The following is a 72,089-nucleotide window of genomic DNA, read 5'->3' as shown; positions in this document are numbered from 1 at the left end:
AATTTAAAGGCAGAAATATTCCTGCCAAGCAGAGGGAAGTACATAATGAGCTCAAATGACTACATGCCAGTGGGAATATTGAGTCAGTACAAATAGCAATTTTCTCATTGTGATGCAGAATGCAGAGGCTTTATAATCAACATAAAACACTTTGGAGGTGGGCTTCATGAAGCATCACCGAAGCTAAGAGGTTCTTGCCGTTGGCATTACTTGAAATCATTACAAACATATCTGTGTAGTCTAGCCCAAGTTTTAAAGAGAGTAAAATGAAAGAATATATTCATTCAATGAATGAATCAATCAAAAATGAAAAAAAGTCTATATGTGAAAAGATTTGGCCAGAAGTTAGAGCAGTATTCAAAAACACATACATGACAGGTGAGCAAATGTCTTTGGCAGCACCAAACAGATTCAGCTGTTTTCCATTATAGACTCAGGGTAAAGGGTTGGGAAAATTTGTTTTCTTTTTTCACTTATTTGTAAGAAGCACTTATGGTATAACACAATGAGTACTGGCCTTAGAGTTGGGAGAGGAATGGGTTTGTATCTTTCCTCTCCCACTTCATAGTTGTGTCCTCAGGGGCAAGTCAGTTAATCTCTCTGAGCATGTTCTGTAAAATAGGGAGTATAACACCTTCAGAGTATACCTTGAAGGCTTATAGGAGGATCAAATGAGGTAACATAAAGCATTTTGTGAATCTTAATATATAAACATGACATATTTTATGAGTTACTGTCATTCAAATTTCTATTTAAAATACCCATCCTTTGAGACCTAGTTCAGGTATTACCCCTTTCAGTTGGCCTTGCCCCAGACCACTCCAGTGAGATCTCCCATTTCTGACCAATCTTTATGGTCTGCAATCCTCATTAAAAAATAATCACCATGTGCTGCCATTTCTTATACCCTTAACCTTGTACCATTTTTCTGCTGTACAATTTATTATTAATTTTTCACATATTTATGTCTTGTCTCCCCGACTAGATTGCAAGCACTTTGAGGTCAGGGCTGTTACCACATGTTTCTTTGTATCCTCCCCAATATTTCACAAAATGACTTATTTATAGCAGGTACTCAAAAGGTAAGCAGTAAATAAATCATCCAAAGCATACCACAATGGCCCTATTGCTAAGATTTAGCCTCACTGGCTAGTTTAAGATTTACAAACTTCTTTTTTTCTTGACAAACCCCTGAGGCAGGGAGTAGAAGTCTTATCATCTGCACTTCCATAACTTCTAAACATTTACTGTGAGTTTAAAATATCCTGGTTTTGTTTTGTTTTTTGTCTGTTTACATAAAATCATTTCATTCTATTTTACTTTATTTTTTTCAGTTACTAAAAGAAAGCTTGTTCTCAGTTTCTATATAGATACAAGTTAACTTACAGAAAAGAGAAAAAGACTTGGAAGCCAGCGGCAAATACCAAATGGCAAAGTAAAAATTACATCACAGAAAGCTCTTGATCATCAAAACTATCATAATGTATTCTATCTTGCAGAAATTCAATGCCATTATATCTGATACATAGATTCATAGAACTAAAGTAGTAAAGGACCTTAGTCACTATCTAATCCACTTCTTAATTTACAGATAAGTAAACTAAGACCCAGGAAGGTTAGAAAATTTTTCCAAGGTGGTTCAAGTAAAGAAGGCTTAGAAGCAGTAACTAAATCTACTTCCTCTGATTCCTCTCCAGAGCCTTTCCTTATGAACTTCAGGTCTATACATAGTAGGTATTCAATTCACTTTGCTAATCCCAGATAATAGACTCAAGATACTTTTATTTAACTCTTCCTTAAAATAGAGTTTATTTAAAGAGAAGATAGTAAAAGGGAAGATGACCTTCTCTATTTCAGAACATATGGCCAAAGGCATCTGCTGTTAATGAGCTCTATCATCCATAAAGAGTAAATAGGTTTATTAGTTTACTCAACTGGAAAATGCTTGTTGTTAGCAGACAGTGGTCATCTGATCAGAAATTTAATTCATACTTCCTGTCACCATATATTTAATAAAAGGTTTTGACAAAAGCATTCAAATGTTGAAAGGATTTCAGTGCCCTAAAATGCAGAATCTGAAATTTATCAGGATAGTGACCAAGACTAATATAGGCATCATCTGCCTCAGATGTCAGTGTCAGTTGCTTCTGGTATGGTTTAAGTCCATCCCATTATTTAAAAAATCCTATTTTTTATAGTAAGAAAAATACAGAAATGATAAAGTCTTGTCAGAGCTTGATTCTAGTCCTGGCTTCACCACTAACTAGTTAGATCATAGAGAAAATAATTTGTCTTCTCTGGGCCCTAGTTTTCTGATCCATAAAATTAAGGTCTTATAGAACATACTGACTTTGGAACCAGAAGGCCTTGGTTCAAATTCCACATCTGACACTTAATATCTGTGTTACTTCATGAGTTCAAATCCAGCCTCAGACACTTAGTAGCTATGTGACTCTGGGCAAATCACTTAACCATGCTTGCCTCAGTTTCCTCATCTGTAAAGTCAGCTGGAGAAAGAAATGGCAAACCACTTGAGTATTTTTGCCAAGAAAACTCCCCAAAAGGAGTCATGAAGATTTGGACACAACCAAACAAGAACAACAAAATTTGTTTTACCAATTTCTTCATCTGTCAAAAAAAGGATGCTAGTTGGTTAGATAGCCTTTGAGGTCTCTTCTAGCTTTAGTTTTATGATTTTTATGATTAGAGGATGTTAAGGTCATTTCTGGCTCTAAAATTCTATAATTTTGTGGTTCCATAATGATGTCAATTCAAGCTCCACTTTAAACATCTTTTCCATGGTTGGGAGTTTTAAATATTTTCATAACTCACAAACTTCACAGATTCCACTTTAGCAAATTCAATTTGATGCTGCAAATGCTTATTAAGTGCCTACTATGTACATAGCATTGTGCAAAGCTGATGAATAAAATGGCTTCAAAAGTAATTGAGGTTCATAAAAAGCAGAAGAACTATATAATCAGCCTAATTTGTATGCACATACATAAACACCTCATGGAACCCTTTATAATTCTAGAGCAGAACTGAACAAGCACACTAGGCAGAACTACTTGTATTCACGTACTTTCATGAGGTGCCTGTTCATTCATTCTACTTTGTAATTAAGTGAGATGAGAAAAGGATTCAAACAGCATCTGAGGAAAATCTTGTTTATAATTTTCCTATTGAGCAGAAGACATCTCTTGCTCTGCAGTTATACGGACAGTGTTTCTGTGTGGAGGCATGTTTTCCCAAAAAGAAATGGCTCAGTTTAGTGGCGTCATGCTAATTGAAATGTTTCTGAGGTAGCTTGCAATTTCATTTCATAATTTCTGAAGAGATAGCTGGTGCCATTAACGCCAGGTGCAGCTAATTCAAATGTGGTGCAGCCTGAAATGGCATGAAATATCATTTTTGAAGGGCTTTGCAGCTTTTTGCATTAAGCCTCATAAATTTATTATCCTACTTCACAGTATGGTATCCCAACAAACCACATAAAATTGGGAAGGGGCTAAATAAGTGAGAGTTCTTCAAGCAGAGTATGGATGACCCTGCTGAGTAGTGGGTGGCAGAGATTCATTCTGAGGTTTGGCTGGGCTTCTGAAGTCCTTTCCATTGCTGATATTTGGTAATTCTGTGACTGTTCTTTTCTTATTTGAGGCCGGACTGTCTGCTCCAGACCTGTAATTTCAGTGGTATCACAAACTCCCAAAGAAAAAACCCTCTAGAAATTCAGATTGGTCATTATTCTGCAAGTTATCGACATAGAAAGGACACTGCGTGGTTAACTGACTTGCCTAGAATCATATAGCTCAGATGAACCAGAGGCAAGCAGCAGGAACTGATTTCAGGTCTGCATGACTTTAAAATCAGTTTTCTCTCTTCTATATATTGGTGCCTTTTCTTCAATTTTCAAAATTTATATACATATGTATATTAAAAAATAATCATCAACAGTCCTGTGTCAACCTGAAAGGACAAATGCTTTGGCATCCCACTGGGATTAATCTTGGACCTGGCATTGCTTAATGTTTTTTTCAGTGAGTAAAATGATAAAAGAGATAGAGTGGCCTTGCTAAATTAGCTGACAACCTGAAGTTGAATGAGGTGGCTAATGCCTGGGAGGAAAAGACGAATTCAAAGTCACCTATGAGAATTTACGAGGAGAAATTATAAAAATGAATTTCATACACATAAACACATATCACTCTCTGCAAACATGCACATATCTGATATGCCATAGATACATATATATGTGTATTTATAAATGTAAATATATGTAAACAATTTCTTCATTCATAAAATGTGGGGTAGAAGTAGATGACCCCTAAGATCTCTTCTAGCTCTAACTGGAATTCTTGCATTCATTCATTCAGTAGGCATTTATTAAACACCTATCTTCCAAGTACTATCCTAGGTATTAAGGATACTAAGACAAAAATATAAAAATCCTCTCCTCCTCTACTTCCATGTCTTACTACTTGTGTCTTTTATCCCCTCCATCCCTCTTATTGTCTCTAGAAACTTGCTTCATCAATCCTTTCCTTTTTCTTATTTTCAGTCTCCAATGTACTGGCTCCTTCCCTGTTGCCTAAGAATATATGAATGTCTCATATTTCACCACAACAGTTAAAACAACAACAACAAAAACCAAGAATTTCCTGCACTTGAATACCAAATTCTTAAGTCAATATCTTCTCATTCTCTCTTGCTCTTTCTGTCTCTCTCTCTTTCCTCCCCAATTTCCCTGTCTCTTTCTCTCCCTCTCTCTCTCTCTCTCTCTCTCTCTCTCTCTCTCTCTCTCGCCAAATTCATAGAAAATATCATCTCCTTTTGCTGCCTCCCTATCTTTATTATTCCCTTGGAATCTTGATTCAGACCCTACCCTTCTAGGGAAACTACTTATTAAAGATTATCAGTGTCCTAAATGGCTAAATCTAATTGCCTTTTATCACTTTTTGAACCTCTCTGTTGCCTGTGATACAGTTGATCACACTAATCTCTGTCCCAAACTAGGATTTATTAAGTATCTTCTAAGTACCATACATTATTCTTAGTGCTGGGGATATAAAGAAAATGTGTGTATGTGTGTATGTGTGTGTGGTATGTGTGTGTGTGAATTCCCAGCTCTCAAGGAGCTCAGAGTATAATGGGGGAGACAGCATTCAAAAAACCCCAAACTGTACAAGATACATTCAGAACTAATTGGGGAAAATCTCAGAGGGAAGATTAAAGAAAATTAAGATTAAGGAGTACTGGGAAAGGCTTCTTGCAGAAGGTAGGACTTTAGCTGAGACTTAAAGGAAGCCAGGAAGTGAAGATGAGGAGGGAGGGCATTTCAGCCATGGAAGACAGCCAGTAAAAAATGCTCAGAGTTGAGAGAAAGAGGAGTAAGGAGGCCAGTGTCACTGGACTGAAGTGTATGTGGAGGAAAGTGAAGTGTAAGAAGATCAGAAAGGTAGAAAATGGTCAGGATATCTCTACCAAACTGTCCCACTGGAATCAGCAACTCAACATAGTAGATCTCATCCTCTATCCCTTAAACTCTCCCTCCCTCCCAATTTTCCTTTTTCTATTGGGGCTACCACTGTCTTCTTAGTCACTCAGCCCATGAACTGAGGGTCATCCTTGACTTGTCCTTTCCCCTCACACTCCTATGTCCATATCTAATCAATTGCCCAGTTTTATTAATTCTACCTCCACTTCTCTTCATTCAAAAGGCCACACCATCTTAGGTCAGTTCCTCATCAACTCTAAAGCCTTCCAATAGTCTCTGAGACTTTTCCTAATCCTCTTCGGTGCGCTTATTAAAATAATCTTCCTTAAAGTATACTGGCTTGACCATGTTACTACCTGCTGAAAAACATTTAGTGGCCCCTCATTTGTTCTTAGAACTCTCAGAATCTACCTGTTTCAAGTTCAATACAAATTCACTTCCTTTGTTAAGCTTTTCTTGATCCTGTTGCAAGGGCTCTTTCTTATTCCTCAAATAACTTGTATTATACTTATCTATTCAACATGTCAGATACTCTCAGTAGGATGTAAGCACATTGCAGGAAGAGGCTATCTTCTTTTTCTTTTTTTCTTCTGTCTTTGTATCCCCAGATCCTAGCATCATAATTTGCACACAGTAGCTACTTAATTAATGTTTCCTAAAGTGGATTTGAAAAAAAATCTGCTATTATTTAGTGTAGCAAAGAAAAGATAGTAGGGGTAAATAGCTAAATCACATGTAGTTACATGGAGGGGATTTTCTCTATTAGTTGTAATTTGTTTCCCTACTCTGATTTTTAGACTGATTCTTGGACTCCCCTTGGCTCTAACCGGTGAGCTTTTTTGCCATATCTTGCCAAAACCCAGACTTGTATGCCTCTTTATGCACTCTTTTTACCATACTTGCTCTCAAATGTTCTTCTCTTTCTTTTCTAGCACCCCTGTATCTATTGTCTTTCTTTATTAGAATGTAACTTTCTTATGAATAAGGAATGTCTTTGTAGTTATGTCTTTAAAGTTTAGCACAGTGCCTGGCACAAAGTAAACACCTAACAAACATTATCTGAATGCATCTCTCTCTCTCTCTCTCTCTCTCTCTCTCTCTCTCTCTCTCTCTCTCTCCCACTCTCTCTCTCTCTCTCTCTCTATCTTGTTTTATCTTTAGTAAGGGACTTTGAATTTAGTGGGTAGTTCATAGAATTTCATAAGTGAAGGACTTCCAATATCATTTAATTCAAATCCTCCAGAAAACATCCTCCCTACAAGAGATTTTTGGGCAGCTAGAGAGCACAGTGGATAGAGTGCTGGGCCTGGAGTCAGGAAGACTCAGCTTCCTGAGTTCAAATCTGGCCTGAGACACTTACTAGCTGTGTGACCCTGGGCAAGTTACGTAACCTTCTTTGCCTCAGTTTCCTCATTTGTAAAGTGAGCTGGAGAAGGAAATGGCAAACCACTCTAGTATCTTTGCCAAGAAAACCCCTAATAGGGTCACAAAGAGTCAGACACCACTGAAAAACAACTGAAGAACAAAAACGAGATTACAGACCCACTTCAATGGCTTCCAAAAGCATTCTTTGAAGTCATCAGCATCTCTTGATTCCTTCAAGGCTTAGTTAATGTACCACCTCCAACTAGCATTTCTTCCAAGTCTACCCAAGTTGTTAATGTTCTCTGTGACCTCAAGTTATAATGTATCTGCTTATACTTTTACATGCTAAATTCCACCAGTTATGTGTAAGCTCTGTGAGCACAGGGATCGTTTCATTTTTTTGTCTTTATTCCCAGCATCCAGTATGATATAAAGCATACAGGCTCACTGGACAAGCTATACATCATTTCAAGACTCTCCCAAATTGCTAGGAAGTTTTTTCATTTAGATTCTAGAAAATACTGAATTATTATTTATAATAGTTCATAAAATGGTTAGTTCAAAATTTACTCTTTCTTCAATTTCAAACAGATAAAAGGAAGCTTATTCATGTTAAAAATAGCTATGAAGGCTAAAACTTTCCCTTCATACTATGATGTTCTGCCATCTGGACTTTCCCCCCCTTGGGTCTCATTCTGCTCTTTTTACTGCCACCTGGCTTTTTTCATGAAATTGCATATTCTGATTTTTCGTAGTGTTATAAAGTCTCTTTCTAATAAAAGGCAGCATTTCTATAGTACTTTACAAATATCTCTTTTTTTCTTCATAACAACTTTGCAAGGCAGATGCTAGTATTGTTCACCATTTTAAAAATAAGGAAACTGAGACAGAGAGAGATTAAGTGATTTGCCCAGGGTCACAAGGCATTAAATGTCTGTCTGTGGCTGAATTGAGGTTTTCCTAACTCTCAGTCTAGAACTCTATCCACTGTGCCTCTGTGCTCCTAATAAATGCTTATAAATTTCCTGGAAAAGTAGGAGCATTAAGTCATATTTACTCAAGTTATATTTGAAGGCCACACAACTCTTCCTATCCTTTCTCCTTCATTCAGTTAACCAATTATCTCATTTAGCATACCATTATCTTCACATGACTAGATTTCAAAAAGCTGGTTTAAGTTGGCATCTGCACTGGCTGCCATTAGAAGCCCTCTCATCAACAAATTTGTCTTAGGACTCACATCAACATTTACTTCATACTAACTGTGCAACTGATGCAGTTACAGACAAAACTGAAACAGTCCCTGTTCTAAAGGAGTTTATATTAAATGGCCACTTTCAATATGTATACAGATAAGTATGAAAAATACACTGAGAAATTTGAAAAGAGACAGAACCCTAACAATTGGAGGGAATGAGAAAAGCCTGTATCCTGTAAAGATGTAGAACTTAGGCTGTACCGTGAAGGAAGGCTAAGAAGGTAAGAAGATAGTTGCTTTCTGGCATGGGAGACCACCTATGCAAAGCAGCAAGGTGGTAGGAGATGGAGTGTCATGTAATAGAAATAATGATATGATTTGACCAGAAACTGTAGGAAGGGGAATAATGTAAGAAAAAAAGAGGTGATGGGAACCACTTTGTCATGGGATTTAAATGCCAGGATGAAGAATCTAACAATATTATTGTAAAGTTAAGTTGTAACAGTGATGATGTTCTTGTAGAAGTTTACTCTAACACTGAGAGTAATTTCAACTGACATAAATTTTTGTCTCAATACTACAACTGCAGTACAGGATTCTAGATTAATGCTGTTATTCTGTCAAGTGACATTGGATTTCTTGATGCAATTTTTTCATTCAATTTTTATTGCTTTTTAAATGGAAACCAACAACAGTCTTTTAAACCCATGTCACCAAAATAGGCCACATGTATCATTTTTTATTGCCCAATTCTTTCCTATTAGGTCTTACGTGTACTTTCCTACTTTAAGCACAAGATCACAGTGTCTAGAGCTAGAAGCCACCCTGGATTCACCTGCTCTGATCCCTTGATGAGACCACAGATTTAGAGCTTAAGGGGATTTTTAGACCAGTTAGTCCAAACTTCTCTAGGGAAATTAAGTGATTTGCCCAAATCTGCAAAGATATTCTATGTCTGAGATAGGATTTGAACTCAGTTAATAAGTGGCAGAACCAAATTTTGAACCCAGGCCTTCTCACTCCAAATCCTCTTTTTACTGTATCGTGCTGCCACCTCCTTTATTTTATCTATAAGGAAGCAAGACTAGAGAGGTTAAGTGACTTGGCCTAATTCACTTTGTGAAGAGGTGGCAAGCCTGGAATTTGAATCAAAGTGTTTTGACTACAGGTCCTGAACTGTTCCCACTGTACCATGTGGCTTTGACCTAAAGGACTATGTGTGAGCCAACTTTAGGATCATTACACACATTACCGAGCAGCTGTGCCTAAATGGAATTTCTGTAAACAGAATCATCATTTTCTAATGACTAACAAATTCATTGAGATATTTCCCAGAAGGTTACACAAGCCATGAACTCTCTTACCCCTTAACTATTTTTCACACTGTGAGCCGTCTAAATAGAGTAAGAATCGGCACTGAGCAGGAAACCCTACCAGTACCTTTGATTTTGGCAGTACTGTTATATGTTCACTGTCAGAGTTCTGAAGATCGAAACAAACTGGTGCAACCCCAGGTCCTCATTAACTTTGTGGTGTGAAGTTGTCAGTGCAATGGAGTAAAGCTCATCATGCTGCCATGGGAGCTAAACGGACTCTCTGTATAGTTCCCAAGCTTACCATGAATGAACCACTCGTTCAAAAACAGTAGATAGAAGAGGGGGCAGAGGTGAGGATACAAAAAGCCAGCTGGCCTATTTCAAGGGCAGCATTCTAACAGATCTTCCACAGAGAAAAGAACCCTGCAATGCAAAGACTACATGTTCCAATTTATCTGGCTTATGAGTTGGCATTATTTTCCATTCAGAGTTTCTATATATTATTAAGGTACCTGTTTTCATCTCCTCACGATACTACTCTATGTCTTACGATTTGCCTTCATAGGGAATATCTGTCTTGCATGGAAAATAACAGTTAGGAAGTCAAGAGGTCTAGGTTTGTTACTGGCCCCATAGCTGGATGTACTTAGGGATCATAGGATAATAGGATCTTAAATTTAGAATTAGGACCTCAGAGGCCAGCTAGTCGAATCTCCTCATTTTACAGATGAGAAACCGAGGCCAATGAATCAAGTAACTTGCTCAAGGCCACACAGGTAGTAAACTGAAGAGTAAGGATTTGAACATGGTCTTTGACACAAACCCAGAGCTCTTTCCATGGTATCACCCTTCATCATTTAATCTCATTAATTTTAGAATAATATAAGGGATCTTAAAGATTGTCTACACCAGTAGTATCAAGCTCAAATAGAAACAGAACCACAAGCCTGCATATTGACTTAGACAACCTCAAATTAACATTATCTGTATTTTATTGTATTTTTATTTATTTTGTTAAACATTTTCCAATTACATTTTAATCTGGTTGGAGCATACTTAGGAATTTTATGGTCAGCTGGTGAGCCTAGAGTTTGACACCACTTTAGGGAACTATGATTTAATTGATGTGAAAACTCCCTATACCAATGCAGATTCAAATTCATTTTAGAGAATCACTCAGTGGTCAGACAAGCTGACTCTTAGTAGGCCTGTCAGAGGCAGGCTTGGGATTTAGGTCTTTCTGCCTTGAAATACAGCATTCTATCCAATATACTATGTTGTTTGTGTTATAGAGGCAACAATTGGAGGTCAGAAAGACTAAATGACTTCTCCTAAGGGCATTTAGCTTCTGGGAAAGAATACTGATCTTGGAGTCAGAAGACATTAGATTAAATCCTAGACATTAGATTAAATCCAATGCCTGTTAGTGGTGGGGGCCAGGGATAAATCATTTAAGGTCTTTGAGCCATATGGTTTCCTCATCTGTAAAGTTGAGTTGATCTTACTTTTACTACTTACCTCATAGGGCTGATGGAGAAAAATACTTTTGTCAAGTTTAAAGTTCTATAAAAATGTAATTTTTAAAATAATAACTCACATGTTATTTGGTGTGTTATAAAACACACCAAAATATCCCCGTAACTAGTTCAAGTTACATTTTGGTATAGTCTCTTGGTTGGCCTGTCTGCCATGAGTCTCTCCCCACTCTAGTCCATCCTCCAGTTCAGACATCAGAGTGATTTTCCTAAAGTTCAGGTCTGAAAATAACATTCAATCAACTCTAATGGCTCCCTATCACCTACAGGACCAAATATAAAAATCTTCTGTTTGGCATTCAAAGGCCATAAACTTCCTTCCCTACACCCCATCTTTCCAGTCTTCTTGTATCTCTCTCGTGCACTATTTGATCAGGTAGCACTCATCGCCTTGCTATTCCTCAAACAAGACACTGAATCTTCCAACTCTGGGCATTTTTATTGGCTATGAGGTATAGACTGTTCTCTCTTCTCATCTCTGTTTCCTGCTTTCTTGAAGACCCGACTAAACTCCCACCTTCTATAGGAAGCATTTTCCAAGCTCTCTTAATTCTGGTGCATTCCTTTGTTGATTATTTCCAATTTATGCTGCACATAGCTTGTTTGTACATAGTCATTTGCAAGTTGTGTCTCCTTTTAGATTATGAGCTCCTCAAGAGTAGGACTGTTTTTTGCCTTTCTTTGTACCCCCAGCACTCAGCACAGTGCCTGGCACAGAATATGCCTTTAATGAATGCTTTTGTGTCTGACTGATTAGGAGAGAATATTATGTTTCAGAGGGGTTGAGGGATTTGCCCAGTCACATGGCTGATAATTGCCAGAAATGGTATTGAATTCCTATCTTCTGACTCCTCTGCTCTTTTCATTACACTATACCATCTTCATTATTATTCTTTCTCTCAATTTTCAGTTTCTAAAGTAGAAATATTATCATCGTTCCTTTACCTACCAGGCTGATTATCAAAGTTAATTGAGGATAAATGCAATAACTTTGCTGAACTACTTTGAGCATTTTAGAGAAAGAAGGCTGTAAGACTTCAAGGTCCCATCACTTTGGTACTATAATTATTCTTTTGTCATTTGGTAACACCATTTATATAACAAAACCAATGAAGTTTTAAAGTTGAATACTAATTGAGTAGGATTATTCAGAAGGTGGCACATTGGGAATGATTGCTTCTATTGCCCATAAATGCAACATGGTCCCAGTTAGAGCTAGTTAATGTGGAGAACTGACCTAAACAGAGCTGATGTTGTTCTCTTTGGTTAAAAAAAAAGCAAAGATCATTAGAAGGAACTATGACTTTTTACTCTATTTAGAGAATATATAGGGAGTAATTCATAGCTGTTGTCAAGGACCTATAGGACTTTGTGACAAAATGGTCCTGGCCTTATTTTTGTTTAGTCTCAAAGGGCCAGCACCAAGATAACTAGGTAAATTTTGCAAAGGTAAATTGATAGCTTGTTATAAACATCAGGGATCTTGAAATGGATAATACCTCAGAGATCATCTAGTTCAAACCCTCATTTTATAGATGAGGAAGCAGAGGCCCAGGGAGATTAAGGGATTTGCCTAAGGTTATACAAGTACTAAGCATCAGGTAAGATATGAACCTAAGTCATGTGAGCCTTGAGTCAGTCCTCTTTCCATTGAACTATAATGACTATCAGTATGCCTTATTGCATACTAGAAAAAACATTTCCCAAGCCAAGCTGATTTAATGTGGCATAGTGGAGAGAGATCCAGTCTCAGAGTCTGGAATTACTGGCTTTAAGTCCCCTTTATGACACATAGTAACTATGTCACCCTGGGCAAGTCACTTAACCACTCAGAGATGCAGGCAAGTACTTAAGACTCTAAGTCGCAGATTAGATGCCAATATGCATTTATAGAGCAAATTTTTTATAGGGATAATGTTGAGAAAATATAATGAGTTATGCTTTGGACATGAGGAGTTTGAGATGTTTGTGACACATTGAATTTGAATTGGTCAATAGGTAGTTGGTGATACAGGTCTAGAGCTCAGGAGAGAAAAGGTGGCTGGATATATAGATCTGTGAATAATAGACATAAAGATTATAATGATCAGATGGGAGCTGATGAAGTCACCGAGTGAGAAGGAACATTCAGAACAGATCCTTGGGGTGTAACCATAATTAGGAGGCATAATTTGGTTGAAGAACCTCCAAAAGAGAGATGAGACTAAGATCTTGGTGTTGTAGATCTAGAGACTTGAGGAGACAAGATTACTGTGGAAGATTAGATATTTCTGCATGGCCCCTAGGAAAGCTTACAACCCATTAGGTGGCTTTATAGACCTGTCTACTTACAGTGTAGTATTTTCCTGGGTGTACCTAGAAACATGTTCTCATGGGGCAGGGGTTCTACCAACCAAAGAGTACCAGTAAGTTCTTTCTGACCTTCCTAATGGAAGCTCTTTTCTGATCAAACATTGAAGACACAACATAGTAAAATAATGTGTATGTGTGTGGTATATGTGTGTGTATGTGTGTGTGTGTGTGTGTGTAACTAGTCTAAGTAAAGACAAATATTTACCAAGGAAGAAGAATGAAATCAAATTAAATTAAATACACAAAAAGATATATGGATTTTAGGTACAAAACTGTCTTGTGTCAACATTTTTTATTGACCCCTAGGCTGTCTTATAATTATTTGCCTTTTCTTTTCTAGTCTCTCTTGTTCAAAGTTTGTTCCCAGGGACTCTCTTCCTCTTTCTCAGCTAGAAATCGATGTTTACAACTCCTTTCAACCTCCTTTTCCCTACTTTTGAAGTTTAGCAAGTCTTACTTGATGTTTGCTCACATCTAGGTAATGACTGTGTGTGTGTTTTGAATTGAATTGAACACACCAAAAAAAGACATATGGATGTTAGGTACAAAATTGACTTTCATCAACTTTTTTTTTACTCTTAGGTTTATCTTATACTTATCTATCTATAGCAATAAAATCACAAATCCCGTCCCATCACCTGAAGTAGAATGAGGTGCCATGGCATTCTGTAAAGCAACTGGATATTGGGGAGAAAAAAAACAACCCCGTAGGAGGATCCTGTGTTCAGACCTGATATTTGCTAGACATTTGGTCATGAAAAGATCACTTAATGTCAATTTTCTCAATTTACTCATCTGTAAAATGGGAATGAAACTCCTTACATTATCTAACCTGTAGGCTATTGTGAGAAAAGTATTTTATAAATCACAAATTAATACATAGATGTAGGTTATTATTATCAAGGACTTTAACATCACTAGAGGATTTTGATTAGAAGCTGAATGAAAAGGTACCAGGGATATTGTTAGAGATAAACTCCTAGGGAAGGTTTAAGGGTTTGGTAAGGCAGAAAGTGGAATGTTAGCTGAGACTTGAAGGAAACCAGGAATGTTATGAAACAGATGAGGAGGCTGAGCTCCTGGCATGGAGGACAGCCAGTGAAAATGCATGGATTCATGAGATAAAGTGCCATATGTGAGGAAAAGCAGGCAGGCCAGTGTCACTGGATCAGAAAGTAGGTGGAGGAGGGCAGGAAGGGGCAGGTTGTGAAGAGCTTTGAAAACCAAGCAGAAGATTTTATATTTCATCTGGCAGCCACTGTTGTTTACAGAATGAGATGTGGTGGTATATGTGGGGAGAGAGACGTGGTCAGATTTGCATTTTAGGAAGATCGGTTTGACAGCTCAGTGGAGGATGGACTGGAATAGGGAGAAACTTGTGGCAGGGAGATCAACCAGAAGGATATAGCAATAGTTCAGGCATGAGGTGATGGGGGCCTGTACTAGGATGGTAACAGTGTCAGAGGAGAGAAGAGTGCACATATGATAGATGTTAAGAAAGTAGACATTACAGGATTTGTCAACTGACTAGATGGACAGGGGTAGGAATGAGGAGTCAAGGGTGACACCTAGGTGGTGAGCCCAGGAGATTGGGAAGATTGTGGTACACAACATTAATATTGAAGAAGCGATTTTTGGATGGAAAGAATGGATTTAATTTTGGACATGTTGAGTTTAATATGTCTATGAGACATCTAAATCAAGATGTCCAATATGTTAGAGATATAAGACCAGAGGTCAGCAGAGATGGACTAACAAATCTAAAAATTATTAGCATAGACATGGTAGTTGAATCCATGGGAGCTGATGAGATTCCCAAGTACTCTTCCCACCCCCACACCAATCTCCACTTCCTTTCAGTCCATCTGAACTGCTTATGTTACTTGGATAAAATTGGTGTCACTAATTCTATTCCTTTGGTGAGACAGACTACTATCAGGCCTTGCCATCTACAACAGCCAGTGTCCTAGAGACCTGCAGGCCTTCCTATCTGCCTTGCCTTTATACCCTCTAGATCCATGAACACTGCCATTTGACTTACTCATGCAACCAAAGGACCTTTGGGCTTTTCCATTTACCCCACTATTATAACCTTAGGACTTCTGGGCTTTTCTGTGTACCCTGAAAATGAATTTTCTTTTATGTATAGTGTACCTCAGTTGGAATGTGAGTCCTTGGAAAAAAGGAACTGTTTCACTTAAAAAAATATACTCAATACTTAGCATAATTTTTGGCACATAGAGTTAAATAAATACTTTTTTCATTCATTCATTAATTCAATCATTCATTATCTTGAAAGAAGGTTCAAATAGATTACTGAGTTACAAGACCCTTCCAGCAGAGCAGAGTAGAGGAACCAGGATTGTGAACTACCAGCAAAGTTTGAAAAGTGGAACGGTAGACAGACCCTGAGGACTCTGAAGGTTTGCTTGACTATGGACTTGAAACAAAGGCTCAGTTCTCAAGAAATAATGAACTTTACAGTAAGAAGTAGGGGTACTAGGATGGAGACAAGTGGAAAACTCCCTGTAATTGATCCAAATGGATTTTATAGGCATGGGTTCAGTCTTCATCAACAAGGCCTTATAGAAATGATCTAAAAATAAATTAGAGGGATTTGAATGTTCAAAGAGCAGTGACAAAGGGAAAAGAAGAAAGTTAACTAAAGAATACAATCACCTTGTGGTGTTTTCTTCTTTAGGGGTTGGGTATGGATCGACCCCTGTGAATTTTAGTGGTCTCATGATCTCAGCCATCACCTGGGAGTGAGTGAATATAAAATAAGATGTGAAAACTAGCTAGACTGCAAAACAGGGGAAAGGGAGATTTAAAAGAGTGGGAAGCATGAATTTCTAGCTGAAGAGGGGGAAAGGAGTTCCTGGCTCAAACTTTGAAAAAGAGGGACTAGAACAGAAAAGACAAACAATTATGAGATAGCCTAGGAGTAAAAAATATGTTGACACAAGCCAGTTTTGTACCTAATATCAGTATATCTTTTTTGGGGGGGGTATATTTAATTTAATTTAATTTTTTTCTTGGTAAACACTTGCCTGATTGTAGACTAGTTAAACACATACACGCACACACAAACTCAGTTTTTAAACTTTGTTGTGTCTTCAATGCTTGATCAGAAAAAAGTTTAGGAAAAACACTTCTTTCCACCATTAGGAAGGTCAGAAAGAAGTTACTGGTACTCTTTGGTTGATCCTGACCCTATGAGAGTATGGTCCTAGGCACATCCAGTAACAAACCACCTCACCATTAAGTGGATAGGTCTATGAAGCCAGATTAAGATAGGATCTCTTGGCCACCTAATGGGTTGTGAGCTTTCATAAGGGCCATGCAGAATAAATCTAATCTTTCTTCCGTAGTAACTTTGTCTCCTCAAGTCTCTAGGTCTATGATCTCACTCTCACCTGATTTTCCTCCTACCTCTCTAACTATTCCTACTAAGTCTCCTTTGAGGGTTCTTCAACCATATTATGCCTCCTAATTGTGGTTATACCCCAAGGATCAGTTCTGGGTGTTCCTTTCTCCTTCCTTTACATTCTTAGTTATTTCATCAGTTCCTGTGGGTTCATTGTCATCTTTATGTCTCTGATTCAGAGATCTATATATCCAGCCACCTTTTCTCTCCTGAGCTCTAGTCCCATATCAGCAACTACCTATTGACCAATTCAAACTGAATGTGTCACAAACATCTCAAACACCTCATATCTAAAATATAACTGATTATATTTTCTCAAGTCACTGATCTTCTGAACTTCCCTATTTTTGTAAAAGTATTACTAGTCTGTTAGTCTCAAAAGCTTGCAACCTGTATGTATCTTTGAATCTTTTTTCTTTTTCATCCCAAATATCAATTCATCGCCAAACTTTGCAGTTTCTACCCCTACCACATTGTTCACATTTATCCACTTCTCAGGGCTCACATAGGTACCACCTTAACTTAGATGTTCATGATCAGATGGTGAGATCTCACCTGGATTACTGTAAAGGCCTCCTAATCGGTTTTGTTGCCATAAATCTCTCCCTAGTCAAATTCACCTTTCACACAGTGCAGTAAGGGAATTATGGTATAACGAGGCCTGAAAGCTAGGCTAGGAACCACATTACACTTTAATCCGCTTCACTCCATGGTCTGGTCAAACTGGCTATGTTGCTATTACTCATACGTGGGACTCTATCTCCATGCCCTTCTGCTGGCTATCCTGTATTCTTAGAATCCCCTCCATCCTTACACTTGCCTCAGAGAATCTCTTAATTCTTTCAAGATTGAACTCAAGGCCTCCTTCTCCCCAAAAACAAACCTTGTATTTACTTTGCATTTTTTCTGTATATATCTATCTAATGACTCCCCAGAAGAGATAAAGAATGGCCTGGACTTGCATAGACTTTTGGATTTTGTAGTTCCTTTTGCTTCTGTGACAAGAAAATTCATATTGTTTGTAATGAGGCAGAATGAAAGAGAAGGTGACAGAAAAAAATGAGAGGCAGGAGGAGCTAGGGCTTTAGTCAGCTCATACATATCAGCAACACCATTGAATATCACAGTAGTGGTGGCAACATCAGTAATTCCCTTCCTCAAACCCATACCTTCTCCTGGGATGCTGGGGAGGTAAAAACTAAAGGGACAAGCAGAATTTTGTAAGGTTTTTTTTTCAAATTGTGGGTGCTCACTCAGGTAGCTGCAGCGCAGAGGGGAAAAATAGGGAAGAATTGATGGTGCTTATCTCCTTTTGCCCCTTGACACTGGCATCCGTTTGTGAGCATGTTCTTTTTTTTCTATTAAAGATTATATTAGCCTGACAATCTTGTTTTTCACAAACCCCTGTGGTTAACCCTGCTTTATTTTTTTTTAACTTGTGTCCTGGCTCTGGGAGGTTACACAGGAAGGAATGAACTCTCCCAGGGCAGGGCCTGAATTGAAAACCCCAGCTCATTGTTAAAGAGTTTTCTCTCTAATGTGGGACATAAGCATGAACTCTTAATTTCACAACTATTGCCCCAAGGGCAGGGTTATTAAGAAGGTTGGTCTTTAAATCTGTCACATCAGAAAATGAATCTAATGTCGAGATGTCCATAGGTACATGTTTGTCAACGTGTCTCCCCTTAAGCTTATTGAAGGTAGGAGTAGTTTCATTTCTGTTTTTGTATTTCATTTTCCCTGGCACATAATAGGTGCAGAATAAATGCTTGTTGCTTATTTGATTGCTATGAAGATCATATGAACTAATGAATGCAAAGGTACTTGTAAAACCTCAGTATTACCAGCTTTATCTTGGGGCACCTGAAGACTTGAATTCAAATCCAGTCTCAGACACTTATTAGCTGTGTGACCCTGGGCAAATCACTTAATCCTGTTTGCCTTAGTTCCTTGTCTGTAAAATGGACTGGAGAAGAAAGTGGTAAACCACTTGTATCAGGAGTGCCGAGTTTATAATCTCAAAGAGGATCATAAACATGTCTGAAAGGTTCGGAACCGCCGGATATAAGAAACTCTCAAAGTAGAAGGCAGAAGAATCAAAACATTTATTTAGGCTCCACAGTAACCAACCCATGAACCAGCAGCCCCATTTTGATATGTTGATCATAATCTTCCAGGCCCAATAAGTACGCCTTGCAAGAGTAACCAGGAGGCTACAGAGAAGCATGATTGCGTAAAGCAAAATCATGCTTCCCCCTCGATGGTAATAAGATTACCCACTGGCCTGAAGTCTTTGTTCAGCTTCCTCCCGTAGATCAGCTCTGCTACTGGCAGCTCCTGCCTCAGCTGTGTCTGTGGCTGAAACTGACGTAACTGTCGTAACTGCCTCTGTAACTGCCTCTGGCTCCAACTGTCGCTGTAACTGTCGCTGTAATGGCCTGAAGTCTTTGTTCAGCTTTCTCCCGTAGGTTAGCTCTGCTACTGGCAGCTCCTGCTTCAGCTGTGTCTGTCGCTGTGGCTGTAACTGACGTAACTGTCGTAACTGCCTCTGTAACTGTCGTTGTAACTGTCGCTGGCTCCAACCGGAAAAGGAAGAGAGGAATCTTCAAGCTGTCCTCTCCCCTCTTATAGGGTCTCTGACATCATCAAGCTCCGCCCGAATGACCAGGGCCGATTGGTTCCTGAGTTGGCCCCTCCCCCTAGCATAGACATTAACACCTCCCCTCAGCCAGCCCCATGACTCATCACACAGGAAGTTGTCTGCTTCCCGGCATGCTCCCCGGGCCTCCTGCCCCGGAAGAGCAAGCCACAGTGTCCAGAGGCTCAATGAGGTAAGCTGAGTCATTCAAAGAAAACAAAAGCCATTCTGGTTACACCACTCCAGCATCTCTGGCAAGAAAACCCCAAATGGGATCACGAAGAGCTAGACATGACCAAAACAAGTCAACAGCAACAACAAAATAACACGTAAATATAGACTGTGTTTTTTTAAATTATTATTATTATCTACTGTTTTCATTATGTTATGGTAAACTTCTTTTTAAGTCGATGGGCATATAGTATAGTAGACCTGTATACCTCAGTCAATAGGTGTGCCTTTTGTTGAAAGATCTAGTTTTCCCTTAGCATACACGGTGTTGACACTGAGACAGCCCATCAAAAGATGCTGAATGTGAACATTCCAAAGACTCAAACAGTTTCAATTTTATTCTGTTAAAGAGACATCTTGTCTCTCAGCAATGCTCTGTGTTCAGACAGCCACCCACATGTAAAACATACTTTGCATGTGAATCATTCACTGCAACAGCAGAAATCCCTAGATTTCTAGAAGAAATAGTATTTATATAAAAGTTGTTCTTAAAATGTGAGTAGAGGGCAGTTTTGTATATATTCGATTTAGCTGTGTATGAAAACTCATAATCCTTCTGTTGTAATATCTAATGGCATGCTCAGAGCACTGAGAAAGTGGGTTTAAATTAAATTGCTGTGGCATCTGACTGAAAAGAGAAATGTAGATTATTTCAGATATTCTTGCATAGGAATTTCAGGGCTTGGGAGTCACAGGGGATCTTAGAGATCATACAACAGCCTCAGAACCCAGTGGATTTAGCCTACCAGCCATTAAGGAAATCTAACTCTGATACTATAAGAAAGTAGTTTGTTTATGAATATCTGAGCATCTTAAGTTTGTGAAGAACATACTATCCAGAAAACACACAGAGAAAAACAGGTTCATGGACTCTATTTGGATACATAAAATCAGAGGATTGAGTTGCACAATATTTTCCAAGTTGTAGTACAAGTTGATAATTGTATATAAATCACTCAATCAACTAACATTTAGTAATCTCCTACTATGTGCCTGGAAATAAAATTACAACAATGAAAAAAATCCTGCCCATAAGGTGCTTACATTCACCTTAATGAAATACAAGCTTAATTCATTAATATAGTAATATATTAACATCTGAATTAATAATAATAATGGCTAACATTTCTATACCACTTAATATGTGCCAGGCACTGTGCTAAGCCTTTACAATTATTATCTCCTTTGATCCTCATGACAACCTTTGGCGCATAGGTGCTATTATTATCCCTATTTTACAGAAGGGGAAACTGAGGCAAAGAGAGGTTAAATGATTTGCCATGGGTCATGTAGCTAATAAATGTCTGAATCCAGATTTGAACTCTAGTCTTCCTGGCTTCAGCCAGAACTCTATCCACTGCACCACCTAGCTGTATCAGGATTAAGTTAGTGATTCTGACATGATCAGCTTTTTTGGAATCAAACAGAATAGTAACCTAGGCCTGACCTTTTTTCTCCCTTTAAATTTTGTTGGGCCTTTGGTTTACTAAAGAAGCTGCAAGTTAAGATTTAAAAAATGTAGAATCATAGAGATCAGTGGATATTATTGGCACCTAATCTAGAAGTGACCTTACTTTAAAAAAAAATTTAAAAAGGATAGAGCCATTATTTTGTTTGGGCCCACTTCCCATGAAACTGGGAAACTGTACAAGCTATTTTCTTCCTACAGGTTGGTTAATGGGCTTCCACATTAATTAATCACTTCCCTGCTTCCAAGTGTAATTGATTATATAATTGATAACTGATGCTCTCCTTTTTTTCAAAAGGCTAGATAATAAAAATGACTGTTATTGGATCAAATTTTGAATTGCAGATGGATCCAAATGAAACTATAACAGAAACCTAGAGGCCATCTTAGACCATTCTTTTCACCTGGAATGTACATGTAACAATATATTGCACATACTCTTTTAGTTCTAATTCAAAATACACATTTAAGATGGAGGATATACATATGTTTCACTTGCTATATACTTTGCTGTTTATTCTGTAGAACACATTTCAAAACAACATGACTAAAGGGCATTTCTCGTTGTATAAACTTCAAAAATAGCAAAAACAAAAATTAAAAAACCCCAAAATCCTGCTCGAAAAAATGTCAGAAACACTATAAAATAAAACTTCCTGTCTTCAGCATGATTGGATAATGGGCAATTTTTGACAGGCCATTTTTAAGATGGCTGACTGCTTAACCCTTTATACTCCAAACCCACAGAATTTTAGCTCTGTGAGTATATATTTAATAGAAATATCCCCAAATATACTATATACTTTCCTATGTTCTGAATCATTAACTAGTGTGTGTAGTATAGCTCTTTTTTGGATAAATCAGTCATTATAAATATTTCAATTTTGTCTTTTTTCTTATTTGTCATTAAAAAATATTCCTTTCAATTGTCTTAACACTCCTAGGAGAGGCCAGATGTTTGTAGACTGTTAACCAATATGAAAGCTTCTTTTATTCTTACCAGTGAACTATTGACTAGTTGTAGCATCAGGGGATCATAGATAGAAGGGACCTAAGAGATCATCTTATTCTCTCTCTTCATTTTGTATTTGAGCAAACAAAGGAACAAAAAGGTGAAATGAAGTACCTGAGGTAGCACAAGTAAGTGAGTGAAGCAGGACTTGAACCTGGATCCTCTGGCTATGAATCTAGGACTATTTCTACAGAAACATGCACCTACTGGAGCAGGGTAGACACAACCTTTGTTTCACTCATCTCAGCTGTTTTTATAGCTGCTTAGCATTCAGAAGCTGCTTCACTGTTGTTTGCTTCTTTTTTTTATTTTTTTGTGTGTATTTATTTCTGCATCCTAAGCCAGATGCTCAAGAGTTTCAAAAGGATGATCTTCAGAGAAGTGAGATTTTACTGTGTAAGATTAATGAAAGATACAGATAATCATTGCCAGGAGACTAAGAGGAGGCACAGATGACTTTGGGCTGGGGAAATTTTCGTAAAGTATGTAGAAATTGATCTGGGTCTTGAAGGGAAGTTGAGGCAGTATGATGTAGGGAGAAGAGCACTCATTTGGACACGAGACCTGGGTTCAAGTCTAACTCTAAACCTTACTAACTACATGATTGTGGACAAGTCTCTGAGTCCTAGTTTCTTTGTATACTAAAACATAATATTAAATTGGAATAATTTTATAGCAATATTGTGAGAAAAGCTCTTTGTAAAGGACAAAATGCTCTGCCTTTGTGAGCTCTTATCCAAGATAATAAGACTGGGTATGGTAGGGTAAATGGAAAAGAGGCAGAACACGTTCTAAGGCTGAAGAATACACTAAGTAGTAGACTGTTGGGGAACCATACACCAGACAAAATACAACTCAAGTGTTCAACCCAAATTAGTGATTTGCTTTCATAATAGGATGGATCTTTAGAATTCTCTGATTCTGTAAAATTGGAGAGATTTCAATGATTTCAGGAACTTATAAATGAATTGTGCAGACAACAGAAAAAAACAGAAAAAGAAATGAAACTCTCAGAAAAGTGAATATGCAGTTTAAGTTCAAAAACAGCAATTTAATAAGTGGTTGTGGCACGGACACCTTTACAAAAGACCTGAGCAAAGAGATAGGGACATAATGTGCCATATGTTTTCAGACATGGTCACTATAAAAGTTGTTTTTGCTTAACTGCTTTTCCTTAAAATAGAGGGTTTAGTTCATGGTAGTATCTTTTAAAGTTTTTTTTTAACAGTCATTTTTTGAATTACTGTGATTACTTAAATGAAAATGATAGCGATTTGTAGCATTTTTTATCATCTTAAAATGAAAAAAAAATAATGCCCAGGTGCTTGCTTGGCAGCACATATACTAAAATTAGAATGATACAGAGAAAATTAACATGAGCCCTGTGCAAGGATGACATGCAAATTCGTGAAACATTCTATATTTAAAAAAATAATCATGCCTAGGTTTTCACTTGTTTCAGATTCCTTATGACCCCATTTGGGGTTTTATTGGAAAAAATACTGGAGTGGTTTACCATTTCCTTTTCCAGCTCATTTTGTACGTTAAGAAACTGAGGCAAGTGAGTTGCCCTGGGTCACACAGCTAGTGTGTGGATCAGATTTGAACTCAGAAAGATGAGTCTTCCTGACCCTAACCCACTATCTGCTGCATCACCTAGCTACCTTGTAATGCCTAGGAGGTTGGCATTTAAAGTACCACAGGGAGGAAGTTATAAAAAGTTACTGCTACCTGTATCCAAATACCCAAAGAATTGCCATCAGGATAACTGTTCTCTTTGTACATTTGACTCTTTGCTACCTTTTCCACCTTAAAATAATTTTCATTACCTAAGTCTAGATAACATCCTAAGAATTCTGGCTAAGATATGATGTGTAAGCATAATATTTATCTTTTAATGTTTTTTACTATCAGTGACTTTGACTTACTACAAATAATCCTTAAATGAAAATAATAACATTTTGTAGTATTTTTCTCCTCCTAAAGCATTTTATAGTTTACAAGGCATTCCCCTCAAAGATGCATCTGTGGTAAATAGTGCATGTATATTGTCTCCATTTTAGACATGAGGAAATTGAGACTCAATGAAAAAAGCGATGAAAAAGCTCCCATACTTTCAGCCCACAAAACAACTAAACGTGGAGGCCTTAAAAATGTATAACAATCCTAAATATCTTCCAAAACAATTCTACTTTTCAATTTATGCTGTGCTTCTATTAAGTACAGTTACCTACCTTAGTAGTAGTAGTACTGAACAGTGATTTAATTTCTATTTCTTATCCTATATTTTGAGAGTCACCATGTCAGAGTGGATAGAAAGCTGACTTCTGGAGTCAAGAAAACTGGAGTTCAGGCTGTTTCTCTGGCATTTACTGATATTGTGATGCTGGGTAAGTCACTTAACCTCAGTGTCTCAGGCAACTTTCTAAGATGTTAAGTCACAGAAAAGATCCAAAGCTGCCTTGGCAGGGCCTATTTCCTAAATAGGAGCTACAAGCAACAATGAAATAACGAGTCCTATCCAAAATATTGAGAAAAACAGATCATACAATTTGAAGTTGGGAATAACTTACAGAGATAATCTAATCAAACTACTTTTGTTTATACAGACGAGGAAATTGAGGCTCAAGGAGCTTAAGTGAGTTACCCCAAGTCACAAAGGTGGTAATGGCAGGGACAGGATTTAAGGTCAGGTGCCCTGCCTCAAATTCTAGTGCTCAGGAAAGGAACATGTACCGGGCTGCTATATGCTATAACCCATTTCATATCCATAGACTTATTGAGCTCCCAGAGAAAGGAACTAAATTTGAATGAAGTCTACATGTATAATGCCCAGTGCAATTGACTGGGGTTGTGAAAGGGGGAGTTAAATGTTTCTGAATGGCTTATGATGGTAACGTTGATGTTAAATTCTAGTTTGGTACCAATGATCAGATCTTTGCTTTCTTTTCACTGATAACTGTTTCTGCAGAAAGTTTTACAAGTTGTGATACTGGCAATTTGAGAGGTGACCCCCGGAACAAGGAGAAAATGAAGGCTTATAATGTGAAAACTTTACCAATTCCCAATATAAAACTCAACAATATGGGCATATGGGTTATATAAGTCAGACTTGCCCCTAGGCAGGTCTTAATTTATGTGGCTGGCACCTCTGTGGAAGAAAACCAAGCTCTGACAGCATTACAAGGGTAATATTTTTACAAGGACAGACTACTCTTGCACACTTTCTCTAATGTATTAGGCACAACACAGTTATCCTTCAGCTCCAGGCATGCATATCTCCTTCTGCCACCTATTTTTACTCATGGGCAAACATTTATTCTAGCTAGCGGAAGGAAAGTGACACTCAACATTTATATCTGAGTTTCACCATGTCCCCACTCACAGCTTCCCAAGACACTCAGGCAGAATGTGCTCTTGTCCCACATATGTCTTTGAAAGGCTTTTCCTTCCTTGAATGCCCTAGAGGAACTGGGGAAGTTGAGTAACATCTGCATTAGCAGCGCTGTCTGTTGGGAACTGAGATTGATTTTACTTATTTTCAATTGCTGGACACTCGGCAGTAGGGGCAGAGCAGTGCTGCTCGTAATCAAGAGACATTTAAGTAGTTGCTTTAAGGAGTTTACCAGACCTTGTAACATTTGGTGATTGAATGTTCAAAAACCATCCTGGCTTCTTAAAGTACTGTCCATTGGACCTAGCAAAGGTTGTTTTTCATCAATGATTTGTCCTTTAAGAAAATGAAAAGTCAGACTCAACAGATCTGAGATCCAGAAGTAGGACCTCAGTGGCCCTCTGGTTTAACCCTTATTTTACGGATGAGAAACAGTTTCATAGAGTTTCAATTACTTGCCTGAAGTAGACGAGCATGAAGCATAGAGGACAGACAGTGGTGAGCTCCTCCAAAGGTAGAAACCTCACAACTTCCCCCATGGCTCGCTTCTTCTGGACTTCATCAGTATCTCTAGAATCTTAGCGACCAGCAAGATCACATCAACACTGAAACACATCTCCTCACAGTAGCCTGAGTCCCTGCCCCACCCTACACCTTTCAGCTTCTTTTTGTGTGTTGTCTTCCCACATTAGATTGTGGGCTCCTTAAGGGCAGAGGTTGCCTTTTCCCTTTCTTTTTATCCTCAGCGTTTAGCGCTGTGCCTGGCTCTTAGTAGGATTAATAAATGCTTTTTGATTGACTGGTCAGTCAAAATGGGCTTATTTCTCTCCTTTCCTGTTCCACAGTGGATAGTATTATGGCCGCTGGCCAGGAGAATGAACCCTTCATACTCTCTCTCAGGGGGATATCCATGTGAGAGAATTGGGTTGAAACTATTACCACTCCTTAAAACTCTGGATTTGACAGTAGAATCATGCAACTCTTAGATAAAAGCCCTTTCAATGGTTTCAAGCATCAGGGAGCAGATTTCCTCCCCTGTTTTTCTCTGAGGCAATTCTTAGGAAGTCAGCAGTAGGATTAAGTACAACATTCTAATAATCTCACTTTCTAACACCTCAACACATGAAGAGTGCTTTTATGTTTCATGGGAGTGACCCAGCAAATCAGAAAGAAGCTCTGAAATTCTTTTAAAGTTGGAAACAAGAGTTAGGTTTTGTGCCTCCTTTTTTGAATCCCTCACTTTGGGGAATTGGCTATTTTATACAGTTAACATGGTGAGCATTAACATGCCTTTGACATAGGGGCAACTAGGTGGTACAGCAGACAAAGTATTGGACTTAGAGCTAAGAGTTCAAATTCAGACAATTGCTAGCTGTGGAACCCTTGGCAAGTCCCTCGTCCCCACTTAGATTTAGTTTTCTCATCAGAAAAGTGGAGATAGTAATAGCACCTACCTTACAGGGTTGTTATAAAGACTAAATGAATTAATATAAAGTGAGTAACGAGCCTGAGAGAACTATACAAGTCTTAGCTTCCATTAACACATGCCAGTGAGCATGAAACCTACATAAAAGGCTAGAGGATAAAGAAGCAAAAGTCCTGTCCACTGACCTATTGGAACAACGATTAGGGCAACATATACATAGCCCAGATATAGCTCCAACAATTACTTTGGTCATCACCAAGTCAACCTTGCTCTGAACTACAATGACTCGGGAACACAGGACCTCTGCTACAGTTAGACTTTTTAGAACCAAAAGGGCTCAGAAGATATTGCCAAGGATGCAACTGCTTCTGACTTTGTGAAAAAGAACCATTATGGACTAAACCAAATGGTGTAGTCTAGTACGGATTTTACAGAACAAATCCTTTTATTAAGGGAATTTGTTCTATGAAGTTTGGATTCAGTCAAAGGGCCACACTTGAGGACCTTGAGGGCCACATGTGGTCTTGAGGCCGAAGGTTTCCCACCTTGGCTAAGCTATGCTGTGGGACCTCCAGCAACTTGACCACTGTATAACACTCTCACCAGGGACACACACAAAACACCTTGAATATCCGAATCAGGAGGTTTTACTTTATGAAAAGGCAATGAAAAGTCATTAAAAATTTCTAAGTAAAGGAATGATACCCTAGTTCAGGCTCAAAATCACCTAATTGATATCCCTGTCTCTTGTCCCTCTTTTATGCCAGCTATTTTCCACACAGTGGCCAAATTTTTTATCCTAAAGCAGAGATCTAGCTGTGTCCCTCCTAAGAAGTTTCTGTGACTCCCCATTCCTTGATAACAGCTAGAATTTATGTAGCACTTCCAGGACTTCAAGCACTTTAAATAGGTTATTTCCATTGTTCCTTACAATTACCCCAAAGCAGCTACTATTTTTCTCATGCCTGGGATGCTCTTCCTCCACTCCAATTGCTGACCTCCCTGGCTTCCTTTAAGAGCCAATTAAAATCCTACCTTCTGTAGGAAGCCTTCCCCGAATGCTTCTTAATTCCAGTGCTTACCCTCTTTTAGTTATTTCCTATTTCTCCTGTATACATTTGTTTGCATGTTGTCTTCCCCATTAGAGTATAAACTCTTAGGACAGGGATTGTCTTTTATCTCTTTTTGTATCCCTGGCACTTAGCTGCACATATTTGGAGCTTAATAAATGTTTTCTGAATGAACTTGGCCCACTTATTTCTTGTACATGACATATTCCACTCCTGACCTCTGTGCCTTCATGTAAGCTGTCTCCCTGTGTCCAGAAATGTCCTTCTTCCTCACTTTCACCCCTTGGAAATACAAGGTCCCTTTAAAGCTCAGTTCAAGCACCAGTCTCTTCTAGAGGTCTTTCCCTCATTCCTTCTCTCATTAGTCCTCATTTGCTCACCCTCCAAAATCACCGTATCCCGATATTTATTTATATGTAAATGTTTTGTATCTATCAGATAAGCTCCTTGAAGCCAGAAACTGTCTTGCTTTTGTATTTGTATCTGCAATCCTAGCACAGGCACACAGGAGATACTTAATAAATAGTGAGTAACTGATTTATTGATAGTGGTAGATTAAGAGTATTTGAGCAACAGTGTTGAGATTGGAGGGCATAGACTAAAGGGAGAAAGCGATCATAATGGTGTAAATGAAAAAGATAAGAGGGCCTAGCTGAGGATGATAGCAATGAGAATAGAGAGGAGGAGACATATGCAAGAGAAATTGTAAAAGCAGAAATGACAGATCTCGTGGAAATTTTGCCATGAACAATATAGGGCCTTTAGACATTCAGTAATGTGAGCCATACTTGCATGATAACTTTTCTATGACACTGAGGCTAGTAAAGGAACAAGTCAAATATAAATATAAAAAAGACAATGTACAAACGCAATAGAAGTGATGTCAGTCTTCAAGGTGTATGAAATTCTATATCCATTATTTTACTCATATATAAACTGTCAAAGAGATTATAAACCTACTTCTTTAGTGCACTATGATTTTTTTCTTCCATGTAGTCAGGTCAAATCTCATCATAGTGAAGGGAAAGAATTGTCTGATTTTTGTTTGCTTATTTGGACTAGAATTTTGTACACTTAAATAAGTGGGACATCAGCTGGGCTTTAGAAGCCATTTTGTTGTACAAAGGACTTCATTTTAATGTAATTGGTTCAATAGGATTAGACACATTGGTTATTTTCAAAAATTTAAGTTTATGGCCTACTCTTCATTGTGATTAATGTCTCTCCTTGAAGGTCTTGGCACTTCAAATTTAACATGCCCAAACAGAAGATATTATATTCCCCCCACCCTGTATTGGCGATCAAGATGGGCTCTTAGCACTTATTCAACCAAGTGCCCTTGAAGAGTTTGGCCTTTATCTCCTTGATTAAATTAGGTAACTAAGGTGGGGCTCCAGGTGGGGCCCATGAAGGGAGGTCTGATTATATCTTCTCTCCCAAGTAGGCCCCAAACCCTTAGCTATTAGATGCTAAGTCAATGTGGGCATGAAGCCCTCAAGGTCCTAGGGGGAGGTGCTAACTCCAGAACCAATAGTAAGAGCTTAAGTTCTGATCATTCAGATGACGTTTGATGATGGCTAAAGAGTGCATAAAAAGAGAAGACAGAGCTATTTGCTTAGGGCTCTCACTCTTGGTTGTGCAGCTGATGTGGAGACTCCGGGCTGCTGTAGTTAAGAGCCCTCCAACTGGTAAACGTGGATGTTTGGACTTTGTTAAACTCTGGTAACTATGCTTTGAGATTTGAATCAGACAAGGTCTGTCGATGTTTGTAATTTGTTTGTATTTGCTCTGAAGTTCAGGGTGCTGGCTTTTTCCCCTGAACTAAGTGAATGATATTTGTATAGTGGATTAAAGTAAAATTGTAAACCCCTTAACATTGCTTTCCTTAGTAAAGCAGATCAAAAGAGCCTGGGCTTGCAGCATTCTGTGAGCTGGTTGTTGTTGGTTTTACATTTCCATAGCAGCTGCTAGCTGAATTGTTACAACACACCCTCACCCCATCCTTATTCCCCAAATTCTGATTTCTGTTGAGGATATCAACATCCTTCTAATCACCCCAGGTTCACAATCTTGAAGTCATCCTTGACTTTTCTATTTTTGGTAGCCCCCCTATATCCATTTAGTTGTCAAGTGTTTTTGATTCTACCCCACAACATCTCTCACATCTAGCCAGTTCTCTTTACCCACCCAGCCTCTTTATCTTAGTTTAGACAAGATAATAAGGAAAAAATAAATTTTCCTAATTGATCTTAACATTTTTGTATCTTATATTGTTTGTCCCTTATAATAAATTTTGGTGAGAGGAGTATAATATTTTGGGGCATATAAAATTATTAACTATCACATCTTCCCCTATGTCAAAGGTGCCAGTATGTATCTATGATCCTGAACTTTTCATCACCTCCAAAATATAGGAAAGCTTCAAACACCTCTGGAAACATTCTGAGATGGAATTTCAATCAGGCAAGGCCAAGAATAAAATACTTTAAAGCGATTACTGGGAATGTGGATGCTAGTAACAATGATGGAGGTAAGAATATCTTTATGCTGACAAGCTAGAGAGGACCAACCTAAAAGGCTGGGGGGTTATCTTCATCTCTGACTATGAGGGTGCCTCAATCTTTGACACAGGAAAATAGGAAAGTGTTGAGAGAGTGTTAAGTATAAAGTTGTCACTTCTTCATAATCTCTCAGTTAGAATGAACCTCATAGATTATTTCAAACTATATTTGAACAGGAATCCCTTTTTCAGTGTATCTGATCACTCTTTCCCTAATCCTAAAATACTCTCTTTTCCTAAGAAGCCTATAAAATATAGATAATAATAGTACCTACATCCCAGAGTTGTTTTGAGTATCAAACGAGATAATGTTTGTAAAGTACTTAACACAGCAACTGACAAATAGTAGGCACTTGATGAATGCTTGGAGCTGCTAGCTTGGCTCAGTGGATAGAGTACGTGGTCTGGAGTCAGAAACACTCATCTTCCGGAGTTTAAATCTGACCTCAGACACTTTCTGTCTGTGTAATCCTGAGCAAGTCACTTAACCCTGTTTGCTTCAGTTTCTTCCTCTGTAAAATGAGCTGGAGAACGAAATGACAAACTCCTCCAGTATCTTTACCAAGAAAACCCCAAATGGGGTCACAAAGAGGTGGACATGACTACACAACAATGAATGCTTGTTCCCATCCCTTCCCACTCCACTTTTTCTCCTAAGACCTTAGGCAGCTTTCTGAATGACCTGGTTTGTGAGACTTCCTAGGGATATATGCAATGCATGGGAACACAACAGTTAGACACACATGGAAAGCTATTCCAAAACACCAAATTGGAAGATATTCTGCTCAGCAGAGAAGAAATTTCACTTGTCCACCCTGAGCTATCTTTCCAAGGTAATCAGCTTTTAAGCTGATGAGCCAGAAAAGAATGAACACCAGCTCAGAGAGATTCAGAATCTCCTGCCTTTTTCTTCTGCCTAGAGGCAAGTTAAGAGTACTAAAGAGGCCGAGCTTTTCTTAGGATTCTTGGCATCTCCAGCTCTTACCTCCCACAGCTCAACTGCCCTGCTTTCCTGATCGTGGTAACAAAGAAGGTAGTTTAAACTTAGCTTCTTCAGAAACCACCTTCCCTGGAGTTACCCTGGTCCAGGATTTGGCTGGTGATAATTACTAAGTCTTTCTTAGTCCTGACACATGAAGTTTGTATTAGCCAGGATCGACCACAGTCCTTTGCTTCATATAATTGTATGAGTCAGTGCTTGAGGGAACTTAGGCTCTAAGAATAAACCCCAATTCTGCTACTTACTACCAGGGTAGCCTTGGGCAAATCACTTAACCTCTCCGTCTCAGTTTCCTTAGGAATATAATGAGAGTATTGGACCATATGATCTCTAAGACCTACATCTTACGATCTTTGCTTGAAGACCTCAAGTGCTCCAACCAAGCAAGGGCTGGATGACTACTGATTGGATATATTGTCTAATATAGGGGATCCTTGTTCAGTTGTGGATTTCACTGTGAGACCTGTGAGGTCCCTTGTAATTTTGAGACTCTGAAATTATGAAATTTATGATCGACACACTCATAGGTTTAGAGCTAGGAGTGTTTTCAGAGGTCATCTAGTCCAGTTTTCTTATTTTAAAAATGAGGAATTGAGGCCAAATGAGCTTTAATGTATTAGCCAAGGTAACAGGGAATTAGCATCAGAAATGAGATTTGAACCCAGGTCCTTTGACTCCAAAGGCAGCCACCCTCTAATCCTCTCAATTTACTAATGAGGAAACTGAGGTCCAAAGAGGTAAGATAATTTGCCTAGAGTCACACAAGTCCCCTGACTCAGAATCTAATTTTTTTTAAAAAAATTTACATCATCTACCTCCTTGACAGACTCTGAAGAGGAATCAGCTGCATATCCCACCTCAGAGAGGCTCTGCAGCTGTTCCTAATTAAGTTATCCTCAGTGTGTTAAAGAAAATAAAAGTCTTCCATTTCTGGTAATCATTGGAATAGGGATGATTAAAAAGCTGGCCCTTGTATGTTACTATGTTGAAAGTGGAGGTTGAGTGTGTAGACAACAGTATGTGGACAGAATTAGTTATTATACTTGGAGTGATGGTGGGGAGGGAAGGAGGGAGAGAGAGAGAGAGAGAGAGAGAGAGAGAGAGAGAGAGAAAGAAAAACTTCAGTGGTTCCCTATTGCCTACAGAACAACATACAAACTCCTCTGTTTGGAATGTAAAGCATTTCACCATCTGGCTAAACCTATCTTTCTAGGCTTATTATGCATTGCTCTGCCTCCCCTCAAACAATATTCATTGCATATATTCCATCTCCCATTTCTTTGCTTTTTCATAGGCTGTCCTCCTTTTCTGGAATATTCTTCTTCCTCACACCCAATTTCCCTTTAAGTTTCTGCTCAAATTCTACTTCCTACAGGAAGTGTTTCCCCCCTCTCCAAGTTGTTTGTGTTTCTCACCCTCACAGTTTGTCTTTATTTTTAGGTGGTTTGTATCTATGTGGATACATTTTTTTTAAATCCCCAATAGAATGTAAACTCTTTGAGGGCAGGCGTTATTTTGTTTTTTTGTTCTTTATATTCCAAGTGCTGGCACCTAGTATGTATTTAATTCATACTTAGTGAATGAAATTGAAGCTATTATATAGAGGATATTCCAAAAGTCTTTAAACTGTACAAAGACTTTGGGACACCTTATATATGTGAACCGAGGCACACAGATTTAAGTGAGGTGCTCAGTGGCACGCAGCTAATAAGAATTAAAAGCTCCTCAGATATCAGAGCTTTTACAACTCCTTGAGGGAAGGGACTTTGTCTGACAAACTCTATCTCTCTCCTAGTGCCTAGCAGCACATAGGGATTGCTTAATGAAGTGGGCTGCTTCGTACATCCCCAGTAAGTGGTGATCCAGTCTTTCCCAGAGCCTCCCTCTCCCCCTGACAGGACAGACCACAGTGAATAGGTTGACACTAGTTCTCCAAGAACAACTGATACCTGTCCAACTTATGCGCATTCAAGAGAAAAAGATTTTTTTCTGAGGGATGCAAATTCCGATGAAAGAGAACTACAAATATATAGGGTACCTGTCCTAAAGTCAAACTTTCATTTGTTACTCAAATGAAAGGCCTGATAACTTTGACAGGGTGTTTTCTAAATGAGATGAATGAAGGCTAATGCATCACAAAATATCTGACTGAAGCATGAAAAATGGCAGATGGTTGTCATGTCAAGTCATTGATTTTTTACTAAAAATTGAAAAATAGCAGTGAGAGACTAGATGGTTTATTTATTTCAAGTTAGGACCTGGTAGAGGCATCAAAACAATCACCATTGTTGGTATAATGTATAATAGAGTTATGTTCAAGTCACTCAAGAGTTCAGTTATTAAAGCTCAAGGAGATTTCCTTGAAGTTTAGAAAAACACTTTTTAATCTTCACTGAGTGTCGTTTTGTACTCACAAAAGAGTATAACTAGAAAAAGTCCATTTGTTCCTCAAATCATAATAAAAACATAAATACATTGCTTTTTAGTATCAAGTAATATGAAAATAATATTATTTTATATAGGATTACATGGTGGGAGGGAGCCCTTTTGGGAGAAAGGAGGAGAGGAAGAAGAAGGATGGATCATAGAGTCCCTTCACCTGACCCCATCAGCCTGAATTAACAAGCATTCATGTGCTTCTAAAGTAAAGGCAATTTTAAATTCTGTTTACACCAGTCTGGTGCTTCATAGCCACAATGCATAGATCTTTTACTCCTGTACTCAACTACTATCAGTTGGTTCTTTGGTATATTTGTGGGAAGGATGTTGGGGAGAGATAGGTCATCAAGGGAAGGTTATACAAGGTAGATTGGTGTAAAGCAAATTCAGTATAACATAATCAAAAGGAGGTTTGAGTCCAGACATCTTCAGGCCATAGAAGCCTGTAGCACAATTGACCCAACTCAGTCAAGATTTATTAAGCATCTGCTGTGTGTGAAGCATTATGCTAAGCACTAGGGGACAATACAAATTTATTTATGATAAAGTCTTCAAATGTCTTTAGTAGAGTACTAACTTGTGAGTCAAAAAGATGATAAGCTAACTCAGTCTTAGGCTACATTAAGAGACCTAGGACAAATGAGGTGATAGTTCCTTTGTATTATGCCTTGGTCAGAGCACTAGACTAGATGACCTTGAATGGTCGTCAATGTCTAAATCTATGGTTTTAAGTTTCAGAGAGACAACTTTAGACTTGATGTATGCGATAATTTCCTAACATGTAAAACTATCTCATTAATGAAAGGTCTTCAAGTAGAAACAAGTTTGTGATGCTGTAAGGAGATTCCTATGCAGTCAATCAAACAAAAAGTATTTATTAAACACTTGCTATGCTCAAGCAAGGGTTGAACTACAGGATCACTGAAGTCCCTTCCAATTCTACGATTTGGTGACTATGCTGCTTTTGCTGTGTCTACTTGTTCTGTCGGTTCTTTGAGAGTAGGCATTGTTTCATTCTTTCTATTTCCAGTGCACTTAATAAATGCTTGTTTATTGATTGTTTTGGCTGGCAAATAGAGTGTATCAAATGAAATGATGAGATAAGGATATAAAACCTGCCGTACTTCCAAATTATTGAGATCATAACCAATATGTGCCTAAGAAATACAGGGTGACAGAGATATCCATCCTTTGTTATTTTTCCATTGGTAAGAGTGCATAACTTGGAGTCAGTAGAAGTCTGGGGCCACTACGACATTGATTACTTGTGAGACTTTGAAAAAGTCTGGATCTGCTAAGTGGGAATAATGATACTCAACAACTTCCTAATTTGTTTGCTGTGATAGAAGTACTCGATAAATCTTAAAACACTGCAGAAATATCATTATTAAAGTACTACAGGAATATCGATTATTATTGCTCATCATACAATGGGACAGGCATTTGTTAACCCATTTGTTCAACTACATATTCATGTAGTGCTTACTGCTGTAATGTCTTGTGGTGTATTGTGGAATCCCTGCTCCCAGAGAACATATATCTTAGTATGGAAGGATAAGGAAAATAGACAAATGCAAGATAGAAACTATGACTCATATGTGAGATATACACAAAGTGCTACTAGAGTTCACAATAGGAAGAGGAAACATTCATTATGTTCTTTTTTGTTGGGGCATGGGAGGCAGAAAAGAGCAGAGAAGGCCCAACAGTGGAACTTGATCTTACAGGATAGATAGGACTTTGGCAGGTAGGAATTGGAAGGTAGATGTTTTAGGTGAAGCAAACAATTGTGAGTAAGTTACGGAAGTGAGAAAGTGCAGTGTATTGTGGGGAAACAGCAAATAAGCTAGTCTAGCATGATATGTCTCAGACAATAGTGAATAGAATATGACTGGAAGGGTAGGTAAGGGTTAGTACATGACATTGATAATCTTGAAGCTAGAAAGAAAAATTACAAGTTGGGAAGAAAAGTGGAAAATAAGTTAGGAGGATATAATCCAGGAAATATATATATATATATATATGTATATATAATATTACATATATACAAATATAGAATATATACAAGATATCTAATAATTCAGGAAAGAGATTATGAGGGATGGGAGTGGAAAGAGGAGGATGGACATGACCTATATTAGCAATAAAATTGTTCAGTCATTTCAGTTGTGTCTGACTCTTCATGGGGTTTTCAGGGCAAAGATACTAGAGTGATTTGCTATTTCCTTCTCCAGCTCATTTCTGAGGCAAACAGAATTAAGTGATTTGCCTACAGTCACACAACTAGGAAGTATCTGAGGCTGAATTTGAACTCATAAAGATGAGTCTTTGTGATTCCAAGCCCAGCACTGTATCACCTAGCTGCCCTAACAAAGTTGTTAGGGTTTGGCAAAGGCTTAAAAGTAAGAAAGGGAATAAGGATGAAAGATTACAGCAGAACAGTAGTGATAGGAACATAAATCAAGTCAGCACAAAGAACCCTAGAAGTGAAGTCAGATGTCCTGCTTTAGTTACTAGTTGTATGACCTTAGGTCATTCATTTCACCCATACTGGACTAATTCAAGAATGCGCAGAGTGGAAAGGGCATCCGATTTAGTGTCAGAAAATCTGAGTTTGTATCTCGATTTACTGTTTTACAGTAAATCTGTGATTTACTGATAGTTTGACTTTGGACAAATCACCTTCTTTGTGTCTCAGTTTCATCTTCTGTAAAATGAAGGCCTTAGATTTAATGAAATCTATGGTCTGTTGTAGCTGTAAATCTGTGACTCTAAGAGATGAAGTCAAGGGCCTTTTCCAGTTCTACAAAGTCTTCACTTCTGAGCTGTTTGGGAGTGTGATGGGAGGGGGAGATGAGAACTTAATTTTTGACATATTAAATTTGTGGTGTCAGTAAGATATACAGATGGTGATTTTCAACAGGCAGTTAGATTATAGGTTTGAATCAGAGAAAGGACTTTCTTTGGTAGTAAGCATATAGATCTGGAAGTCTTCTGTCTTCAGCACTGACAGCTGAAGTCACAGAAATGTATGACATCACCAATGGAGAAAGCAAGAAGAGAGAAGAGAGGGGAAGAGAAAATGAAATCTTGGGTGAATACTCCCATGTTGGGGATGGACATGAAGAGAAGGGGTCATGATACCTAATGGCTTTCCTCCCTAATCTTGTTATGATCACATTAAATTCTCAAAATGCATGTCTGCAGGGGGTGGGAATTGTGGATGTCCAGCTGTTTCATCTTTGTTGCCAAAATGGAGACTAGATCTGGTATCATTTACAAGCATGGGCTAAACAGCTTGGACATGATTGAATTCCATTCCTCTACAACTACTCAACCATAAAGCAGGGAGTACAAAGCAACTGAAAGGGGATGAGGTCACTCCAGAGTACTGCAGTTCACCTTTGCAAAATACATCTATTGAATTTAGTTTCCAATTCAGGTCTAGAAGGGGAAAAGAGATTAATATTTTTTTGTGAAGCAAGTAGGTTTTTACATTTTTCTCAAGGTTTATCCATTCTAGCCAAATTTCCATACCATTGAGTTAATACTGAAAAGTTATTTTTGTGAGCTAACAAAACTTGAATTCCCCATAAAGTTAGAATGTTAAGCCTTTTTGCTTTCCAAAAAGAGCAGAAATGAGCATGCTTGTCCTCAATTCCATGTCTCAAGACCAACTCCAGCCATCTAACAAGGTAGAGAAGACCATTTAATGAGCCTTGAAGCAGTCACAAACTCAAGAATTGTATTTATAGAGTGATTTACGAACTGCTTTACATACTTTACCTTACTGGAGTCTCACAAGAGCCCTGTGAGGTACATGCTGTTATTATTCCCATTTCACAGATGAGGGAATTGGGACTGAAAATGGGTAGTGAATTCTCCAGGGTTAGGTAGTTAGTAAATGTCTGAGGACAAGGATAAGGACTGGACCATTAGAAGGGTCCTTCCACATGTGAGCTCCTGGTGGTCAGAGATAATTTTTGCCTTTCTTTGTATTCCCAGGGCTTAGCACACTGCCTGGCATATGGTGACATTTAATAAAGACTTAGAGAATGATTGACTAGACCTGTTATTTCATTGACATAGGGAACTCTCAGATGTGGAATCTCCACCAGTACAGGTAAACACCTAATCTTCAATTTATAGTCTCAATTACTAGAGTTATTAGAGGTGTCAAATATGGCCCGGGGGCCATGTAGCCTATAACACTCCAAAGAGCAGCTGGAACCAGATCAAGATATAATTGGGAAATATTTAACAAAATAAATAATACGAATAAAACAAGGACAACATTAATATATGGTTTTTAAAGTCAATATGCAGCCTGCAGGGAGCCTTATGTGTGGTTTAGTGGCCCCCATTTGTATTTGAGTTTCATGCTACTGGCTTAGAGCATTGTGATGAGTTGGGTCACACCTCCAGTATGTATCAAGGGAGTAACTTGAAGTCAGATCTTGCTGGCACTGAAGACAGTTCCCTCTCTGCTGTGTCACGCCGCCTTCACTTTTGCATGTATATCTGTATCTCTGCCTTTACTGCAGACTGATTTCTTCTTCCTCTAATTTTCCTGTCTTTCGTTTGCGCCTATCATACTCTATTTGTATTATACTTTTGTCATATCCCCTCTAGTATCCTTGCAGTCTCTCTGAAGCCAGATACTTTGTTATTTTTCATCTCTTTATCACCAGAACAGAGCTGAAATGTCTAGGACAGAGAGTTTAGCACATAGGAGATGCTTTATATGTGTTTTTGCGGTTGGATATAATCATCTCTTGCAATAGAGCCCCAAGTGGAATAGTTTGAACATAGCATGTTTCTTAGAGAATTAGAAGACTAGAAAAAGCTGATTTAGATTTTTAGAAGGAACCAACCACATTCAAAGGTTTAATCTAACCAAATAAACATTCTCATCTTGTTTTTTTTTTTTCCTTTATCGTTCCATTGCATCAAACCCATGTAAAACATGCTGCTGGCAAGAAGTTGAAATTGAAGTTGTTTCTTTTTTTTTTAGTGAAACCATTTGGATTCTCCCTTAACTATTAAGTCTTTCTTCTTGCTGAACGTGAACCACCATTAATTAATGCTCTAAAGACACTCTCCATCTTTTGTTTATATCCCTTTGACTAAATTTTAGTTTAAGAAGTCGTTTTCCAAAATAACTTTTATTTGCTCATGTTTTTATGGTTTCCATCACTCATATTTCTGGTTCTTCTGGGGAAGGATTAATGTGCTCATATCTACAATTTTCTCTGGCCTGGGGAAGCATGTGCACCATTGTTTCCTGTCTCTTCCAGTAGGAGTGTAGGAGGATCCCGGGAGAGGAAGCGTTTCCATATACTAATTGGCCCTGTTCTATACTTTAATAGCTAATGAGCAGAACCATGGGCATGCAGGCTTCATGAGGGAATTTCTTTTAAAATTCAATTGAGTTCAGGTGTGCTGAAAGTAGCGCCTTCCTAGCCCACAGGCATATGTATTCCTCCCCGCTGCTCTTTAGTCACACAGCCCTAAACCTCAACGTAGTCCCATGAAGCCTTGCGCCAAAGCAAGCAGATGCCAGGAGCATCTGGTTTGCAGTGTGTGATTATAGTGGTGAAGAAGTGAAGTCACCCAAAGAGCAAAATGTACTATTTTATCACCGCTGGAATTTTGGGAGGAGTCATTGAGGGAGAAAACAGGTCTGCAAGACTAGAGCTTGAAGAGTTTCAGGCAAAGTTTGTTTCCTGAAGTTTGCAAACAATCAAAGGCATGAGCTTTGCCTCTGATTTAGAAAATGCTTCTGTATTCATGACTTCTTTTCACAGATCTACAAACCTATGTTTTCTCAACACTAAAGACTTCCTTTCCCGCCACACACACACCCTTCACCACTCCTCCCCATCCCCAACCCCACCCCTTCCCTCTCCTTCCCTGATAATTTACTTAGAATGACAACTAGGAACACATCTTATCCGAGTCTAAGACTTTGAATGAGTTCTTACTAGAACTTGGGGGTGGGGTGGAGGGATGCCCTCTTTTGAGCACGTATGGATAGAATAGCTGCATAAGTTTCTGACATTAGCGCCTAAGATGGAGCAGTCAGGGCTATCTGCCCGCTCCCCTCCCCACCCCTCCCGCCACAAGATGTTGAATATTAGAAGGCACTCAAAGCATCATCTAAAATTTAGTGTTTCCTTAGACTGCAAGTGAGTTCTTTCCTGCACAGTCCCACCCTCAGAAATATCAGCTTTGTCCCTGGGCATACTCCTTCGCTGCCTCCCTCCCCTCACCAGCAACTAGTCCTTTATCAGCATAGACACTTCACATTACTTTCTTCTATCCTCCACCCCCAGCAGCATCTCAAGGGAGCTCTACCCTACTCTTGCCTTAGACACAAAAATTCAAACCCAAGTTATAGTTCTGTCTGGCAAATACCCCAGGGGAGTCTGAAGAGGAAATTAAATTCTAAAATCCTCTCAGTGCTTGCAGTTTCAATAACCACAAAGGGGTTAAAGTAGTATCATGTAATGAATGCTGGATTTAGAAGCAGATTAGCTGTAATTCTAGTCTTTTGACTTCTTATCTGTATGACCTTAGATAGGTCACCTCATTTCCTTAAGACCTGTTTCCTTCGTTAAAAAATGGGGGTGATATTTCTCTTACCTATATCACAGGTCCAAGATGAGGATCAATTGACACAATTTATGTAAAATGTTTTGTAGTTTTAAAATTCTTTGATACTTCGATGGGCCTGTGGTTTCATCAGTCTATATTCCTTCCAATGATGCCGACCACAGCCTATCTATACTTGCCTATCTTTCCTGACTTTTGTCCATGTTTTTCCATAAATCCAACTCCCATTACTCTTAACGCTCATGCACCCTACTTCTCCTCACTTAACTTCTACACAAGCTCCCAAACTACTTCTTTATGAGGCAAGAATTAGTTTTGCCAGGTAGTTTTCAGTCTTTAGTGTTGAAAAAACATGACCTCATAGCAACAGCTCCACACAAGCCTTGAAGAGATCTTCCTTCAACTCTACCCATTCCCTCCCCGCCCCCCCACTTGACATTCCCAGCATATCAATCTATGCCTTCCTGATTACCTTGTCACTTAGCAGGGTCCCCTCAGAGAGTGGACAATGTGCTACAGGACAGTGACTGGTAACATCTTTCCTTTCCTCCACTTTCATTTTTTAGGGAACAGAATGAATGACATAGATGATCAGGCATCCATGTGTTGTGATTTGTATCACAGTTCTAATTACATTTGTCCTTCTCTGAGCCCACTGCCTTCCAAATTTTCCAATTTCTGTTTAGTACCAACATCCTTCAAATTGTCCGGCTTTTCGTACTAAGCATCATCCCTACCTCCTCACTTTCACCCACCCCACATACACAAGCAGTTGCCAAGTGTGATTTCTATTTCCACAACATTTTTCCTATCTGTCTCCTTCTCTCCACACATCATCCCTTTAGCTCACGTCCTCATCACCTCTTCACTGCCCTCTTGTAATGGTCTCCTAAGTGGTGTCTCTGCCTCAGCCTTTCACCGTTCCAAGCCATCCTCCACATACCTGCCAAAGTGATTTTCCTAAAGATAGTCTGACCATGTGATTTGCCACCTCCTTTTTCAAGACTCTCCAGTGTCTTCAGATTGACTATTGCATCAAATATAAAGTTTTCTGGCATTTAAAGTTCTTTGTCATCTGTATTCAGCCTACCTTTTCAGTCTTATTGCATGCCATTTACCTTCTTGCATGCTTTAGTCTAGCCAAACCAGCATTCTTGACATTCCTCACATTCATACAAAACACATCTAAAATACCCAAACACTAAAAGGAAACCAAGGCATGATGCCATACATTAAGCAGAATCCAGTATAGGCAGAGGAACAGACTTAAGGTTAAAACTTTTTGCTAAGCTGAAATTAGAGAAATATAACTCAGGCTAAAGAGCTGTTATTTATGTTCACTGATTATGGTGGTTATGTTATATATCTTCAAAAAAGTAATTCGCCTCCTTAGTTAACTACATTGATCAAATTAATTCTATAATCAATTCCTAATAAAGTAACATTTACAAATTGGCCATATCCGCCAAGTCATATACAAAGTTGTGTTTTTCCTAATTGAAACATAGTCAATCATATTGCTTTCACAAAATAAAATTACTATTTATATTTTCGTGAAAACAAAAAGGTTTTATAGAAAAATAATATTTCATCTTATATTATTTTTCATTTTCAGTGCTTGTGCATTTTTATAATATACTTTTACATTATGTATTTTATAATATAGTTGTTCATCTACACACTATACATATATGCACATACATATACACATATTCATATACAAATATATACACATATATGTATATGAGTTCTTGTGTATATGTACATATGTATATGTATACACATATGCATATATATTTAGGGGTGGATGCTTAAAGATTTTTACTGATAGAATATGAAATCAAAAAAGTTTGGAATCACTGGGGTCTATGATCTCAGAGTTTCCTTCTAGATTTTACAATCTAGCATAAGTATCAAATTTTCCCATACAACCTCCTGTGGGGTTTGTCAGGCTTCACTTCATTTTGCTCAGGCAGGCAGGAGGGTACCTTTCCTGGAATTATGAACTGAATCAGTAACTGAGACAAAACTAGAACCTGGAGTCATCTGAGATCTAGTTGCTGTAATTGTCCAATGAGCTGTTGTTTCTCATCCTTTCTACTTCTCTCAAGGTCTCTGGGTTTGTTTTTTTTCTGTCAATATTTTGAACTTATTACCTTGCATTTTTGATGTCCTTTAAAGTATTTCATTCGTGTAAATGTACAAAACATTTGAGAAAATGCTGTGATTAAAACTAGTACTGTCTTCTTGCCAAAAGTAGAAAGGCTGACAGTTTGACAGGCAATGGTCTCTAAGCCTTGGGTTCCCTGGGGTTTCAAACACTTTGTTTCCAGTAGGAAACAAGGTATCAGAAGGAGAGAGTCATGTAGGGATTTGCTAAGTAGCAGGTGGAAGTGGTTTCTCAAAGTTGGGGGAATTTATAAAAAATGAATTCACTCATTCAACAAATATTTATCAGGTAGTAGCTACGGCAAAGGCATGCTGTTTGGTGCCAGGCTCTGTGGGAAAAAGAAGTTTAGATAATAATACACAAATTCACAGAATACTGGGACACTCTGAATATTTAGCTTAGAATGTCCAGGACATTTAATTCAATTTCCTTATTGAAGCTTATGAAATAAAAAAAAAATGAAGAAAGTACCATCAAAGGTCACTTTCTTTTTTTGGGGGGGGGATGACTAGGCCTATTAGTTCATCATTATAAGGAGATTCTAAGGGAGGCATCCCCCTCTACCATGGCTGATGAGCTCCCTCTTTGCTATTTAGTGTTCCAGAATTGCCTGAGCCACTAAGAGGTTAAATGACTTGACAGTATGTGTAAGAGAGGGGCCTTGAAGCCAGGTTTTTGTGTCTGAAATTGCTTTTTATATCCTATGCTCACCGCCCTTTAAGGCCAAATTTACATAGGATTTTATGCTTAAGAAGCACTTTACATCCATTATTTCACTGGATCTTCACTAGGGAGGGCAATTATTATTACTATTCTCATTTTCCAGGTGAGGAAACTAAGGATCAAAGAAATAAGTGACTTGTCTAAAGTCAAGCAGCTAAGTGGAAGAAGAACTCTTTCTTGATTCCCAGTATCCTTCCATCATTAAGACAAGTAAACAAGCAAGGATTGGATCTGGGTTTAGGACTTTAGACTTTAACATGCTTAAGTCATTTAATCTTCATAACAACTCTGGAAATGTAGATTTTGTTTTTTTGTAAGTAAAACGATAAATGTGTCCCTTTCTCGGGACAGTATTCTAAGAATTCACCTAGGACAACCAATTCATTTTGCAGACTAGAAAACTGAGGCCCAGAGAAGAAAAATACTTTGCCCCAGGTCAAATCCAGTTACTGATAAAGGTGGGACTTGGATCCCAGTCCTGTCTTCGAGTCGAAGTCTCTTTTTATAGAATCATAGGATTTAGAGACGAAAGACTCCTTATATAGATGGGAAGTAGCAGCACATCCAGAACTCAATCCTCAGGTCTCCTATATGCTTTTCTAATACACTTTCCTTTACGTTAGGTTGTTTTCACCTCTATATGAGTAATAACACCAATAATGGAATTTATATAGTTCTTTAAGGTTTGTAAAGTGCTTTACAGGTGTGAGAGCTAAGTGGCACAGTGGGTAGAGTGCCAGGCCTGGAGTCAGGAAATTATTGTTCAGTCATTTTAGTAGTATCTGACTATTCCTGACACCATTTGAGGTTTTCTTGGCAAAGATCCTAGAGTATCCGGAGATTTGAACTCATGAAGATAAATTTTCATGGCTCCAGGCTCAGTGTTCTGTCCATTGTACCACGCAGTACCACTTAGAAGCCCAGGAAAACCTGAGTTCAATTCCAGCCTCAGATAATTACCAGCTATGTGGCCCTGGGCAAGTCACTTAACCCTGTTGGCCTCAGTTTCCTCATTTGTAAAATGAGCCAGAGAAGGAAATGGCAAACTGACAAATGACTCCAGTATCTTTGACAAGAAAACCCCAATGGGGTCATGAAGAGTCAGATACAACTGAAAACAACTAAAGAACAACAAAGTACAGGTATTATCTCATTTGCTTCTCACAGCTGCCCTATAAGGTAGGTGTTATGAGGAAATGGAAATAGAAGTTAAGAGGGTTGTCCAGGGTCACACATCTAGTAGGTGTCTGTAGCAGGATTTGAACTCAGGTCTTCCTGACTTCAAATTGAGTATTCTATGTACTATTCCACTTAGGTGCCTAATGAGAATATCCTAACTTCAAGTAGTTGAAGACAACTAAGATAAAACACAGTAAATGTGATGAAACTAACAGAACAAAAATACAATAAAACTCCACAAAGTTTTATTAAGGACCTAGTCCATGCAGAGTGCAGTTGGCAGTGCAGGGGTACAGACAAAAACTTTTAAGATGCAGTCTCTCCATTCATGAAGCTTATAATGAATTAAACCATCCACTACAATGTTTCAGAATCCAAGTATTTTTAATGACCAAACATGAAGGCACATCAACCTTCTTGGACAACATTGCTTCCATAGGACAAAATATTTTCCCAAGATTTCCCATTAATTTTGAAGCCAATAACAAAAATGGGAAACTTAGGACTTTTTAAATTTAATGATATATTAGGGGCAGACTAGTCTTGCTGTTTTTCAGCTTTAGAATCTTTGTTGAAGAAAAACTCATTCCTCAGCATGAGTAAGAGTCTCCTAATGGCTGTGAGCATGTGCCAAGGGATGATATCTTGCAAAACAATAAGGAAGAGCAAAGGCATCGGGCACCTGTTACACTTTTCTAGTTTTATAGCTCTCTGATACTCAGAGAGAATTAAGCAAAACATAGAAGGAAAGAAACATTATGACATGTCTAAATATATCATTTAGACCTCATTTGTGGAGAAGAGATGCAAAACGAAGAGCATACTAACCTCCCTGGCACTTGGACAAATATGACACATTTTATAAATCCACTCATTTTCAAAGTGAGCAGCTGTTTTGTCACTCTCAATTAATATATTTTTAAAAGGGGCATAAAGTTACAAATGAACAGCTTAAGCATTTTGCAGATACAAAATTAGTCCTTCCTCCTTTCTTCCTTTTTTCCCCTTTTTTTCCTTCCTTCCTAACATTTGGGTATAGCAGGTATTTTGCCTACATGGAAGCTAATGCCAGAGCTTTGAAAAATGCCAAGCCCATCTGAAGGTGTTTTGAAATTAAAATGTCCCAGTGGCTGCAACTTATACTTTGTCAATGTCAAGAAGAAACATATAACAAGCAGCATAACACCCCATTTCAGGTGCAGTAATACTTAAATCATCTAAGATGGATTCAAACTGAAATTGCGACAGAAGAAAAATCACCAGCTTTGCTGCAAGCTTGGGTTCAAAGTCAACCTTTGGTAATTACTTTGGGCAAGCCACTTGTTCTTTCTGAGCCTCAGTTTCCTCATCTGACATGATTGTTGAAAGGCCTTGCAGCTGAAATCCTATGACTGATTTTTAAAATACTTTAATGAGAGTATGATGTAGTGGATAGAGGACTAAGCTTGTATGCAGAGTTCTATAAAGAAACCATAGGTTTAGACACAGAAAATATGAAAACAATATTTTTTCACTGTAATTCATTAGTACAAGAATACAAGAGTACAATACAGTATATAAAAGGGAAAAGACACATTTGGTTTTCGAAATCCTCAAAAAAACCTTATAGGAAAGAGGGCAAGGGTGCTAAACTTTAAATCAATACAATACCTTGTAGACCCCAGGAGAAAACATGTATTCTAACTACTTCCAGAATTGAAGGCATTTAAAAAGTGAAGTATGGATGTTTGTTTAGTCTTAGAAAAAAAATTCACTTTGAGGAGATATTAAACTGCCTTAGCTCAGAAGCAGGATGTACACGAAGTGATGAAGCAACACCTGTTGAGGCAATTTCCAGATATAATTAAATGAGCTTCAGATAAGTATCTGTTTAGGTCTGTCCATCACTAATCAATTTTTAGTCTATTAAACTTAGAGTTAACTGTAATGAGTTGCAATGAACACTTGAGAGGCTGCTCAGCTCAGTGGCCCAAATGCAAAAAATGGAAGTTTTGAATCTTGAGAGTATTACTAACTCATTGGCAGGTTGGATGTCATTCAGCAAGAGTTTCTTTTCTTAATGCCAGCCAGAACCCAGCTGGGCAGCAGGTGGGCTAGACACATAGATATTAACTTTTAAGTTGTGCGTGGGTGCAAGAAAAGCTGCCAGGTATGGCCATATACCCTTTTGATAGTGGCATTTTGTTTCTCCACTCTTACTGTTTCTTTTTATAAAATTTATTTTGTTCTCAATTACATGCAAAAACAATTTTTAACATATATTTTTTAAAAATTTTGAGTTCCAAATTCTCTCCCTCTCTCCATTCCCTCTCCCTTCCTTAAGAAGGCAAGCAATTTGATATGTTATACATTTGCAGTCATGCAAAGTACATTTCCATATTGGCCATGGTGCAAAAGAAAACAGAAGAAAAATTATCTTAAATGAAGTAAAAGAAGAATGCTTTGATTTGCATTCTGACTCCATCGGTTCTTTCCCTGGAAGTAGATAGTGTTTTTCATCATAAGTGCCTCCTTTGGAATTGTCTTTCTTGTTGTTGTTCAGTCATTTCAATTGCATCCAACTTTTCATGGACCCATTTGTGGTTTTCTTGGCAAAAATACAGGAATGGTTTGCCATTTCCTTCTTCATCTCACTTTATAGATAAGGAAACTGAGGCAAACATGGTTAAGTGACTTGCCCAGAGCCATACAACTAGCCGGTATCTGAGACTGGATTTGAACTCGGATATTCCTAACTTCAAAACCAGACACTCTATCCATTGTGCTAGCTGCCCTTGGAATTGTGTTGGATCATTGTAATGCTGAGAATAGCTAAATCATTCAGTTGATCATTGTACAAAATTGCTATTACTTTGTATAATGTTCTCCTGGTTCTGCTCACTTCACTTTGTATCATTTCATATGTCTTCCCAGGTTTTTCTGAAACCATCCTGCCTCTCATTTCTTATAGCACAATAGCATTCCATCACAATCATATACCACAACTTGTTTAGCCATTCCCTAGTTGGTGGGCATCGCTTCAATTTCCAATTCTTTGCTGCCACAAAAAAGCTGCTATAAATACCTATACACACACACACACACACACACACACACACACACATATCCTTCTACTTTTTCTTTGATCTCTTTGGGATAGAGACTTGGCAATGGTATTGCTGTATTAGAGGGTATGCACTTTAAATATAGCCCTTTGGGCATTGTTCCAAATTATTCTCTAGAATGGATCAGTTCACAGTTTTAGCAATGTGCATTAGTATCCCAATTTTTCTGCATCCTTTCCAACATTTGTCATTTTTCTTTTCTGTCATCTTATCTGACAATTGTGAGGTGGTATCTTTGAGTTGTTTTAATTTGCATTTCTCTAATCACGAGTAATTTAAAGCATTTTTGTGACTAGATAGCTTTGATTTCTTCTAAAAACTGCTTAATCATATCTTTTGACCATTTTTCAATTGGGGAATGACTTATATTCTTATAAATTTGACTCATTTCTCTATATATTTGAGAAATTAGTTCTTTATCAGAGAAAATAGTTGTTAATATATCCCTGCAGTTTCCTGCTTTCCTTCTAATCTAGGCTGCATTTAGTTTTATTTGTGAAAAACTCTTTAGTTTAATATAATCAACCTATCCTGTTTCAATCCAAGAACTAAAAGCCTGGTGCTTCCTTCCCTGACTGATTTCTACTCTAGTATTCTTAAAATTCCAATCCAGTAAGGATTTTTTGTTTTGTAGGGTACTATGTGAGCCTCTGGAGATACAAACACAGAATAAAAACTATTTTTTCCCTCAAGGAGCTTACATTCCACAATAGCTTTGTAACTTGACTATGATTTCTTTTGTTGCTGACCTTATTTCCTAACTGTTTCTTCCCTCTTCTTCTGTCAAATTCCCACTTCCAAATCTCCATCCAAGTAAGGTGGACTAAGTCTGATTTCTGATTCAAGCACAGACTTGGAAGAGACCTTAAAGATCATTTAGTCCAACTACTTCCCAATTCAAGAATTTCTTTTATGACATTCTAAAAAGTCTTTTTCTAATCCATGCCTGAATACTCTAGTGATGGGGAACTCATCACTATTCAGAGAAGCCTATTCTATTTTCAGAAAGCTTTAATTACTGGGAAATTCCTTATACTGACTCAAGGTAAGTCCCGTCAATTGATTACAGTTTTGTCTCTAGCATCAAGGAGAACAAGTCTAATCCATTTTTTTTTCGTATAAAAACTTTGACTCTCCTAAGTCTTTACTTATCTAGGACAAACATTCTTGGATCCTTCAATGAAGCCTTGTATGATATGCTGTTGAATCACCATCTCAGATATCTTCCCCTGTATGCCTTAGGACATTGCAAAAATGAGTCTCAAATGTAATAATGATAAAAGAGATGAAAAAGTATTTGCAAACATTGTGTGTATAAACTAATAATTTAAAATAATATTACTAATAGCATCCTAATACCTTTGCCCTGAACACTTAGCAGCTCTTGGTGATCCAGATGCAATGTCAATTTTCCTTTTATAAACAACCAATAATTGTTAATTGTTAGCTTAGGATAGAATTTGACTCCCTCCTACAAACTGCCTACCTAGGGGGAAGACTGTGGGTACCTAATGGTCTTTTAAAGACTCATTCATTTTTCATGCATATGTCTTAGGGGTTTTCAAGAGAACAATAGATTATGAATAAGGCATGGCAAGGGAACCTCCAGGATATAATCTTAATAAATTGAAATCAAATGTTGGTGAGAAATAACTCAGTTTCACCAGACTTTTTACTGAAAGGAGAAGGGAGAACATGTAGAAAGAAATTACTAGAGGTACTAATGAATACCCATGAGTGCATATTATTGGACTCCATTTAACACATTAACATTTAATTTCTTTGTTAGCTATTTCCATCTGAGATTTCATCAACTACATTGAAGGTGGGTGGTGGGGGTGGATGAATTAGTTGGGAACCTATTCATCTCTACTCCTAAACTACCAAGCCCTGTATAGCCTTATCTAATTTACTCATGATTGGTATATTCAAAAGTATCTCGGGTCTTCTCACCCTAGTCTGGAACATATTAGTTCAGAATAAATCTGCACAATAATCTGCACAACCCTTAAAATCTTGTAGCCAATTATCATTGATAAGTGGCATGAACTGAGTCAGATTTATGTTTTAGAATTTATGTGCAGGATTTCACTTCCCTGAATCAGGACACATTAGGGACCCAGGAAAGTGAGGCTGGGAAAATACATTTTGTACCATTCTTGGATAATGAGCATAACCATGAGATTGATTTGTAAATTATCTATAAACTTAGTAGCTAGATCAACAATATGAAATTTTGCATTAAATTCCTGAACCTAACAGAGGGAGTGAATGGGTTTTATTAGTTCAAGTGGCTTGGCATTAGTTTTTCAATAAACCATTTAGACTTGATCATACCTAATAGTTTATCTTTCTAATCACATCAGAGCCTAGGGGTAAGTGAATCCTAGAATAAGTCTTTACCCACCAATCTCTCCTAGCTTACTGGCAGGAAATACTTAAGAAAATGTTAATTTTTTAAAATCATAGTTTGGAAAACACAAAGATACTTTGTTTAAAATGTGAGAAACACAGAATAATTTGGCAGTATTGAAAATTATTTCTTATCTTTGTTTATCATAGAATTGTTTCTGAAACAAAAAAATCATATAATATGTATAATACATATTAACTATACAGCAGAAATGTGACTTCTTATTATATTAAAATTCATACCAGCCCTATAAGATGGTCTCAATGTTAATGACAGGGCCCCGTCTCTAGAAGACTTCAGTAAAATTTTAGTAGAAGCTGAACATCACCCCAAATACCTCTTGCTTTAAGGCTGATGTGCTTCGGGTCCAATTTTAGGTTCTTACACCATTTTAACAACTTACAATAAAAATTCTACTTGCTTTTAACTCATAATTATTTTGAAAGTTGAAACAAAGTCCTCTACCATTGCCTCAATTTAAATTCACTTAAGAGCATGCTGTTCTGAAAGGACTGCTACAAAAGAAAGCAAGACACTTTGGGTTGTGGTCCTCATTAACTAACACTCTGTGACCTTGCACTTGTCACTTACTCTATATGACTATTACACTCTCTAATCAAATGAAAGTGGGAAGGGGCTGGACTAAGTGATAACTCGGGTCTTTGACCTCTGTTATCCTATGATTCCATTTATGGTTCCATTTCTCTTTATCCCTACTAATGGTGCTAAAGTAGCAAGATGGAAGCTGCTAAAGACTGTTTAATTGTCTAGACACACACAATTTGGGAGATGTCAGAGAACCTTACTTCAAAATATTAGTCATAATGACCACTCACATTTGATTCCACTCAATGGGCATTTCTCAAGTACCAACAAACAGCACTGTAAGAAGATATTTCACCTACTAGATGGACAGCTAGTCTTGATGTCAAGGACACCTCAGTTCAAATCTTGTTTCAACACACACTTGTATAATATTGAGCAACTTGCTTAATTTCTCAGTGCCCTAGGCAGCTGCCTAACACTGTGAACTATAGAACAGTTATCCAACTGCTTTCATTTATGCATTCCCATATTCACAGTTCCCTACAACTATAAAATTACAGATCCTGACAAAACAAATATGAAACAAAATAAAACAAAGCCACAAGAAAGGTGTTAAGCACTGGGAATAGACAAAAATGAGATTGCGTAGGACCGTAGCTGAGTGTTTCCAAGCATTTTCATCATAAGCGGTAGCTAGGTGGCATGATGGATAAAGCTCCAGGCCTGAAGTCAGGAAGACTAGTTGTGTAACTCTGGGCAAGTTACTTAACCTCTGTTTGCCTCAATTTCCTCATCTGTAAAATCTTGCACCTATTTTACAGGGTTATAATGAGGATCAAATGAGATAATAATTATAAATCTCTTAGCATAATTCCTGGCCATATGGTAAGCAAAATTATCATCATCAAAACAAAGAAGATAGTAAAAGTGTTATCCTCAGTTCATAGGTGAGGAAACTGAGACTTGAAACAGTGCAAAGCCTTGCCCAGAGTCACACAGCAGTTCTATATGGCCTCACACTTCTAAACTCTTCTGAGAGGCAGAATCAGCCTATGAGCAAGGACACAGAGCAATTCTGGGTATGGAGGCTCTTGACAGTTGGGGTGCTTTCAGGATTCTTCTGTTAGTTCTGATTCTCCTCCAGGAAAAGCAGACTGTATTTTGTTCTGGGGAAGCAATATAGAGCATATAGGCTGATTTTTTCTACCTCTGCTTTTCTTTAAGGCATTACTTTGGACATCCTGTCAAATAAATCCTGTGTGCTCAGAGGATAATGACAACATTCTGTTAAGTATGCCTAGTCATAGACACAGCCCAAAAAAGTTATTTTGGAAAATAATGCACATAGATGTAAATAATTAAATAGGAGATGACTTGTCTAGCAAAATGAAATATGATGACAAGATACCATGAAAACAAGAAGAATTCATCACTGCGCCATTGAAAGTGTTGGTGAATGGAGAAATTGTGTCATTTTAAGTAAAAGAATACAGATGGGGGACTAGACCTCTGATTTTACTGGTATCGGTGACTGCTGGGTGAGGAAACTCCCTTTACCAACGTAGGTTAGTAACTCCTCCACACCCATAGTTTTAGAGAATTGCTTAGAGGATGAAGATGTTAAGTGACTTGTCCAGGGTCATACAGCCAATTTGTGTCAGAGGCAAGACTTGAACTTAAGTCTTCCTGGTTTCAAGGCCAGCTGTCTATCCTCAGTTCTATACTGCCTCTCAAGTATAAGGAAAAAAAAAGAACAGGGATAACAGTTACTTTTTATTAGATTTTAGTGATTACTGTGCTGGATATATAAATTATGTCTGAACACTCTTCTCAGTAGAAGGTTTGAGAGCAGGGAAAGTAAGTGGCCACCTCTATACATGCATCCCACTGTGTTTTCTTCTGTCATGGAACCATAGAAACTTAGATTTAGAAATGATCTGGACATAAGATCTAGTCCAATTTTTCAAAATTCAAGCTGTGCAATGACTATGGGTCAGAGGTTCTCTTTGGGCCACAGTTTCCTAATTTATAAAATAGAGATAAAGAAAGCTACTTCACACTGGCTTTTATGAGACTTGAGTGGCGTAGTGGATGTAAAGTGCTTTGGACACCTTAAAAACACTTGGTGCGTGTATATATGTGTGTATATACATATATATATATATATACATATGTATATATATATATAGACCTATATGCACCTAGGTACACATATGTACATACACACACACACATACATATATATGCTATTATTATTAACGTCTTTAACTGGCAGAGCTCATCCAGTCTCTGATTGAATACTTCCAGTGAGAGGAAGTACACTATCACAAAAAATCATAGATTTAAAGCTAGAAGAGATCTTGGAGGCTATCTAGTTTAACCCCCCTATTTGACAAATGAGGCAATTGAGGCCCAGAGAAGTTAATTCATTTTTCTAAGGCCATATGGGTAGTAAGTGGCAGAACATCAATTTGGTTACCTCACCTCTAATCTAATTTATAATTTTATGAACCCAGTATCTTTGACTCCAAATGTAGAAATCTTTTCTCTGTGCCAAACTGAGAGGCTATGTGGACTATACTGGGGAAAAAATGGAATTGGAGTTAGGAAAAAACTGGATTTAAAACCCTGGTATTGATAGAGACAAGCTTTATGATTCTAGGCATGCCAGGTTACATCTCCAAACCTTAGTTTCCTCATCTTCAAAATAAGGATAACAATACCTATCTGAGTAAATTCACTACTGTTGAAAGAAAAACTCTATGTTAACCTCAAAGGAAATGAGAACTATTACATGAAATTGATTATATCACAATATGATGACTAAATCACAATCTGTGGCTGGGCAGATTAGCCTTTAGAAAGTTTTTGTTCAGATGCAACCCAAACCTCACTCCCTTTCAGCTTCACTAATTGATCTCAATTCTTCTCTATGAAACAGAGCAGAACAAGTCTAGCTACCTCTTCTAAATAATAGCCCATAAAATATTTGAAGGCATCTTTCATGTTTCTCCTTAGTCTACTTTTTCCACATTTAAAATTCCCAGTTTCTCATATGGTAAAGCTTTCAGACATGATAACCACATTGGCCACCTTTCTTTGGACATACTCTAGCTTTTCAATGCCTGTCTTAAAATGTGGTCCTATAAACAGAATATGATCCTCACGGCGTGGTCAAACTGGGGTAGAAAAGAGTGAATTCATTTTTTCTTCCTGTGACTTGGGCGTACTCATTATATCCACATAGGTAATGTTCCATTTTGTTTTAGCAGATATGACATGCTAGTGGATCATATTAACTTGTGATTAATTACTATAAAAGCCTGTGAAGATTCTGGGAAGATGGCAGAATGAGGGGTCAAAAAAGATACATATGCTCACCCTCTGAACACTTCAAAAATCATGATTGTTGTATGACTTTTAAATCTTTCTAATAAGTGATTACGGCTATCATCCTGAGGTCAACCTAGGGACCAATTAATTGGTAAAGATTCATTAAGTGCCCATTCTCTGCCATTTGGAGTATTGGGGGTTACAAAAGCAAGAGTGAAACAATTCCCTGTCCTCAAGTCTATAGTCTAAAGTGAACAACATGTACATACCTGTACGTACATCTCAGAATTTAGCTAGGATGATCTCAAGTGAGGGACGTAAAGCCTTTTGCCAGGAAAATCCACACTGGAAGACTTTCCATCTTGATAGGAACTGCCATAATCTGCTGCCTTGCCTCTTATAACCCAAGATGCTTTCTATGTCATAGTGTGTCACAGAATGATTTTGGTGGAGGACTTCCTCCAGATCCTCATTTTTATTTCCAAAAAGGGCAAAGAAAATGCTAAAAAGGATAGAAACCATAAAAAGTCTTTAAAGGAAAATTTTTCTCCCTGAGCAATGAGCAACCTAGAGATATGAAATAAATATATTGATTAAGAGAAAAAGAAAGGCAAAAATTCCAGAAGAAAAATGAACTGAAATAATATTAACAATAGCATAGAAACTACTTTATTAATTTCTCAAGACACAATAAAAGAACAATAAATATAGGGGGAGGAATTAAGTGAAGAAATGGAATGAAAAAAAAATAACCAAGAAAATAAAGAACCAAATAAGCAGAAAGTAATATATAATACTCTCAGAGCTTTGTCACAAGAGCCATACTAAGTAGATCTTCTCTCCCTGTACTGTGCAATTCAAAATCTTTAAGATTTTACATAGTAAGATTTTGATTTATATCCAAGTACAGCAAATTTATAAATCTGTTCATTTAACAGATAATACTTAAGTGTTTGCTATGTATAATGCACTATGCCTTTGTCCAATGTCAAAGTATCATACTACAGGTTTAAAACTGTCAAGAATCTTAGAGATCACTGAATCCAACCCTCATTATAGATATAAGGAAACTGAGGCCCAGGGAGTTAATAAGACTTGCAAATGATCACATTGGTAGCAGAACTGAGATTTGAATCCAGGTATTTTCTCCAAATCTGTGAGACTTGGTCCCTAGCTTATCATTTAGCAAAAGAGGATATAACATGAATGAAAAAGGTCTCTTTCTGTCAATGAGTTCATTAGACAAGTATAAAGTGTTATTAGGTCAGATAAACAAGAAATTGCTTCCAGCTATGTGAAGGATAAAATATTTTAAGAGTGTTATACTCAGAGCCAAAGTACTGGTGCATGGATTTTTCTGAAGTATGTGCCATATTGGTCAATTGCCAAGTATGTGTACCAAGACCTCATTTTGATTTTACCTGATCAGATGGGAGAGGAGCAGTATAGAAACTTAGCAGAAGAACACGACAAGGATATTTTAAGTTGAGGCAAAATTTGCATTGTGAAGGCCAGCATTATATGAGCTCCCTGTAACATTGCATACAGGGGTAATGTGAACTTGTATTGTTGACTTTACATCAAAATCTCTGAAACTTGAAGGAAAAATTCTCTTTCAAAACAATAAAGAAAACATTCCTCATAGAAAATAGATTTTGGATGGGAAGGAGCAAAGGAAGATGAGATAGAATAAGCAAGAGATTATATATATATATATATATATATATATATATATATATATATATATATATATATACACACACATATATATGTGTATATATATATATTTGTGTATATATGTATATATACATATATATATGTATATATATATGTATATATATATATTTGTGGATACCTAGATATAAGTTACATTCTACTCTCCTACAGTAAACTCTGAATAGAAATAATGTAAGCCAAAAAAAGATTATATATAAGAGATTATAGAAATTATTATCTTTGTACTTTTTTCTATACTATGTCCTTTTTGCTTGACCATACTATTTCCTCAGCCTAGACAATCCTACTTCCCTCTTGACTTATGTTAATTCTTTTTATTATTTAAATTTATTTATTTAACATATTTGGTTTTCAGCATTGATTTTCACAACAGTTTGAATTACAAATTTTCTCCCCATTTCTACCCTCCCCCCCACTCCAAGATGGCTTATATTCTGGTTGCCCTGTTCCCCAGTCAGCCCTCCCCTCTATCACCCCCCTCCCCTCTCATCCCCTTTTCCCTTCCTTTCTTGTAGGGCAAGATCAATTTCTACGCCCCATTGCCTGTGTATCTTATTTTTTAGTTGCATACAAAAACTTTTTTTGTTTTTGAATATCTGATTTTAAAACTTTGAGTTCCAAATTCTCTTCCCTCTTCCCTTCCCACCCACCCTCCCTAAGAAGCTGAGCAATTCAACCTAGGCCACACATGTATTATTATGTATAACCCTTCCACAATACTCATGTTGTGAAAGGCTAACTACATTTTGCTCCTTCCCAACCCATCCTGCTTTATTGAATTTTCTCCCTTGACCCTGTCCCCTTTCCAAAGTGTTTGTTTTGATTACCTCCACCCCCATCTGCCCTCTCCTCCATCATCCCCCTGCCTTTTATTTTTTTTTTTTATCTTCCTCCCTCTTCTTTCCTGTGGGGTAAGATACCCAACTGAGTATGTATGGTATTCCCCCTCAGGCCAAATCTGATGAGAGCAAGGTTCACTCATTCCCCCCTCACCTGCCTCTCCCCTCCTCCCATAGAACTGCTTCCTCTTGCCACCTTTATGCGAGATAATCCACCCCATTCTATCTCTCCCTATCTCCCTCTCTCAGTATGTTGCTCTCTCATCCCTTAATTTCATTTTATTTCTTTTAGATATCTTCCCTTCATCTTCAACTCACCCTGTGTCTGCTCTCTCTCTTTTACATATATATATATATATACACATACATACACATACATACATATACACATAGATATATACATACATACACATTCACTTATATATATACATAAACTATATATATGTGTATATATATATATATATATATATATATATATATATATATATGCATATTCCCTTCAACTACCCTAATACTGAGGTCTCATGAATCATACTCATCATCTTTCCATGTAGGAATGTAAACAAAATAGTTCAACTTTAGTAAGTCCCTTGCAATTTCCGTTTCTTGATTACCTTTTCATGCTTCTCTTGATTCTTGTGTTTGAAAGTCAAATTTTCTATTCAGTTCTGGTCTTTTCACTGAGAAAGCTTGAAAGTCCTCTATTTTATTGAAAATCCATATATTGCCTTGGAACATGATACTCAGTTTTGCTGGGTAGGTGATTCTAGGTTTTAATCCTAGCTCCATTGACCTCCGGAATATCGCATTCCAAGCCCTTCGATCTCTTAATGTAGAAGCTGCCAGATCTTGGGTTATTCTGATTGGGTTTCCACAATACTCAAATTGTTTCTTTCTGGCTGCTTGCAGTATTTTCTCCTTGATCTGGGAGCTCTGGAATTTGGCGACAATGTTCCTAGGAGATTTCTTTTTGAGATCTATTTGAGGAGGCGATCGATGGATTCTTTCAATTTCGATTTTGCCCTGTGGCTCTAGAATATCAGGGCAGTTCTCCTTGATAATTTCTTGAAAGATGGTATCTAGGCTCTTTTTTTGATCATGGCTTTCAGGTAGTCCAATAATTTTTAAATTATCTCTCCTGGATCTATTTTCCAGGTCAGTGGTTTTTCCAAGGAGATATTTCACATTGTCTTCCACTTTTTCATTCCTTTGGTTCTGTTTTATAATATCTTGATTTCTCATAAAGTCACTAGCTTCCACTTGCTCCAATCTAATTTTTAAAGTAGTATTTTCTTCAGTGGTCTTTTGGACCTCCTTTTCCATTTGGCTAATTCTGCCTTTCAAGGCATTCTTCTCCTCATTGGCTTTTTGGAGCTCTTTTGCCATTTGAGTTAGTCTGTTTTTTAAGGTGTTGTTTTCTTCAGTATATTTTTCAGTATTTTTTTGGGTGTCCTTTAGCAAGTCATTGACTTGTTTTTCATGGTTTTCTTGCATCCTTCTCATTTCTCTTCCCAATTTTTCCTCTACTTCTCTAACTTGCTTTTCCAAATCCTTTTTGAGTTCTTCTATGGCCTGGGGCCAGTTCATGTTTTTCTTGGAGGCTTTTGTTGTAGGCTCTATGACTTTGTTGTCTTCTTTAGGCTGTATGTTTTGGTCTTCTTTGTCACCAAAAAAAGAATCCAAAGTCTGAGACTGAATCTGGGCACGTTTTTGCTGCCTGGCCATATTCCCAACCAACTAACTTGACCCTTGAGTTTTTCAGTGGGGTATGACTGCTTGTAGATTACAGAGTTCTATGTTCCACGTTTGGGGGGGAGATGCCAGCTCTGTCAGACCCGCACTACTCCTTCCCCAAGAACCCCCAGTCCAGGCTGGGCTTAGATCTTCAGCAGGCTGTTGCACTCCTGCTCTGATCTGCCACTTAATTCCTCCCACCAGGTGGGCCTGGAGCCAGAAGTAACAACAGCTGTAGCTGCCCCACCTCCGCTGCCCCCGGGGCTGGAAGCAGAACCGGGAACTCCTTCCACTCCCGCAGCTTTTCCCACTAACCTTCTCTGCAGTCTTTGGTGTTTGTGGGTCGAGGGGTCTGGTAACTGCCGCAGCTCACATATTCAAGGCGCTAGGGCCCCCTCCGCCCAGCTTCTGTTCTGGATGGTCCATGCCGCTCAGGCTGGGCTCTGCTCCACTCCGTTCCCAGCTCCCAGCTCCGTGTGGAATAGACCTCACCCAGAGACCATCCAGGCTGTCCTGGGCTGGAGCCCTGCTTCCCTCTGCTGTTCTGTGGGTTCTGCCATTCTAGAATTGGTTCAGAGCCATTTTTATAGGTTTTTGGAGGGACTGGGGTACGGAGCTCACTCTAGTCCGTGTTTACCAGCCGCCATCTTGGCTCCGCCCCGACTTATGTTAATTCTACCTGAATCTCAAGGTCCATAATTCAAATGCCATCTCCTTTATAAAGCCTTCCCCCATTTCCCATCCCAATTGGATTCTTCATCCATTCGAAACTCCAGAAGCATTTCTTCTGTACTAGATTTTGCAGGTTTTATGTTTTATCTGACAGGTGTTTTCATGTAGAAGACTACCCTTGGAGTTAGACCTGGATTTGAATCCTGCCTCTGACACACTATTTGTGTAAATGCCCTAGGCAATTTTTAAAAAGTATAACTAATAGAGGACTTGTTAATCTACACTAGACATTCCTTATATGTCAATAAAATTTGAAGTCCATCCCCTCTAAAAAGCATCTTCTATAATTTGGTGTTACTTGTCCCCAATACATAAATTTCCAATTTTATTTGGTCTAAGGATTCCCAAATAATTTTTATAATTATTGATAGTTACAATTTTAGAAATTAAAACTGATTAATGTTTAAATAATTATTTTAAATAACTAATAAATCCATTCTATGTTACCATAAATAATACTTTTAATTTAAAATGACTATATTTTTCCAAAACAAAAAAATGAGAAGAGGAACAATTATTTACATAATTTTGCAAATTCAATCTAAGACACTTACTGGTGTGTGACCCTAGGCAAGTGACTTAACCTCTGTCCACTTTGTTTTCCTTAACTTTAAAATAGGAATATACTAGTACATACCTCCTGGAGTTGTTGTGAGGATCAAATGATCTTTGTGTAGTGTTTAGCACAATGCCTGGCATATAGCAGGTGTTTAATAAATGTTTCTGTTTCTCTCGCTCTTTTCCTTCCTTTCTTCCTGCCTTCCTCATGGAATATATCTAGTTTCTTCATCTGTTTATGCATTCAATTATAAAATGTTGTTTTGGTTGAAGTCTATGAAGAAAATCCAGTCTTATAGAGCTATGTAGCTGGAAAGTGAGGAATATTTTAATTGGCAAATAATTTTTAGTACTGTTATAAAAATAGTTTTGAACTTGCAGACCTGCATGAAACATAATCAGGAACTCCCAAGTGTCTGTGGACCACACTGAGAACCACTGCCATAAAGTACACTTCTTGTGGACAGGGGCTTTATCTTATTCATCAATGTATCTTAACCCTCTTCTGGTGCCTACTTAACACCTGGATTTTAGAAGGTAATTTTTTTGGTAAGAATGGAGCAAAAGAAGAAGTATAGAGAAAAAGGGAAGAAGAAGGGGAAAGTGAAAAGAAAAAGGAGAGAAGAGAAAAGAAAGGCACAAAGAAAATAGAATGTTCCTTGTTGAGCTGAAGGCTGAAAGATGGCAAAGAACATACAGTTTGTTAAGAAATATGATAAGGCATTTGGAGGGTTCATTTCTTTCTTATTCATGTTCTATTTACTCATCTTTCCCTTTGAGAACATTTGAGTCATAAGGCTCAGAATGACTGACTAGAGCGTCCTGAATCTGAAGGTATGAGTAGAGTCTACATTCCTTACCAAGGTGGCAAAGATCAGGGGCACTTGTAATTACTGCCAGTCCCTAGTTTAGTTTGAGGGAGTGCTGTTGGGGGAATGAGGATGAATCACAGCTCTAGGACCCACAAAATCACACTAAATACTGTACAAAAAGCAAAGTGCCTCAATAAATACTAGTCAAATAAAACTCAATGAGAATAACAGTCTTTGGGGAGCATAGGTGGTAGGAGGTGATAAAAGTACATTCTTATTGTACTTAGCAGCAAAATCCTTGATTTAAAATGTGCAAAAAGCATATGCATTTGACTTGCCTGTGATGTTGGCAGGAGTGGGACTGGGGGATAATTAACTCTGGAAACAGTGACTGAATTTCTTTCTAATCATTTTTGTATTGTTGGAACTGCTATTGGTGGGATGTGAGGTAGTTTTTGTTTAATTATTCATTTGAACAAAAAGAAGTAAAAGACATTTTTCGTCTTTCCTAGGAAGCACGTTTGCAATTAGAGATTTTGTTAGACATGGCCCTTTCTTTCCCTTGGAATTTTCAAGGGGAAGACCCATGACTAGTAACCATGAAGAAAAATTCTACATAATTCAACCTAAAACTTCTGTCTAATGTGAAAAAAAGAGAATCATGCACATTGTTCCTGATTCTGGGAAGAAACAAAAACCAGTGATTTAAAAGCCATAATACAGATGAGCCAGATACCTACACTACAATCTACTATTAAAGTGAGTCAGGGTGGGTCCAATGGGAAAAGAAGTTTCCTGTTTAGAGGCAGCTGGGTGGTGCAGTGAGTAGAGCACTGGCCTTGGAGTCAGGAGGACCTGAGTTCAAATCTGGCCTCAGACACTTGACACACTTACTAGCAGTGTGACCTTGGGCAAGGAGGCCAGCCCTCACACTGTAACATCAGGGAGGCACTGAATCATTGGGGGGAGGGTGGCAAGCATAAATATTCAAATGGAAAAAAAAGCATTTATTGAATACTTACTATGTGCCAGCAGTTAGCACAGTGCTTCTAGCACCTGGTGCATACTAGGCACTTAATGTTTATTCATTGATTGATGTGCCAAGCACTGTGCTAGGGTTTACAAATAGAAAACAATCCCTGTTGTCAAAGAGTTCACATTCTAACTGGAGGAGATAAAAAATGCAAGAAAATTTAACCACAGGGCAAATGGAAAGGTTCCGAAATTCAAACAGTTGGTGGAGCAGATTCCAACATACCTATTCTATTAGGTCAAATAACAGTGTCAAGGATCTAGAGAATATATAGGCAGGAAATTGTTCTGAAACCTTTCAACATCTTGCTATTATTCTTCTATATTTAATGTTCTGGGGGCTATTACACAGTAAGATAAAATGACTGTTTTGTATTGGGATGTAAGTTCATCTTCGGTAAGTTCACTAACTGCATCTTTAGGGCAAATCCAGAAGAAATGGTAAGTATCCCAATTTTTCCTGTATTCTTTTTATTTCTTCCATTAAGTCTCTATATTTTGAAGGCTTTAAATTCCATGTAGCTTAGAGATTGAGTATTTCAGTCAGTAACATTTATTAGAAACATTGATATTATACATCTTTTGGAATTGACTTGGCTCATTATAGACAATAGTTCTATTTGGTATAAATACTCCATTAAGTTTGTTGATCTCTCATGGATATTTTGGCGGTCTGTAGTTATCTCATGAAGGAGCTTTTGGTATATAATTCTAACATTACTATTTTATTAATAACATACACCAGTCATACAAATAGCGGTTTCCATTTTCAAGGAGCTAGAAGGTCTTTATACTAAAGTCCCCTTCTCCAGTATAACCAAAATAGTAGGAATGTTTGGCTAATATGAACTATAGAAAAAGTCTTGGACTGAGAGTCAGGAAACCTGATTTCCAGTCCTGGCTTTGCTGACAATTTGAGGGTGATTTGGGGGCAAGTCACTTAATCTATCTCAGCCTGTCTTTCTTCAGTTATACTCTTAGTCATTTGAATAAGATAATGTCTAATGTTTCTTTTAAGTCTAAAGTTTATTGAATCTGTGATTCTCAAATCATACTTTCTCCTTTGCCTCCATGACAACAAGGAACACATTTTCTATGTCCTTGTCTAGCCAGGTCATAAATATTTTTTTCTTCCTTCCTTCCTTCCTGGCATTAAGTCTAAAATGGAAGTAACTTCAGTAAAGGCTGAAAACCTGTTTTTGCTTTGCTTTGCTTTGTTTTGTCTCCCTGTCTCTCTAAGGTTACAAGTGCAGTGGCTACTCGCAGTCCTGCTATGATTAGCTTGGGAGTTTTGACCTGCTCTGTTTCTGACCTGGGCTAGTTGGCCTCTCTTTAGGCAGCCTAGACTCCCTTCACTTGAGGGAGCTCAGCATATTTGTGCTGAACTTAGTGTGGATACCCAATGAACATCAGCCCTACTACAGTTAAGAGCTCCTGACCTCAAGCAATTCAGCAACTTCCATCTTCTCAGTAGCAAAGATAATAGGTAAAACCACTATACTCACTTTTTTTAAAGAAAATATAAGTAGAAGCACTTACATACAAATGAAGTTTTATTAAGCCAGTCACAGAATTAGCATTTGGTGGTCGTGGGGGGTGGGGGTTGGAGGAGACAGAGCACATGACTCTAGGAAAAGTTATTTCCCTGAAAATTTTCCCCACAGAATCGCTGTCTAGTGAAGTGCCAAGGCAGGGGATTGGGGGCAGGAGTTACTTAGGAAAAGAATGGAGAGCAATTAAAAATGACACATCATTTGATCTGATTTTTGTTCATTTCTCTAAAATTTAGGAGGGGATGGGTGATTTTCTGGCCCTGTGGTAGACATGCATTACAAAGACCAGCATGCCACTAATCATAAAGCAGGGTCTGTAGGCTATCCAGGCACTGAGGAGGGACTTTCAGTTCATATGCACCCACACATTTTCCAAGTAGGGGGCATGGATTTCACCACAGACTTTCATTATTATTCATGGAACTCATGGGGTTGAAATCTCATGATATAGGTTTGAGGGCAAAGTTTCAACTTTTAAGTTACATCACATCCTACTCAAAAGACTTGAGCTTCCAAGTTTGTTTTTTAAAGCAATATTTGTTCATTTTTTATTCTACAGGAGTTTATTAAAAGTCTATTTGGGACTTTACTAAGGCTAGGTGCTATAAAATGATGATGATGATGATGATGATGATTCCAGATATTTCTTTTATTTAATAGGTATGAAGAGTTCCCATATGGACAAACTCCTTTCACCTATTCAAATCAGCAATACCTTTTATTTATAATCCTAGAAACTTGCCTAGGGGCAAAGAAAGGTGGTAACTACCCATATTCACTTACCTAGTATTTCTCAGAGGACTACTATAACCCAAGAGGTAACAGATTTTACTTCCTTTGTTGTTTTCTAAATGGAAATGGAATATTGAGGAGATTCTTGATCATGTGGGGTTAGACTAGGTAGCGTCTGAGTTGCTTTGCATTTCTGATATTCAGATATCCTGTTGTGGTTGCTCTTATAAAATGATACGGTCAGGCAGCATTTAATGAGATATGCCTATATATATATATATATATATATATATATATATATATATATATATATGTATGTATATAACTGCAAAACAACTATTTTAAAGAGATGACAGTCATCAAATTTTAAGTGTGGAAGACAGCTTAGTGATGACACTCATTTTATTTGTTTTTTTTTTTTTTTGGCAGGGCAATTGGGGTTAAGTAACCTGCCCAAGGTCACACAGCTAGTCAAGTGTCTGAAGCCGAATTTGAACTCAGGTCCTCATGACTCCAGGGCCGGTGTTCTACTCACTATGCCACCTAGCTGCCCCAATCACATTCATTTTAAATATAAAGAAACAAGATTACATGAATAGCATTGTGCAAACTATCTAAGACATGACTGAACCAATTCTGAGCATTGTGCAATTGAGCTACATAAATGGTTAGCAAGTCTGAAAAGTTCCATTATCATTAGATAATGGCAGGACGAGCCAATGAAGGCTCATTCCTTGAATCATGTGCAGATGCTGCCTCCTTCCAATACAACATGTGGAACCTCAGAAGCTCATTTTGGCCATGATGACTCAAGGTTAATGGCATGTGATAATGAAAAGACCCCTAATTGGCTTCAAAGACAGAAAGACTGATGAATCGGGAGAGGCTGAGCAGGACCTATGCATACAAAGTTTAAGTTGGCTGATCTCTCACTCTTTTTGTCCTAGTGACTTTCAAATGAAGATAATAGCTTTGAGATTGTGTGTGTGTGTGTGTATCTGTCCGCGTGTGGTGGGGGAAGGTGGAATTGGATGCTCCCCTCACCTTGCCCTGGCCGGTGGCACCTCTATTTCTTTTGAATTAATTCTTTCCTGAACTTAGATAAATAAGTATTCTGGGAAGGGAGTGTGCAGACTATTGATGACTTCAGGAGATCCATCAGGGCCATGAAAAAGTTCTGGAAACCAGAGCTGGTGCCAGTCTGCCAGAGAGGTGTTGATCAGTGACAGAAGAAGCACCTGCTAGTAGATGTGGAAAGACAGTCTTCTGAGGATGGCAGTAATATCAGGGATATTCATCCCTTGTGATGGAGAGGAAAGCTGAATATAGATCCTAAAAAGCCAACAGAGAGTCATATTGAAAGGAAATCTTATGATTACTTCACAAAGCAAGAAAATGACTTCTGGGGCTAGCAGTCAGTAGGCACCATTGCTCACATGCTCCCTATATGTGTACCTCACTCCCATTGTACTTTGATCTCACTCATCCAAGAGACTTTATGTTTGTGCAAGAGGAGAGTGCATCTTTGGGTTGGGGGAGACTATTCTTGTAAGGACTGTTCTTGCTATACCTTCTCAGTAAAGACCTTTTTCTGAAAGCTAATGTTTTACTGACTAATATTTAAGTTGCACTACATATGGGCTTGTGAATAACAGTTCTGGAGATCTGCAGGTTTCTCCCCTACAACCTTCTGTGGAGAAGTAGTTTTCCCCACTCTGGTGACCTAATTTTCCTGTCCAGGAGATGCTAGAAGAGTGAGCCCGGAGGGGTTGCTGTAATTATCTCAATGCCTCTATATGTCTACTTGTTCAATTCACTATTATCCATTCTTTAAGAAATATTCATTAAGCATTTCTGTATAAAGCCATTTTCTACAAGCTGGAGTAGAGAAGATAAATTAGACATGGTCTTTGTCCTTGAAGAGTTCCTGTCCCCTACAATATGTTCACAGAGAACTAAGAATGGACATTGATAGAATGTGAGTGAAAATGGTTAGAAGTAGCAAAGAGGACAATGGTTTAAATGTAAGAGGGCTAGTTAGTACAAAAGCTATTGCCAGGAGAAATTTTGGAGAGTAAGTGATGTTGGAAAGAAATTTCTCATCCTATCAGTTATCACTTGCCAAGTGTTGTCAACACTACCTCTACATCATCTCTCACATCTGTTCCCTTTTATCTACTTACACAGATACCATTATAATTCAATCTTTTAACACCTCTCCCTTGGACTAGTCTAATTGCCTTCTAATTGGACTCCCTGCTTCCATTCTCTTTCCTTTTCAATCCATAGAGCTGCCAAAATGGTCTTCCTAGGGCATAAATCTAACCATGACACGACCCTACTCATTGCCTCCAGGATAAATTGCAAACACCTCAGCCTAGCATTTAACGCTTTCTACAAGCTAGCTCCTGTCTACTTTCCAGCTTTATTTCATACTATTCCTCTTCATAAACTATGACTCATTCTAGCCAATAGGGCTATTACTATTTCCCAACCTAGACACAATTTCTCCTGCTCTGTGTGCTCATCAAAATGAATGGGAAATATATGTGTGTGTGTATAAGTAATCTACCATGTGCCCAACACATTCTCATAAAACTTGAACTTGAAGTTCTTTCTCATTCTGCTTGTCTGTTTCTGGATGTTGTTTACCCATGTCCTTCCTAAAACATGGTGCCCATCACTGAACATAATACTCCATAAATAGTCTGGTCAAGGCAGAGAACAGGAGGAAAATTCTCCCAAGTGTAGGTTATAGATTAGGAACTTCAATGCACAATCAAAAAGTATGAAAAGATGAAAGATAGGCACAGGGCCAGGAGAAATTCCATAGCACTTCCTCTGTCTTTATGACCTCGGAACATATTTAGCATTTTATACAATTGCACTGGGTACTGAAGAAAATAATTATAATGAAGAAATATATACCAGAGATATGAGTCAAGGTTGCTGTGGAAACCTTGATTCTGAAGAGCCTAAAATTTCAAACTAACATGGCACAGACCTTTGTATGGTATTCGGCAGGCTATTTGTCATATTAGGAAGCAAAGCAGAGTGGGCAGCTGCCTGATTGGCAAACATCACATCTAATGTTAGTTCTTAATTGAAGCTGCTTTATAAATCATAAAGCATACTTTTAAAGATTTCAGGGAGCCATAAGATAAAATAAAATTTAAAATTAGGGATTTACAGAATAGTCTAAAGATTATTTGGACAAAACTTCTGTGTCACCATATGCAAAATACTCACCATTTGAATACAAAGACTTCAAAGCACCAGTGTTGTGTTTTCTGGTTGAGATAGGCAGAAATAATTCCCCTCCAAAAGCTAGTTTTAAGTCCCAGATCCCATTCAAAGGTTAGTTCTAAGTAATTGGATTTTGACCTCCTTGTGTAATTCAACGTGGGTTCTGAGCCAGAGATCTTTCAGGTGTCATTAAGCTCAGACTTTCCTATTTCCTTCAAATCTATTGTTTGTGCTTGAGGCTGTCAGGATCTCCGTGGCTGCTCAGTCTAACCTTAACTTCGCCTCTTCCGAAGTTTCAGCTCAGCCCTGGTTACCTCTCTAAAGTTGGTCCTTTCTTTCACATGTACATTGATGCTTTTCCTGAGGGCTGTGAAGGCAAGGAGTTCAGCTCAATTAATTTCTACAAAATTTAAAAACAATACACCTACTGTGGTCAGGGCATAGTGAAATGTACTATTGCAGATTTAAAGGTGGATAAGAAAATATTGGCTCAGAGAGACTTGAAAGTGACAGTCTAATTTTGTTGTTCAGTCGTGTCCGATTCTACATGACCCCATAGACCATTGCATGCCAATACTATACATGGAGTTTTCTTCGTAAAGAAACTGGAGTGGTTTGCTGTTTCCTTCTCCAGTGTATTAAGGCAAACAGAGGTTAAGTGGCTTGCCCAGGGTTACACAGCTAGTGTCTGAATGCAGGTCTTCCTGAGCCCAGCACTCAGTGGATAGAATTCAGGACCCTAACCACTAGGCCACTTAGCTGCCTCCTTGACAGTCTAATGTAGTAAATCAAAATTGTTGATAAATGCGTATGGCACAATGTACAATGTAAAAGGCAGGTACACAGTGTGATAAGAATTTGGGCTAGGCATTTTATCTCACTTCTGGCTCTAAGATCTTATTATCATATCATCCTATAATGAATTGGAGGAAAGGGTCACATCTAGGTGAAGTCATCAGAAAAAGTCTTGAAGAAGAAATGGCACCAATCTGGGCCTTGATTGGTGGGTAGGATTTTAAAATCAAGAAAGTATATTCCAAGCAAAGATAGCAGTTTGAGCAATACTATGGGGCTAGTGATGGATAGGATGTATTTGGAGACCAATAGATAAACTGATTTGGCAGGAGAGTGGGGTGACTGAGAAGAGAGGACTATGACATGAAGTTGGAGAGACAAATTAGATACAGAAAACAGGGATTTTTCAATGACGTGCTGAAGAGTTTATATCTTAGCAGTCACAGAGAGCCATTGAGTCATAAGGAGCCTAGCTTTTGAGCTAGGGAGTATCAGTGAGACTTGTGCACTACTAAAGTTAATCTGGTTGCTCTGTGAAGGATAAATTAGAGGGAGGGAAAGCTTGAAGGAAGGAGATGATTTAAGAAATGAGGAGAAGATTTTAGTCTCACTAAAATAGAAGCAGTATATAATAATTGATAGCACACTGGTCTCTCAGTCAGTAAGGCCTGATTTCAAGTTTTGTCTCTGCCCCATAGTGACTATATGACCCTCCATTTGCTTTAATCCACCGGAGAAGGAAGTGGCATACTACTCCAGTGTCTTTAGCAAGAAAACCCCATGTACAGTACTGGTGTTCTGTGGTCTATAGGGTCATAAAGAGTCGAACATGACTGAATGACTGAACAACAGAATTAGACTGTTGGCCCTTTCTGGGGAAAAAATTGCTCCTTGGCAACTCAAAGACTAGACATTGTAAAGAAAGTACTCATCTATATTGGGAGCTACCTTTACAGATGAAATCATAGGTCTGGTCACAATCAATAAATATCCCCTGTGCCAATCATTTTGTTTTTAAAAAATACCTGGTGACTGACCTCTTTTGTTTTCACATTGCCTAAATGTTCCCTTCATTCATTCCTTTGCTCTCCTCCCAGAGATCCCAATCACTTTTCTTCAGTAGAATTTATGCAAGAAGTCACCCATACTCTATCTTTTGTACTGGGTGTCCCTAAAGTCTAGACACGTAGGAAATCTCATTAACATCTCATTAACCATTTCACTGAAGACTCTATGTTGTTCAGTGCTGAAGCTTTGTTTTATGTGAATGGTGAGGTTAACAGACAGAATGTTCGATACTGGTCACAAAGCAATCCACATTGAGTGGACCATTCCAAACAGCAAAGAATGCAAAAAATTATGTTCTGGTGTGGTTCGCGGAAAGCTCATGTGTTGGGGCCATTTTTCTTCAATGAAATAACTGGTGAGACTTATCTCTCCATGTTGAGAGACCAGTTAATACCCCAATTTGAAAGGCTAGGTGAAGGACTTCCTGAGTGGTTCCAAAAGGATGGCACCCCTGCCCATTTCGCTATGGTGGTAAGATATTGGCTGAATGACAATTTCCCTAACTGTAATGGAAGATGTGGTCATGTGGAGTGGTCTCCTCGTTCACCAGACCTTAGCCCCCTTGACTTCTTTTCCTGGGGTATGCTAAAGGAGAAGGTGTACTCAATGAAAATCACAGACGCAACACACTTGATTGAATGCATAGTGAGTATGCTAAAATTGACAGCAATGTAGAGTTATTGCATTGAGTTCACGTGAATCTTGCAAAGCGCATCAACCTTTGCATCACAAATGATGCAAATCGTATTGAAGATGTTATTTGTTAATATTCCAATTAAATAAAGTGTTGTTGAAAATTTCATTCATTTCATTTCTTGAAAATATGCATTTTTGCCTAGGTGTCCAGACTTTAGGAACACCCTGTATAATAATACACTTGGGAATGTAGTCTTCTATCAACATCTCTATATTTTATAGGTACCAAGACATAAATTGCCTGCATCTGTACCTCTGCTTCACCACTGGACAAAGAAACAGAGAGGGGAAGGGCTATTATTTAACCTGTCTGTTACCACCATATTACTCATTATCCTTTGCTTAGAAGATACTGTTGCACAACCTCTGAGCACTCTCAATCTGGGGGAAAATGAAAAGACCATAGCACCCTTGGGTATTCTCAGTGGCTTAAACTTTGGTTTAAATATCCCAACTTTCAAGTGTCCTAGAGACATTCCTTTAATGAGTTCATTTGGTTTTCACTTGCCTTCACCTCATTCAAAATGCATCTTATCATATTACCACCAAAGCTAAGCAGCAAGAGATACAAAGAGAAATTCCGTTTAAAGTTACTGTAGACAAAATAAAATATTTGGGAGTCTATCTGCCAAGACAGAGGTAGGAACTATATGAAAACAATTACAAAACACTTTTCACACAAATTAAAGTCAGATCTAAACAACTGGAAAAATATCAATTGCTCACGGGTAGGCCGAGCTAATATAATAAAAATGTCAATTCTACCAAATTTAATTTATTCAGTGCCATACTAAACTACCAAGTTTTTTATGGAGCTAGAAAAAAATAGTTAAAAATTAATGTGGAAGAACAAAAGGTCAAGAATATCAAGGGAATTAATAAAAAAAATACAAAGGAAGGTGGCCTAACTGTACCGGATACAAAGTTTCAATCCTCAAAACTATTTGGTACTAGCTAAGAAATACAGTGGTGGATCAGTGGAATAGGTTAAGTATGCAAGACACAGTAGTGAATGATTATAGTAATCTACTGTTTGGTAAGCCCAAAGATCCCAGCTTCTGGGATAAGAACTCACTCTTTGATGAAAACTGCTGGGAAAACTAGAAAATACTATGGCAGAAACTAGTCATAGACCAACATCTCACAGTGTATACCAAAAGAAGGTCAAAATGGGCACAGAAAATTAGACATAAAGGGTGATACAATTAGCTAATTAGGAGAGCAAGGAATAGTTTACCACTCAGATTTGTGGAGAAGGGAAGAATTTATGATCAAACAAGGGATAGAAAACATTATAAAATGCAAAATGGATAATTTTGATTACATTAAATTTAAGTTTTGCACAAACAAAACTAATGCAACCAAGATTGGAAGGAAAACAGAAAGTTGGGAAACAATTTTTACAGCTGGTGTTTCTGACAAAGGCCTCATTTCTCAAACAGATAGATAATTGGGTCAAATGCATAAGAATACAAGCTATTTTCCAGTTGATAAGTGGTCAAAGGATATGAGCAGGCAGTTTTCAGATAAAGAAATCAAAGCTATCTATAGGCACATGAAGAAGTGGCTCTAAATCACTTTTGATTAGAGAAATGCAAAATAAAACAACTCTGAGGTACCACATCACACCTATAAGATTGGCTAATATGACAGAAAGGAAAATACTAAATGCTGGAGAAGATATGGGAAAATTGGGGCACTAATGCATTGTTGGTGGAGTTGTGAACTGATCTAACCATTCTGGAGAGCAATTTGAAACTATTCCCAAAGGGCAATCAAACTGTGCATACCCTTTGATCCAGCAATACCATTACTAGATCTGGATCCCAAAGAGATCATAAAAATGGGAAAGAGACCCACATGTACAAAAATATTTATAGCAGCTTTTTTTGTGGTGGCCAAGAATTGAAAATTGAGGAGATGTTCATCAATTGGGGAATGGCTGAACAAGCTATGGTATATGAATGTAATGGAATACTATGGTACTATAAGAAATGATGAGTAGGCAGGTTTCAGAAAAACCTAGAAAGACATGTACTGATGCTGAGTCAAGTAAGCAGAACCAGAACATTGTACATAGTAACAGCAACATTGTGCAATGATCAGCTATGATAGACTTAGCTGTTTTCAGCAAGACAGTGATCCAATACAATTCCCAAATACTCATGACAGAAAATGCTATCCACATTCAGAGAAAGAACTATGGAGTCTGAATGCAAATTGAAGTATACTGTTTTAACTTTTTTTTTATTCTGATTCTTCTTTCACAACATGACTAACATGGAAATATGATTAACATAATTATATATGTATAACATATCAGATTGCTTGCTATCTTGGGAAGGGAGAGGAGAAAAATTTAGAACTCAAAATCTTACAAAAATGAATATTGAAAACTATCTTTACATTTAGTTGGAAAAAATAAAATATTAAGCGGGAAAAAATTTAAAAAAAATTAAAAATGCTTCTAGCTATATCCCCAAACCCTTTAGGGCCTCTCTGTTTATATGATAAAACACAAACTCCTAACTGGGCATCTAGCAA

The 72,089-nt window shown here is 37.9% G+C and overlaps 1 non-coding gene across 1 annotated transcript; it reads left to right on the top strand.

The window, feature by feature from the left end:
* Positions 1–23,360: 23,360 nt before the first annotated feature.
* Positions 23,361–23,466, top strand: LOC118845116. The gene has a single exon (XR_005010000.1). It is a non-coding gene; the product is annotated as a U6 spliceosomal RNA (small nuclear RNA).
* The last annotated feature ends 48,623 nt before the right edge of the window (positions 23,467–72,089 follow it).

Source organism: Trichosurus vulpecula, chromosome 3 (assembly GCF_011100635.1).
Source record: "Trichosurus vulpecula isolate mTriVul1 chromosome 3, mTriVul1.pri, whole genome shotgun sequence".
NCBI classification, from domain to species: domain Eukaryota; kingdom Metazoa; phylum Chordata; class Mammalia; order Diprotodontia; family Phalangeridae; genus Trichosurus; species Trichosurus vulpecula.
This window is presented reverse-complemented; position numbering and strand designations above follow the sequence as displayed.